This window comes from Haemaphysalis longicornis, unplaced genomic scaffold (assembly GCF_048455015.1).
Source record: "Haemaphysalis longicornis isolate Haplotype H1 unplaced genomic scaffold, Haemaphysalis longicornis Haplotype H1 scaffold_13, whole genome shotgun sequence".
Classification (NCBI taxonomy): Eukaryota; Metazoa; Arthropoda; class Arachnida; order Ixodida; family Ixodidae; genus Haemaphysalis; species Haemaphysalis longicornis.
The window spans coordinates 72,264,391-72,336,479 of record NW_027526233.1 but is presented as its reverse complement, the minus strand read 5'-3'; the positions used below and the strand labels follow the sequence as shown (position 1 = coordinate 72,336,479).

Sequence of the window (72,089 nt, the reverse complement as noted above, 5' to 3'; positions counted from 1 at the left end):
GTCAGTGCGTATCATATCGAGCGATGTTTTTACATTCCAGAGAACTGACATCACCAGTAACATCATGCATTCCCACTTGAAGCAAAGACGGCCCAGCAAATACAAGAATGAGTAGGCAAATGGTTATCACCGGGAGCCATACAATTCAACAATGCCGCACCACCGCACACAGCCGCTGAGCATGGGAGCTCGCACAAGGAGGTGCGTAAACCGAAACGGCTGTAACAGCGGTAATGCAGGAGAACACCGGTGCTTTAATTTACTCCGGGCGAACGAAGAGAATGGATAGTACAGCTAAGGAGCAACAGCCAGCCGGCCTAGTTTCATTATAAACTAAGGAATGGGGGCGTTGAACGCCCGATCTTTCAGGTGAGAAAAAAACAGCTACAGGAATTATATCCACCTCCACCCAGTGGGTAATCAGCTGAAACATCGGAGGTGGGTTCTCTTTTGTCTGCTCGAACATCAACGGGCACTCGTCCTGAAGTGTCAGCGCCACCGCCGCGCGATTTCTACGGTTCCCGCTACCAAATCGCCTGCGAAACATCCTTGTCCCTCCCCTAGCGGAAGAGAGAGGAAACTGCCTTTGTTACACAACTAAGCCCTCTAACACTGGGCCTAGGAACCGGTTTCTGTGAGCCCGCTCATACACTTGCATTACGCGCGACCTACAGCAGACTTACTCAAACGCTCGACCTCCGAGTATAGCAATGAGCCCGCTGTTAAAAAAGATCAGCATCATCATCATCACCAGCCTATCTACGCCCACTGCAGGGCAAAGGCCTCTCCCATCGAGCTCCAATCACCCCGGTCCTGTGCTGACTGCGACCAATTTATCCCCGCAAACTTCTTGATCTCATCTGCCCATCTAACTTTCTGCCGCCCCCTCAACGCTTGCCTTCTGCAAACATGCAAAGGGAAGAGGCGGCGCATACGCTAGGCTAGCTATGGAACTTTGGACCTTTTCAAACCTTTCCGACGCGGGGAAAACCGCTAGTGGCGGTGAGCACAAAAAATAAGAAGTGTTTTAGCTCGGCTATGCCAGGATATACCTAGCGTGAGCTAAGGTTCAGCTGGTTATTTTCAGGTTTCCCGGTTGTCTCGGATTAGCTGATTATGCTTACTGCTGCTAAAATGATTTCCAATCCAATACAATTCAATCCAATCCGAAGTGATCCGGTCCAATCCAAGCGCGGCGGCGGCTCTGGCGCGCTAGCTGTGCGCCGTGAGACGGCACTGCTCCCCGCGCATGCGCAGCACGGCTCTCCAGGTGCCACGCGAAACGGCTATCAAGCGGCTCCGGTGTACCGTCTGACTTGGATACTGCGCAATGGAGCGCACAGCTGGGCACGCGCCGGCGCCAGTGCGTCTGCCGCGGCTATGACGTTACTCCTGTGGAATGCGCAGGCCGGCGAATGTGCAGAGCCAATTCTCTACGCACCCGTGCTCCAATTGTATTGTATTTGCAATCCAATTCAGTCCAATCCTCTCCAAATTCAATCTAATCTAATCCAATCCAATGCTCCTCGCGCTTGCGCAGCACGGCCCTTCAAGGTCCACGCGAAACTGCTCAACCTCGGCCAGTGCACGCTACAAAATCACAAGTGGTGGTTCTTTCTACCACGGTTGCCATCGACACTCTTAAATATTGCTAACCACCGGGTGCGCACACGGTATAGCCAAGAAACTTGCTTTGCATACCCACCGCGCTATACTTTTGTAACTTTATGCCCAAAGGTCGCTTCTTGGGTGCGCTGTTGATGAATTTTAGTGCGCTTCCCTATGCCAATGACTGGCAATGCAACGACTTAGCACGGTGGCAGCGGCCACAGAATGCCAACCAGAGGCCCTTTTCTCAACTGCGTAAATGCACAGTGAATTCGTTATGTTTGTTGCGTAAGCACAACCTAAGCAATCAGTGAAGGAGTGCACGTATAGCTATGATGACATGCAGAATAATATGACGCTTCGCTCATAAAGATCACAACCAATGTATCAAATACTGCACATAGATGATATAAAAATACTTGGCATGTATTACAAAAATTACGACGGCAGCTGAGGCTGGCAACGGAAACACAGTTCTGCCGGTTAAAATTGGCGCCCACTGCACAAGGCAATCAAGTAACGTCGACAACAAAACGAGCCAATGGCGAGCGTTGGAGCGCCATTCGTGGCAGGCAGATGTCGGCCAGATGTCGGTCTATTGTCTCTACATTTTTTTTTCGTGCCCTGCAAAGCAATCTTTAACGTATCCTTGCCGTACGACCACTCAATTCCGTCGTGTTCGGGTTACCCAGGAGGCGCTGTCGAACAATTTATTCAAGCCGTGCGAACGAAGCGCGCAATGGACGCGAAGCTGCGCGTAAACAGTCCCAAAACAACCGTCGCTAAAGAAAACGACAAAGCCGGGTTGCACCGATGAGCCCGCAGGCGTGAGCGTGCGGGGAACGCGGCGTAAATTCGCCACGCCTTTTACACGGTGCTCCGTGAGTGAAAACCGCCATTCCCTCCGCAGCCGCGTTGGGAGTTTCTTGTCCCGCACGCCACGAAAGAACCGTTGGCTGGTGGAATGTGGAATAATTCAAACTTAATCAGGATGCTTAATGCACGCCTGTATCTTAACAGATCCAGGTTTTAGATTCTGGTCTCTCTCAGAAAAGCGGCCGCCGAGGGCAGCGATCAAACCGGAGTCCTTGCGCTGTACAGCCAACAGCCTAGCGACTCAGCCATTCGGCGAGTAAGCATGCACACTGAAGGTCACTCGCGAGGTCGTTCGCCTTCAACCCGAGCCTCTGCAGGTAACAATAGACATCGCTGCTGCGTTGTCTACGCTGCATACACGGATGAAAACTACGTTAGGGTGGTTCCGATTTGTAGCCGCGTCTCGAGGCGACGGTCCGTGTGGATAGAAAGACCGCCGGGTTGCATGCCTAGTCGCAGACCAAAACAGGTCCTCCCCTATACAAAACATTGCGCTGGGCAGCAGTCAAAGAAGGATAATTGTCGTTTTCTGGACCCACGGCGACCGCGTCTTTTGCCCTAATACTCTGCTATCGTGCCTTAGTATGAGCAACAGAATGGACAACTTGGCAAGGTACTAGTTCATGGCTAGAGCAACGGCGCACACAGGCGGAAGATAAAGGAACAAATAAGGCAGGAAGAGTGCTGATTCACAACCGAATTTTTATTGAAGAACACATCGGGTCTCCTGGACTTGCCAGTCCTGGACGGTCTGTGGGCTTTCCGGGGATTGCGTTGGGAGCGGAAGTCAAATTGCAATACATGGCAAAATCGAACAGCGGATCTCGTATTTGAGCAGTCCGCGGACGATCCGGGACTGATACTCGAGTAGGCCCATCGATAATATACTAAAACCAGCCGACCTGCACGTGGCATACGACCGTTTACAAGCAGCCATGACGATGCACTCTTTATGAGCAATGCTCATGCAGTGAGAACAAATTAAACGTTAAAGGCCATCTGATCACTTGGAGTACTTGGAGCCAGATCTCATGTGTAATCTATGAATGCAATTTCTTTTTCGCTCAGCGTAATCGCAGGAAATTGCATTCCCAGGTTACACGTGAGATCCAGCTCGAAGTACATAGTGATCAGATGGCCTTTATCGTTTCATAAGTTCCCATGGCTTGCGCAGTGCTTATAAACAGTGCATCGTCATAGCTGCTTGTGAGCGTTCCGATGCCAGGTGCAGGTAGGCTGGTTTTACTGTATAATCAATGTGTTAATCAATAAAATTTGAAGGGTACGTCAACGCTCGTCCTTCCCTATTTCTTCCTCTGTCTTCCGTTAATGCGCGCTGCTGCTTTAGCCTTTAGCCTGAGTGTGAGAACGGCTGCTCTTCGCAAACCGTTCCCACTCCTTGTGTAGAGTCGGCGCTCTTGCTCCCTCATCCGCGCGCATAACGAACAGGCCTTCGTCCTGCAAGCGGTGGTGCCTGAAGGATTGTGCGATAGATTACAGCTCTTGACATGGGACCCTCCTGTGTATATGCACGGAAGCTGGCCGATCGCACCCGAGAGAGAGAGAATTGCCATTGCTTTGTACGCCCCAACTTTTCCAAAAACATTTACCATGCAACCTAAGCCACAGTCAAACTCCAAAATCTAAACTGCTTCGACCATGTCGCAATGATGCAATCGGATAGACGTCGTCTTCGCAATGCTACGTACACAGGTTCGATTCAGACCACTGATAGCGTTGTTGTTAATGTTGCTGATGTTGTTCTTACTCTTCCACGTTCTGGATTGGCCAAGCACCGTTTCTTACGCGCGTGATGTGACTGTGCTAAGCATCGCCATCATCGTTTTGTGAAATCCTATATGTAAAAGCGGCTCCCTTGCAGTGTGGTGTAACGCGTACGGCCCACGCCCTCAGTGAGGCAGTGGGAGATTCACTTTAAAAATGGCACCATCTTCACTCCGTGGATGACGGCGAGGGTGTGGAGCATGGGGACTCGAAGTGACATCTAAGTTGCGCCCCGAGTGACATCCGATTTGCGCACCGACCGTAATTCGATTTGAGCCGTGAGTTGCACCTTTATTATTCCATAAATGAAACTGCCACTCACAGCTCAAATCGAATTTTGCTTGATTTTCGCTTGATGGTGGTGTGTGCACAGATGGACGCGGACGGACATTGGGAGGTCCTAAGGTACTCCGCACCATTACAGGCGAGGGAGTAAGTCGTTTGGCTCTCGGGTACTAACTCGCGCTCGTAGCCCAATGGGTAAGACGACTGACACTAACTCTGTCGTCTCTACCAGACACAGGCTCGAATCCTGCCGGTGCCTGTGTGATTTTTTGCGATTGTAAAGGCTATGCGCACGGACGCGGACAAACATTGTGTGGTCCTGAGGTACTGCGCACCTAAAACAGCCTTTTTGTCAGAGTATTCGAGCTAGGCAGATACCGGCAAGACGTGGGGTCTCGCCGTTGAAGTTTGAGTTTGGGATTAACGAGCCGGCGAAGAGAGAGATAGAGAGAGATTGAAGATTGCGTCGGACGTTCAATGTACAGCTGTGTACCGGGCTGCTAGTACTGCAGCGGGAACAGAGTCCCAGCCATTGTCGCTCCTCAAGTGGTTTGTGTACCTTTGGGTCATGGAAGACTAACGCTCGGATTACGAGGCGCTCATGAGACAAGACCCAACATGGAGCTACAGTCTAACAGTAGCTTTTTTTCTTCTTGATTTTTTTTCTTTTATCTTTCATGTATCCAGTATTTTTCAGTCTAAATAGTTGCTCATAAATGTTTTACTTCCTTCCATCATATCAACAACGCCTCGAGAGCAAATATCGACCGCGATCTCAGAGAAATTCAACGCCACCATCCTGTTGAGCCTCCTGCGAAATCGACTGAAGCCCAGGTGATTGGATTTCTGATTGACATCAGACTTTGGGCAACAAGCGCCACTAACGTTTTGCAGGCGTGCGAACTCTTTGAACGAATTATGAAATCCAACAAGTAGGTAATCCTGCGAACTAACCCCAGGTGGAAAGCAGCAGCGAGGGAAAGGCGAAGGGGATATTTCATATCACCTGGCGGCTGCCAAAAGTACGCCATTTCATATGAACTGTCTTGCACTGTGCTTTCGCGGCCAGTAGGAACGTACGATTGCGATAATCTTGGCGCATCGTTTTCCCCGTGTGATGACCACGAAGAGAGCGTTCACAGCGTAGTTAGATTACGAAGTTGATGGTATGACAAAGAGACACCCCCCGAAACACTGAACTCGTACAACCAACAACAGATGGTCGAACCGTTCGGTCCTGAAACAGTAACCATTATTTCTTTTCCCGGTTAAGTTCCGCTTAAAGGAGCACTGACACCAATTTTCGGCGTTAATATTATTGCACAGTTCGCTTCCTTCACTCAACAGAATACCCTGGCTGAAATATGAGCGGCCTGCGACGCGAAGAACATAGTTCAATTGAACCTCATTTATCGCGCCGACGGAGCAGCACACGGAGCGGCACTCAGCAAATGGACATCAGCGTGACATCACCCCGTGAAGCCAAAAGAAGTGACGCGACAGCGCTTGTCAACAACCCGTGACGTCACTTCCCGCGTGCGTCCCCACGAGCGGCGAGCGGGCGCAACACCCTCTCAAGCGGGCGCCGGTGACGTCCGCACGAAGCGGTGAGGACAGGCCGGGATTCTGTCATATGCGCCGTTGGGGATGAAAGCGCGAGAATTTGAAACAAACGATTTTCAGGCCGTTCAACGTAATTACCTATCCCGCGCTGAAGTATTCAAAGTGTTGTGTCGGGTTCGCCAGACCATTAAGCATCGATAAACGCAATAAAAGTGCGACATAAACCTTTCGTGTCAGTGCTCCTTTATGGTTCAGCGGGATCACAAAATAACGGTTCGGGTTCGGTCACCGGTCAACGTTTAACCCGACCGATCTACCAGTGCGCAATATTGTGCAGTAGAAATGTAACTCTCGCGGCAGCCTTCAACCGACATAAGACATCAACTTTGTCCTTCCCAGACTGTACGGAGGAAGCAATCGAAACCCAAGATAGGTGCACTTATTTTCATCGAAAATGATCCACACTACTTCAGTACGCCGGTGGGGAGTCCGGGTGGGCAGCCCCCTTTCTCATAAAAAAAATGTGATACCAGGGGAGGAGGAACGAACGACAGCAATAACCGTGAACATCCACAAAAAATGAGGACCGATAATTATTTTCTAGTGGACCGGCTACGCTCCAACCCATGCATATTCGATACAGGTTCTCAAGACGACGATCACCCATTTTACAAATTAAATGGGGAAAAAAGACTAAAACAATTGTAATGTGTTGCAGCGTGTGACGTCATATCGAAAACTTTGTATTCTTAATTAGTACAAATTCCTTACTTCGGCATCCAAAATCTTTTTCTAAGCTGTTTTTTTTTTTCTTTTTCCTGACTAACACGTATTACGTGCCCCATATTTCTTTTACTACCTAACCCCCCAACTGCCCCGCTGCCTACACTTGAGCAGTGGAAGTGCGCGTTTCAGAGCTGCCAAATCGAAGACCGGAAGGGCTGGATCTCTTGTTGGAGAATGGCGCCCGCGCCACACGGACTACCGGGTCAGCCACCCGCTTCCAGTAGCTTGTTATCGTAGCTCGTCCCCAGTCGCGCTATCAAGCCGCCGCAGTAACGCGGCCTCACGCACCCAAACAGGGGCTTAGAAAAGATACCGCCTTTTCCCTCGATTCGGCCTTGTGGCCAACGACATACTTGAACAAGCGGTTTAAGACCAACGACATACTTGAACAAGCGGTTTAAGTACTCATAAGCATTGCAAACGCCTGAAACAGTGCTGCTTGTCACACATGTCCCCATTATTTTGCGGAAAGAAAATAGAAGGTGCATTTGAGTAAAAAATAGGTAATTAACCGGAACTTTCTGCGCCCATTTAGTTAGGAACGCCTGTTACGTTGTGTTTTACGAGAGTAAGAGAAAAATAAGTGGCTGCCGAAGAAAAAACGTCGTTTTCGAAATGGCGCAGAAAGGCTCGAACAGGTGCGAAATGAAAGCAAGCACAAAAGAACAGAACTCCCGCTCGTGCCTTTGCAAGCAGAACAAGAAAGAGAAGATAGAAAAAAATTCCCCCGCATTTCCCCGAGGGGGAGAATGTGAAAGTGCGAATGCACGGTTGTCGGCCCGCTTGCGGCGCTTGCGCTCGGCCCCCGCAGCCCACCGCCTCGCCGCCTTCTCTTCCATCTCTTCCATCGGGTTTGTAGTATCACGTGTACACCACGCAGTTATCAAGCCGCTATAACGCCGCTGAGTCGCCAACGCACGCCGCTGACGACGTAGTTTGAATGCGTTAAAGATATAAGGCGCGTCACTAACACTGATATCAGCGTCGCGTCCGTGGCTTGGTCGGTAGAGCGTCGCGCTGCGGCCGCAAAGTCCTCGGATCGAAACCTGGCGCCGGATGCTGTTTCTTTTTTAAATATAGAGGAGCACTGCGGACGCCGCCGCCGCCGCCGCCGCCGCCGGCGGTGGATGGTTTGGGGTCGCTTATAAAGTGCATTCGCACTTAAAAAGATGCTAGCTATCCCAGGAAAAGCGCCTTCCTTCAGCGCCTTCCGTCGCACAAAAAAGACCATGTCGTACTCCTAATTCTTTGTCGTAGCTATACCACCCGAATAATTTCAGGTGTTCTCGCTGCTTTTAACCGCCGAATAAGCCCAATTTCAGGGCGCCTAGTTTTTGCTATCCATCCCAATATCTGTCTCAGCCTTCGCATAAACAATCGTGCCATTATGAAAAGGAAACAAGCCCCGTGGTGCCCGATGTAGTCGACGGTCTGTCAGGACGCTGTTACATTCGGGACGGCGTCCCCGAACCGGGTTCCGTCACCTCCGTCATGCATGGTGGCGTGGTGGTGGAGCGGCCAGAAAAAGTTGCTGCATTGGTGATGACAAGAATCCGGGGCCGAGTTTAACTGGATTACTACATGACGAGAGGTGAACTGCTACGGTACAGAAGCAATACCATTACAGGCGATGTTACAGCAGGGCTCGAACAGAGCAGCGCTCCTAACAGACACCACGCGCGATCCGCTAACGGCCACAGAAAGCACTGGATTTATAGACCGATTACAGCGAGCAGTTGGGCTGACCTTGAAGAAGTGACGCTAGCGCCGCACTCGCTATAACTGGACTTTAACACAGGGTGGTTTCGGTGTCCGCCATTGACTGTCATGGTCTCAGCGAAATGCGCAGCCACAAAATGTGAAAGTCCCGAGAAAAAACCTGCTCCGCACCCCAATGTCCCAGCTGCGATCGGGACCTGAAAGTGTGGAATAAATCGCCATGCGAGTCTCACTGGCCACGCGTTCACAAAACTGTCAATGTGTGCGGATATTCGCAGTAAATGCTTTCCGCACAATGCACCGCTTTCCGCACATGCAGACCAGGCTTCGCTGGATCGCCATCTTTCAACGGAATATTTTGCTTTCAAGAACATCGCAAAGGCGGCTTTCACAGACCGTAACGGAAGCCCGCTCGCAAAGGTAGTGTATTGCACCCATAAGTGCATCGGTAGGCTTGATTTCAAGCATGCCTCCTGTTGTGTTTGCGCGTTGCGTGCGTGTAGCCGCGGCGAAACCAGTAAGCCTGGCTGTGAAAGCTAGGCGGTCGCAACGGTGACACCCAGATTCTTTTCTTGTTATCGCTAGCTCATACCAGCTTTGCCACACCGTAGACTGTCTGGTCTCGCGTTGCTTAAAGTGAACCAAACGCCTTTCATCGCAACGCCGTAATTTCGGAGCGCAGCCTTTCAGCGCAGCCGCTAACCCATCCCATGCACTCGTGACGACAGCAGAGATCTGGCTTCAGTAACCATTGCATGTGTCGTACTGCAGGCCTTTGTTATGAACGTTAGCGCAACCACAGCTAAGCCGACGCGGCAGTTGCCTTGCACCGGAGGCTGCAGCTTCGACGTTATTTCCAAGTCTGTTCCGAACCCGTACATACTCATGAGGTAAAAGTTGGTCAACGAGCGTCTCAAAGCAGCTTCATTTACATCAGGGATCGGAAACTTTTCGAGGCAGAGGGCCGGGTTGCTGTAGCGGACACGGCAAGGGCCGGACGGCAAATAAGGGGAAGGCGCAGTTTTGTTTTGACCGGTACAAAGATAGGAAGGAACGACGTTATCTCCGTGTGAAGATGGGAAGCAATGCTAACCAGAAGCGATCTTGCTTTGCTCCCGTCTAACCACATGTGACGTTAGAATTCTCATATCAGCCATCAGAAGTGACAAGGGAAGTGGGGTTATGAGATCGTGTACGGGGCCTCGTAATGCTTCCGCACTTGCGGCCCGCGGGCATCAGGTTTCCCTCCCTGATATGCATGCTTGCTGTGTACGTATAAATGGTAAAAACGCCGCCAAACAGCTTTGAAATGCGTGAACAGGCGTTTGGCGATGGGCGCCAGCCAGAACAGTGCTTTAAGAAGCTTCATGGGCCATTCTTGGGGTCTAAGTAGTCTGCCAAGGTTGACAAACAATTTCTATGCGTCCCATAAGTTCTCATTCACTGCGACACTACAAAATAGTTGCCCAGTTCGCCCATAAAGCCGTCCCGATGCTCGCATATCACCCTCGTCCCATTAAAGGCCACAGCGACAAACGCGTCCAAAAAGACCAGTCGAGTGACCTCAAATCGTCCAACATGGCTGCGGCGAGGCCGCTGGTATGTACACTTTGCTCTAAACTGTGTATACACTAAAGCAGTCACGGCTCCACCGCTTTCGTTGTGCTTTTGTACGCGGCAGGAAAAGAGCGCGCACACACCCACAAACGCTCTTTCCAGATTTCGTAAGGGCCGGAAGTAGCGGCGCTCGTTGATTCTGCGAGAGGGAAGAAGGAATTTCGGAGAGCAGCGTCCGTTTCGCTGGAACATTTTCAACAAGACGAATTGTTTGTGCCGTGTTGGGCAGCCGCGCAGGTTGAGTTATCAATTTCGGCGATGGCGACATTGGCGGCATGTTGCAGTCTGTCAAGGAAGGAAGGCTTTCGGTCCCTGCTCACGAGGAAGGTAGGCTTTTTCACACAGCACCGGAGCTGAAACGAAAACCTTGCCGCACGAGCGTGCACGGTAGCGGCGCGCTGAATCGTAACAACGCGTAGAAAGGACAAGTTCACGTCCTTTTTAATGGAACCAAATTATCATTGCAGTTCCAGCACATGAAATAGCGTATGACACGAACCTGCCTTCTCGTACAACAAAGTATCACATTAACCATTAAAAAAAACTCTTTATTTAGCCGTAAGAAAGCACTAAAGAAAGGAAACGTGCGAAAAAGCTAAAAGAACATGCCAGGTACCGTTTTCACAATGCTTTATCCTTGAACTTTTTTGGCGGTTTTGTCTGTTTAAGAGCTGCTTTCTTTTCGTTAAATACAATTGACCTTCTGGCTCAACCTACATTTGTTCTGCTGCTGTTGTAACGGACGTCTGGGGCTGCTGTCAACAAAATGAAGGCCGTCCTTTTAAAAACACATTTATCTTTTACTAACTCTAAATTTCACCTTTCAACTTTGAGTCACTTATTATATCTTTGCATACCGAATTAGAGCGAGAGGAGCAGTGTAACTGGGAGCAGAGTCGCATTGGCATGTCTGCGCACACCAGCGACACCTATTTTAAAAGCGAACCAGAGGTGCCAACCATAATCCCAGGCGGCACAGAAAGTGTGCCCCAAGACCGGCCCGTCTATGGCCGCTTTCTGGCATGTCCGGCCAGCATCCACGTTCTGGCAGCACTGATCATGCGTTGAACGGCCAACATTCGGCAACCAGCGCTTCGGTATTTTTCCGTCCGCCCGTGTCCGGACGCACAACGGCAGCTAACCGGCTGCCAGATATTCAGTTCTCTTACGGCTGCCGATGTTGAGAAAGAGAACGGCCGAAGTACGGCCTTAGGGCATCCGTTTTTTCTTCGGGAAGCGGTAATCGGCCGAAGCACGGCAAGCGACCGGCCACAGAATATGCGTTTTCTTGCGGCATTTGGTGTTCGAAAGGAGACCGGCCGGAGCGCGGCTGCCGTGCATTCGTTGTTTCAACGGTGAACCGCGCGTCCGGCGGTAGAATATTCGTTTTCTTCGGGCAACCAGTGTTATGAAGGATACCGGCCGATGTACGGCCCCAGAATATACGTTTTTCATTCGGTTAGCTGTCCTCGGCCGAATTACGGCAAGCGAATGGCCACAGAATATTTGGCAACCGGTGTTCCAGAGGAGACCGGCCTACGTAAGGTATCTGGTTATACGTCATTTTTTCGGCAAACGGCATACAGCCGAACAACGGCACGCGCCTGGGCGCCGAGAATTCATGGACAGACGTGTTTGGAAGGAAACCGACCGGTTTTTTCTGGGGGGAGAAAAAGCCGTTAGGGAGCCGAACGACGGGGACGCGTTTTTCATCCGCTCCGTGTTTCTACGTTTTAAATGAACGAACATCGTTTGTCAAACAGTAATGAGTGTTCTCGGTGAACGGGCAAGGTGCAAGGACTTACTGGACATTAGCAGGGAACCTTTTAGGCCATCAAAATGTCATTTATTGCCACAAGAAGACTGTGCCACACCGACGGGTGAGCTAAGCCTCGCCAGTCATCGCCGCTACCACGCCTCTGCCGCCGGCTTCGCCGACGCATCAGCTCGAGGCTATTCGCCCCCTCAAGAAATGGACAGCATTGGAGACATCGACCCGGCAGAGATGTCTGATCCGAGATGGAGATGGTTCACCAAAATAACTGGCCTTCAAGGGCGTCGAGCAAGAGGCCACCACGCAGGAGCTAAACCGCCACCATGTCAAGGACTCCCCACCAAAGAAAGGCAAGTGCCAGCGAAAGCGCAAGTTATTCTGCTTACAATTAAACTGCGACAAGCAATTTTGCACTATGTTGTTGGTGATAAACGTAGAAGAGACTCGCTCGTGCATTGGTAGGATCAACTTCATGCCCTGCACTATGTTACTTCATGGGATTTTACGACTGCCTATTTAGAAAAAAAATTATTTTAATTTGCGATAACAACAGAGCCTTGTCACTGACGAAGCCTAGCTGTTAATTTAGTTTCGATGTTTGAAGGTGAGCTTAGCTACTCTTGGGATATGACTCATTTGGTTAAGCATAATCGCCAGCATCCTAGCAAACACGGATTTTGTCAGGATTTTCTTGCTCAACGCGGATTGTTGAGTTCACGCACGATTTGGCTCTTGCAATAGATAAGCTTAAAGTGGTTGACTGTATATTCTTGGACTGCAAAAAGCAAATGATGGTGTTCCATATCACCTTCTGCGTAGTACATTCCATCCTATGAACTGAATGACCTGCAGCTTTATTCCTGCAGCTTTATACCTGCAGCTTTATTCGAATTTAATAACATCCTGGTATGCTGATTCAGAAACGTTTTTGGATGTTAAACAGTGTGTTAACGGCACCTTTACAAGAAAACCTTCATTACAATTGAATACGTATACCGTAAATTATGCTGCTGTGACAACGGCCGATGAGTATAAATACCTACATGTTTATTTAGGGATTGGTTAGAGGTTAAATAGGCAGGTTCACACCATAAAAGTTACGGCTTGCTGAGACGAAATTTCAGTGAACCTCCATCTAGCTGAAAAGAACAACCGTATTTCACTCATGTGCGCTCAATCTTGGAGTACGCATGTGTTTTCGTGGATCCCTACACCGAAGAGCTGGTTGATACGCTCGAAAACATACAGAATATGTCAGTGCGATTCGTATTAGGTAATTGGCACGCTCAACTTAGCATGAGAGAAAGTAAAAGTAAACTGAAATGGCAGGACGTGAAAGATCACAGACGGAACCACAGGTGAACTTTTTTCGTAATATCTATCATTCGAGAACTGATGTAGAAGGGGAGAAGTATGTCCAAGCGCCATTCTACATATCGCAAAGTGGGACCGCTATAGCTTAAAGCAAATTATTAACTTTCCTTTAAAGGTGACGCTTTGCGCGATTCATTTTATTTTACATCAATACTGCAGTGTGATTATCTTCCACGTATGATTGCATTAAGTGTTTATATTGACGATTTTCAGCGCGCTGTGTAGAAATATTTTGTTATTTTGTCTCATATTTAATGCTTAGTGTTCTGTATCTCCCTTCTGCAATGCATGCAAAGGCAAGCAGGCATCAAATCAATAAATAAATATATAAAACAATGAATAAATAAATGAATAAAAATAAATAAATAAAAAAACAAATAAATAAATAAATAAACTTCCAGAGGCGCAAGTTTGCCTCCCACGGGTTGAGAACCCTACGCATTCAACCTTGACCAATAAAATATCTATTGCCCTATTCGTTGCAGTATGCAAGGTTTCCTGTATGCATGCTACCATTGCTATGTTATTGGTTTTAAACAAATTATGCAACTCTAATTTTACGCCTTTCTTTGCGTGAACACAGAGGGATACAACTGCAGCCACCTGAAGCAGGGCGTCATTCCCAACGCGTCTAGAATTTTTTTAACGTAGTATGACATTAGAAGAAAATTAAGTTCTTTTGGACTATTAAATGGTGTGGACGTATACTCATGAAAACAACATTAAAATAGATTGAAAATGAAAGTACCTGTCCGCTCCTTCTAAGGATCAGCCCTGCGCAAGATCATCAGAAAAGTTGATCGAGTAGAAAATGTCTTTGCAAGAAAAATGGGCAAAAACTTGACATACTTTTTTGTGAAGGACTTATATTAAATTCTCCTGAGTGTTTTGTTGACAACCAAAACGCTTCGTAAAGGCATTCACGCCGGTTTTATATACATCAAAATTGGTCAAGCAACTGTTATAAAAATAGTTTATGTAGCCATAGCACGAAAGTGTTCCGGAATATTGCCCTAAAAGAAATTGGCTAAAAGCGGCGCAATTTATCTCTCTGAAATTCAACCCACTAACGTATGCGCCCTCCGCCGCCCCCCCCCCTCCTCTTTCCCCGTTTATTACAGGTAAGCCGCCCCACAGAGGGTATCAGGACCTGGACAATACATGTATTCAAGCTCTACAAAGAACTGCATATTTTATGTGTTCGGCAGTAAAAGAGGCACACCAATTAAAGAACGACAATTTGTGAGCACTGTTTAATAAATGAATTTTGCTGTCAACTGAGGCTGGTAATTAAGCAAGGCTGCGCTGAAAGCTTGACGGCTGGTGGTTGCGCGCGAGCTCACTTTGATGTGGCTGCATTGGACCCAAAATTATGGGTTTGTGCTGCTTCTGCACTGCGCGAATGAGTCATCTGCTTGCGCGACATTCAGTGACCGGCCTCAGTACAGTTAACGTACTGTGGCTGAACTCCAGTGTTCGTAGCATGGCCGTATTTCCGGTAGCTGTAGTCCGGCTGGAGTCCGACGACCGCAACTCGGCTGTCCTCTGGCGGCCGTACTTCGGCCGTACACGGGTATCTTTGGAATGGCCGGAGCCCTACGGCTGGAATCTGGCCGTATACCGTAAGCCGGTCGACTGGCCGACGGACACTGGCCGTTGGACAGCCATGGGAGTACGGCCGTATACGGCCAAAAGGCCCACATTTGGACATGGGCCGAACATGGCTGCCGGAAAACGGACGGACAGAAAATCACCTGCCAAAGTACACCGGCCTGTTTTAGGCCGAACAGTCCTGTGCTGCCTGGGATAGTTCCTTCGCAAAATGGCCAATCGTTAGCGGAAAAGCAGGAAGCAACTCTGGCAACACTGTGCACCCGCTGCGCCGCCATTAGAAAGGAAGCGAAAAGGCTGCGAGCACAGAGTTTCTATGGAGTAGCTACCGTCCACCGTCCACGTAATTGCATACGCGTCCCGCGAAGTGGTGTTTCCCACTGCAGGATGGGAAAATAACTTTGCGGCCCTTCCTTCGGAAGAAGAGCGGTATATTCAGGATTTTTATTCTTCGAGGTCGACCACTGAAAGGTCCTACGAGTACGAGCGATCATACGTCAGCGTGGAGTCTTGCGTTACGCCATCGTCAGTGTTGACAAACAGCAGCAAGCAAAGGTAGGATTTGTTGATAATAAAAAATAGCCTTAGCGCTGCCTCCTTTTTTGGTTGTCGAGTTTTAATTGTGTTTAATCGATGCGCCCTTGCCCCGTGGTAGCGGCGGCTGGCCGCTATGAACGGGACATGAAGGGTCCGTCTCTGCTGATCGCTCACTTTGCGTATGTTCAAACTTTCGAAACTATTCGCGAAAATGACCAAAGCACGCATAATGAAACTGATTTTGATGTCTCTGCTAGAGGTCATGTTTGCGATTCACCGCCTCTGTACTTGCGGCACTTAATTTTTCCGTCGGTGAATGCGGTGCTAATGCGGGAGTGATAGGTCGCACGCGTGCTTCAGCAGCGAGCAGAGGCAGTCGACCTTGAGAGGAACTCAGACTGAAGGAACAAACACAGAAGAAATAGGAGAAAAGATGGGCACGTCTGGACTCGCCCCAGACGAGCCGCTGTGCAGCGGGGTCGATAAGCGGAAGCGATTTGACCAGCGTTAATCTTCCAAAGGTAGCGCAAAACACCACTTTAGGAGAGAGATATCACTCCGGCGATGGGGCAACAGACTCGAATCTTCCAAAGGTAGCGCAAAACACCACTTTAGGAGAGAGATATCACTCCGGCGATGGGGCAACAGACTCGTGATGCCGTGGGCGAAAACGCGCAACCGCAACGGCGTTGCTACGACCTGCTTCCTTTCTAATGGCGTCGTCGCGTTCACCACCAGTGTTACCACCGCTGAATTCTCAGTGTTGTCCGCCTTTTTGCAAAGGTCTATACAATGGCGGAGCGTAATGCACATTAAGGAAAATAGTGACTTTTCATAAAGTTATGCTAGGTGACCAACCGTCTAATAACCCTGTCAGACGGCAGATTTAATTACATTTAGAGCAAATGTCATTTGCTCTAAATGTAATTAGCTCGGTGCTAATACCGAATGACATTCGAGGCGAATCAATATTCTTGACAGCACTGGCGTGTCGCTAGAGAAGTAAGTTCAGTAATTAACCAAAGAACACCGTTTCTAGAATCGGTCAGTCAACTTATGTTTTTCCCTTCACATTGTCTTTCAACTAAACAAAGACAAATAAGTACTTATAAAAAAATCTCGCCCCCAATGTGCGCACTACCCTGATATGGATTTTTTCATGACTTGTCTCGTCTTGTGATGTCTAATTATGGCAACTGAAACGGCGATTTTTTTAATAAAAAAATATTTCATTCGTTTTTAACAAATCGGTATGTATGAAAACATTCTAGACGCACTTGCACTATAATTTTGCAATTTCGGGAATTTGTAATCGTCACTGCTTTCACAATCAAATGACATTTATTTGGCGTGTAGACCCGCACTGCCAAACAAAATGTCATTAACATTTAAAGTCACTCCATTTCAATTATATTACATTTGCCATGTTGCAGGGGCATAACTAGTAAGCAGCATTTAGGCAGTGGCTGGAAAGATGTTTGTCTTGTGCTCTAACTTCGGAAAAATCCTTCTCTGCAATTTAAAGATGTTCGTGTCTCATGTGCGTGCATGACGCTCCCGTACGCTATCTAACATCTATCAATTTTATGTCCAGCGTTACTGACTATTTCATCCACAGGATCGCAATTTTCATAGAAGAACAAACGGCAGAAAAGTGATGCCGCCACTTTAGATCGAGCTTGTGCGACTGTGGCTGATTGGTCCCAGGCCCATCCGAAATGGAAGAGTAATTTGCCTCGAGTTGCTCCGAGTACAAATTTGTAAGCTCGAAAATAAACGCAGGTATTCAGAAGCCTTTCTTGGCAGTAACATTTGACGTGCTTATTGCGCGCTCCTAAACAAATAAAATATGATGCTTTCAGAATTCGACTTTGCTCCTCAGGCAGAGAGACAAGCAGTTTCATTCCAGGCAACGAAATAGGTATTGTGTTTGCACTTTCAGTTGCACAGGCTCTGGCGCTGTCGGCATCCATCTTGCTGGGATGCGACACTTATTCCGTATTCCATTTCGATTGTAGTTATTCAGCAGTTTATACTAACATATATGAAAACAGCACCATGGATTCGGGAACCAGTGCTTGCGCACAACACTGCAATTCAAATTGCGCGAGAAAAATGGGCTTGGGCAGGACATCTCATGCTTATGAGAGAAAGCAGTTGGCACATACCTCTACCGGAGTGGACTCCTGTGGACCGTAAACTGAACAGAGGCAGACCTACAGGACTCGACATAGGGATCGACTACGAAAATTGGGGGGCGAAAAATGGAGTCGGTTAGCGCATGGCAGGCGAGCCTGCAAATCATTGGGAGAGGCCTCCGTCCTCCAATAGACCCCCGCCCCGGTGTCTCCGGGTCTAACTTGTTGCGCTGCCGAGCTAAAGAACGCCGACTCAATTCCGGCCGTGGTGGTCACTTTCCAGATAGAGCCGAAAAGCGAAAATGTTCATGTGCACAGGTTTAGGCACGTTAAACATCCCCAGGTACTAATTCATATTACTCCGAGGACCTTCACTACGATAACCTAGGGAAGCTTCGGTGCGTTAAACTTTATCATTATAACTGCAATTAAAATTAACTCAACCGAAAGCCAAGACCGCAATATTTAGAAAAAACCTGGAGCTTGAGGCGGTCCCGCCAATGACGAACCACAATGCACTCGAAAAACGCTTACGAGAACCCCAACAAGGTTACCTCATTGTAGTGAACTGAAATCTCACTACTGGCAGTAACGGTTGATATGCTAGAATGCCTCGTCGAACGCCACAAATGCGCGATGTCCGTACAAAAAAATGACTTATTTTGGTGCATATTTTTACCAGAGATGCACCAAGTTGCCCAACAGTGTGTTCGACGAATGTTTTGAGCGGGAAAAGTGGGTGCTGGTACACGTGTCTAGTATTTAGCATAAGAGTGCGCATTGTGAGATGTACGACGATGTGCGCGATGCTTAAAGCAATCAACCAAGTACGAAAAAAGATTTTCCTTTGTATATAAATAATTCTGGGGAAAGGGCCTTCTTTTTCCGTGCTCCTGTTAGCCAAGAACAGTTTACAAAGTGAGCTCAGGTAATAACCAAAGCTGGTGAGCCTCCGCTAGAGATTTCTACAACCTGTGAAAGCCACATCTACGCACGGTACTTTATTTGCTTCTGAAACTCCAGCCTGTCTGTACGTGCATTTAGCAATCATAAAAAGAGGCTGTTGAAGTTACCGATTTTAAATAGACAGCTATCAGGACATTGTATTGTACCGTAATCATTATATTTCATGCCTTCAAGTTCATTCTCCGCGATTTCTTTCCCGCTGGGAACGGCAGTACATTCTTGATACAACGTAGTGTTCCCCGGAATACTGGAATGGCGGTCTATAGCAACCATATTTCCCAACATTTTGAATTACTTTTCCAAGCACATTCTATGCTTGGTATGCACCTGGTGTTCACCCAGTATGAGGCGCTACTGCGCCGCGTTATCGATACTCGATGTTCCCTTTTGGGTGCATACAGCAGCATGGTAACTCTTGATTTCACGGTTTGGTGCTTTCCGCCTGTTGTATTTGGACTCGATAAGGCCCGCCGTACAAACAATGGTTTTCGTTAGGTGAACTTATATATTTTCTGCCAGAGTTTTTTTTTTCCTAATGTGTCACGGACCCCAAAGAACTGTAGCCAACCATACAAATTATCATCCGCCGCAACCTCCCGACAAAACATTTGCTAGAGTTTTGACGAGACCTGAGAAAGTGGGGAGTAGGGTGAACTGTTTATTGCGCGTTCTTTTTATTCTATGGAGAACATCCAGCGCTATCTATCCAGCGCAAACTATGAGGCTTATTTGTGACATAGAGAAGAACTTGCAGTCGAGTAGGCCTACTTCATGGCTAGCTCGGAACACCCCATTCTGTCACAAAAGAGATCGGATCACAAAACAAAAAAATGGCCGCGTATCTGCTCTTTTCGTTGCACATGTCAACGAAAGACGATAGTCGACTGGCGCCCCTGGCACGTAAGTGCTTCACTTGTCTTTCCCGCTCACCTCTCATGCTGTTCCTGTCCTTTCTCGTTCCTCCCAAGATAACACGCTGGAAGTTCGCTCAAATCAATTTATATTTACAGCGTTCCACTACTCCAAGTCGGGTGCCTCGATGCCAGTGCTGCGGTACGGCGGAGACGCGCGTGAATCGAGGCACCCAACTACAACTTTCCTAAAACCACGTTGCCCTACTCTACGAGAGTTCCGGAACCTATCTCTTGGAACCTTTCGTTGCTGTTGCCGTTTGATTTTTAAAATGCCGTCATGTAGCGTGGACAACAGGAGGCGATGGTTTTCTGCAGTTGATGTAGTATTTCATTTGCTATCGCGAAAACCGAGCATCCTTGAATTTATTTATAAAGGAACACAGCAAATATCCCTCATGTATTGATTTTCTTGCTTATGTTTGCGCAATGAGTCGTGTTCTTTTTCAACAATGCTGGCAAGTATGAACGTTAACACCGAACTTAGACGTTTTGATTTGGCTGTGCGTATATAAGACTATTGCGCAGTTACTGTTTGATTTTGGCCAGGTGGCTGAATCGAGTCACAGACAGACAGACAGACAGACAGACAGACAGACAGACAGACAGACAGACAGACAGACAGACAGACGGACGGACAGACAGACAGACAGACAGACAGACAGACAGACAGACAGACAGACAGACAGACGGGCGGACAGACAGACAGACAGACAGACAGACAGACGGACGGACGGACGGACGGACAGACAGACAGACAGACAGACAGACAGACAGACGGGCGGACAGAAGGACAGACAGAGAGACAGACAGACAGACAGGCGGACAGCCGGACAGACAGACGGACAGACAGACAGACAGACAGACAGACAGACAGACAGACAGACAGACAGACCAAAATTCCTGCAGTTAAGCAGCCCAAGAAACTGTCATCTTTAAGATAATTAGGTGGTTTTTTCAGTAGGTTTTGAGACAAGTAGCGAGCTACACAAATGCATCCTGCAGAGCCGAGAAATTAGCCACCACATGAGGTATTCCGTAAATGTAAACATTCTACCGCTTGTTACATCACATGTATATTTTTCCCGTTGATGTTTACAAAAGCATGCATTCCGCATTTTTCCGTGCTCCTTAAACACACAAGCGGCTGTGGCCCGGATGCATCTCTCATGTGAAGTATATTAACATGCCGCTGTCACGTCCCACAGGACACCACGTGCACGGTGTGCTAGCGACGCAACATCCCGCAATCTACTCCCACACACTTTGAAGCTTTCACTAAATTTCACCTATTCATAGCCGAAAGCAACTCACAATTGTTGCCGAGATGCTGCCATAAACATCGCACAAACGCATCCAGGCTGGAGCATAACAGCATTATGGTTAGAGGCCAGCACCGAAAACATTAATTAATGGTCTATGGATACCACTGCCCCGTAGTGCCGTCATGTGGTGGAACGCCAGGTGTATACAATCTGTAAACAACATCCCTCCATTACTCCTGTACAGATGGTTACTAGCCAAGCTGTAACGTGAGGCAGGTGTTTTACGCATGACGTGCGGCCTGTGCATTTCGAAGTAAGCGTGTGGGCAGTGTTTGCCACTGTTGCGTTGACACTACTCCACCCGCACCTTCGCCGCCGCTGTCCGCCGCATTCGCGTTATCTCCGCTTCACGCAGTCGCCCGCTTCGCCCGAGCTCTGCTGCGAGAGGAAGAAATTCAGCTAATCTCCCCGCCCTTCATTCTACTTGTTCCTCAACCTGTGCGTGTGCGTGTGCACGTGCGCGTGCGAGCGTGTGTGTGTGTGTGTGTGTGTGTGTGTGTGTGTGTGTGTGTGTGTGTGTGTGTGTGTGTGTGTGTGTGTGTGTGTGCATGTGAGTGTGTGTGCATGTGTGTGAGTGTGTGTGTGTGCGTGTGCGTGTGTGCGCGCGCACACACACACACGCAAGGCGTTGTGTGTGTGCAAGGCGTTGTGCAGGGGAACTTCCCTGCGTCCACAGAACCTTTGGATTTTTCTTGCATGTAGCCGTACGATAATGCTCAAAACAGGCGGCCATATACACGCATGGATGCAGGCATAGTTGCCAAGCGGCAGAGCCAAGCGTGTCTGGACATTGAAAGTATGCGCCAGTCAGCAAAAACGCTTCCATACTAAGCCCAACACGCCCGCTGTAAGCATCTTGAACCCTTGTTTAATGTATAGCTATATTCTTCGATAATGCGTAAATGCTATAAGTAAATAAAGCTCCAGATTTGATCGTTATAAATTTGTTTTACTACCTTCATAAAGTGAACTATGAACAACGGTGCGCGTGATTTTCAAAGGGTTTTCCCAACCTTATGCCAGTTGTGCATACACGGGGCCAGTCGCCCGGGTGCCCCGCATGTACTGAAAAGCACGCGGACCGCTGCTGGTATTTTAATTTCTCATAATAGTTGATCTGTATCGATGGTAACGAGGTGTTCCGTGCGAAAACAAATGGATGCTAAAGTTATTTCAAGCTATTGACGTTGAAGGCATAAGTTGCGACCAATGTGTACCTCGCGGCGAGTAGACTGACTGCCTCCAGCTGATATGGCCTTCCTGCCGGAACGCCATATTAGATGGAGGCAATCAAATGGTGCAATAATACGCATATGTAAAAAAAAACCACATCTATTGAAAGAATGCGAACAGTACACACAATAAGTGCCGCTCACGATTCCAATCACAGCCTTTTATTAAAGGCGGCTCTTGGATTCTGGCTTTTAACGCGCCGATGTTACACAGACTATGAGGCGCGCCGTAGTGGAGGGCTGCGGATTAATTTTCACCACCTGGGGATCTTTAAAGTGCGACGAAATCTCGAACTCATAGGCGTTTTTGCTTTTCGCCTTCATTAGAAAAGCAGCCACCACGACCGGGAATCGAACCAGCGTCTTTTTTCTCAGCAGGACAGGTATTCCAAGCCATCTTCAGTACCAAGATGAGGACTGAATCCGATTTTCGCCGGGTGATAGCATTGAAAAGTGTCAAGCCACCACTGAAGACGTGCGCCAAGCCTCTGCTCATTCAGCTTGCACAGCGTAGATGTCAAAGCGATTGGCCACAAGTTGCGAAGTTCGTGCGGTGGTTTTCCTGGCTTGTGGATCGGAGCAATAGCCACCCGAAGCCAGTATTCAGGCAGCTTACCACATAGCCACACGTGATTTACGGAGTCCAGAGGCATCGTGAGAGCCCAGGCGTCAATATTTTTATATACCTCATAAGTAATGCCGCCGGGACCCGGAGCAGTCCGCCGTTTAGCTCGATCGATAGCGGCCAAGAATTCATCCATTGTGAACTGTAACTGAATTCTAGAAATAGCAACATGAGTTGGCGGTAAGCACACACCGCTCCGAAAGGGGGAACGGAGCCGGAATTGCCACTGGCACAGCCTGAAAGGCAGGAAACAGCGCCCGGACAACGTCGGCGGCGAATTGTGTCGAATCCTTGTTTGATGCAAGGCAAGCGCTAGCTGCTGCTTCCGGAGGGCGACTGCCGGATTCCATGGCGGGAAAGGTGCGCCAGACCGACGTGGTAGAAGATGACGGACCACGAGAACCGCACCAGACAAGCCAGCTTTGCCTGGACTGTCTTCACTCGTGCCGTCTAGCAGCAGCGGTGAGGCGCTCATACTGCAGCCTGACAGGTATCGACGACGGGTCCCGGGTGGCAATTACTTCATCTTGCTTATGTTTTGCCCAGAGCTGCAGGAGCCGGAGATGGGGCCATTGGCGGGTCCCCTCCACCCACATATGCTGGGAGGCGTCCGCATGGACCCGGCGAAGCAGATCGGTGTGGTCTGGGATAGTCGCTGACAGGGAAGCGTTGAGAGCAGATCCCAGTTCACCACTGTGAAAACGGCTACGAAGGCTACCCGTTGACTCCGGAATAAGACCGATGCGAATTGAGTGGTTATCGTCGCCCCATCAGTCCACTTCACGTTGCCAAGAGCCCATTTGCATACCCAGCCACCACGATAAGTCACGTGGATAGGGGGGCATCCGTAAGTGGGTACACCGGCGTGTTGAGCTAGTAACGTCATTCAGAAGTGTAAAGCTGGCATCGGTGAAGTGCTCTTAGACCACTCGACCACGCGCACTTGAAGACGGGGTATTCCCTGTCACAGTGCGGAGCATTGAACTCCCCCGCCACGACAATGTGGAAACCAGGGTTAGTTCGCCCCAGTTTGGTAAGCCAACCCAGCCGCATGCGGGGAGCACGACCGCTGTAAGGACGCACGTAGCACGACACCAGTATTACCACACAACGCGGAAGCTGAACTTTTACTGCCACCACTTCCTCCCGGTCTGTACACCACGAGTTTAGAGAGATAGGGTTTGAGGAAACTGAGCTTGAACATAAATGGCCGCCTTGCCCGTAGGATTACAAGTTGGGCTGCACCGCCGATCAGAAATGGATGGCTCAGCGTATGCCGTAAATTGAAGCAGGCGGGGGAGAGAGTTCGTCGTCTGAAGCAAGAAAGCCCAGGCATGGAGCTTTCCCAAACGTAGCTTGTCACGCATCTCACCGATTTTTGTAGGGAGACCCCAACAGTTCCCCTGAACAATATATAGTTTGTTATTGTTCAGGCATGGTTGCGGACTAGTTGTGCGGCGAGGACGGAAACCAGTGTCTGTAGCTGCTGCACCACAAACTGGAGAAGTTCCTTGCGGGTCAGAGTAGAGGAGCTAGGCTGTCAGGAAGGTCAGTCGTAGACGGGGCGTGCTGACGAGGCTTAGAGAAAGGACGAGGTGGACGTGGTGGGTCTTGAGTCGATTAAGGCAAGTTCTGCCGGCGGACTGTGAATTGAGACCTTCGCGTGTTGAGTTTCTTAATTTCAATATGCAGCAATTGGTCTACGGCCACAAGCTCATCCTCCGCAAGAAGCGAGGGCGTCTCAGAAACAGCTTTCCCGGAACGGCGCAAACCACGTACAGAATCTCGATATGTTGACTGCGAGGGAGGCTTCGTAGCTTCCTCTTCCCCCATTGCATCCTCATCCCCTTCAGACAAACAGCTGAAACGGTTGTACAGTGTGTTGCGACAATAATTGGAACACTTTAAAATTTTTTCATCAGTGAACCGCCGCTCTGTTCGCGCGGTTCGAACTTTGAATTGCATTGAGTCGTAGCAGTGAGGGGTTAACGGCGCTACGTCCCATTATGGCGAATCACTCCTCTGCATTTCCGACAGCTTTCACATTGAGTAGAACGGTTTTATTATTTTTACACCCAATTGCGCAGCTGTTGATTCGGTGCAATGATCTGATAACGGCGCTACGGTCGCTGTCAGCCAACTGCGCAACTTGTGAAAGAGGCATCAGTGGGGGCGAGGGGAATAATCATTGTGATAACCATTGTAAAAGAGGGGTCGGCGGTGACGAGTGGGAGCCACGGAGCGGCGCCGAGTAAATCTGCTTCACCGGGATGAAAACTGGGGAGGGGGGGGGGGGGGCGGGGTGAGACATATACTGCGTTGCAGTAAAAGGAAAACAAGACAAAAGACGAAATAAAAAAGGACTGTGGCTTATCTCCGGTAACCGTGGATATCCAAAGCAAAAGTTTGGCTTAACCTGGTAAGTCTTGGTTTCGCTTCGTTAATTTTTCGTTTGGCTGTAATTATTACACTATTCCCACAAAGCATGGCGTTGACTACGGTTGTGGCCCCGATTCCGGAGTTTTCCGAGCCGAACGGCTTCCTGGGCGATATCCACGGTGTGGTTAGACGCCGCTTGCTGACGACGGCTGAAAGCCTCCAGCTCCCGCGCAACGCTCATAGACGATCTGGATCTCGCTCTTACCCATGGCCAAGCTCGCGTGCTCGTGGCGCGTCACGTGGTCATGCGCGAACCGGCTGCGCACAGCGCATGCACAAAGCCTATACTCGGGGGCAACTTTCTGTGCCAATGGAGAGAAAGCCACGGGAGGAGGGGCGAAGTGGCTGGCCGAACCACGACATTTCGCTCCGCAGTTGGAAGTAGTTCTACAAACATTATTCAAAGGGAATAACCTATGAAATTCAAAAACATATATTTCTTTTTTTAGGCCTTGCATTGACAATGCCAATAAATCGCCAGGATATAAACGCCAAGAAGCATTACTTTATTTTAAATTTTTTTTTCGGTTTTTTTTTTTTTTTGTTTAGGAAATTACCACTGGTGGCGCGAAGGTTCTCTTCAGAAAAAAAAGTGGCGTCATCGTCGACAGCAGCTACTTTTCCGTCCGATAGCCTGCCACTTTGTTCGCCGCAAGGGATTTTCAAAAAGCTTCACAACCAAAAGCTGTCACAACATACCAAGCAAGTTGTCTGCAACGCGTACACCAAAGTAAAACTGACGCAACCAGGGCTCTCCGCATTTCGTTCGGTTAGCCAGCTTACCGGCGTAAGCGAGCGTACGGTCGCACAGCTCAAGAATGAGGTTTTGCGTGGCACATTGAAGTCCCCAAAGCGCAAAAGGCTTCGTTTTTTTTACTTGAAAACCGTCTGCAGTTACAGGAAAGACAAGAGTACAACGGTACGACAGCTTCACCCTTGCTGCTCTCTGACGAAAAGTGCACCAGTACTCATTTGCAACGAGGCGCCAAAGGCAGAAAACATCCTCAGCGATGTGACCAGCGACCCCGACATGGGGCTACCGAAAATGAGTGTCAGAACGATGCGTCGGCTTCTGAATGGCATTGGATTTGCTTTTCGGAAGCGAAAACGTAACTCTGCGCTTCTGGAAAGGGTGGAAATTATCGTGTGGCGGCGGACATTTCTGCGGACCATTCGAGAAATGCGAAAGCAGGAACGGTACGTGGTTACTGTTTCGATTTGGCGGACAGATAGCTAAATGTCAATTCCGGTGATTAAAGTAAAAATTTCGTATGGAACCTTTTTTGACAGTTGAAATGTAACAAGAAAAAATAACGATGGAATCTCTCCTACAGCCAAATTTTTTATTGCTGGGAGTTACTTATCAACATCCCTCCACATGCATACTGGCGTTCACTTTTATTTTTTTCCTGGCGTTTTTCTGCATCCCTGCCTCTTGTTCGTATTTTTCATGCTATTCTGGTTGAGCGAGTGAAGGGACAAGTATGCATCGACATGTTATAATAATTTATGGATAACACTCAGTGAGTGGATTTCATTAGCCATGTTGGTGGTGTACGTTCTGCAAACATTTTTTATTTTGGTGTTTTGCGGTGCCACCAAAAACTAAACATACCTGCCTGCGTAGTAGAATGATGTTAGGTGCAAGCAATAAGTGCCTTCTCTGTCTTTACTAACCCTTCTCCCCAAAGAAAAACTGACACGTATTCCCTTCATTTTCGCAGGACTATATACTACCTCGACGAGACCTGGGTCAATGCTGGCCACACCAAGGGCACGGTGTTGGAGGACACCACTGTGTCATCCCGTGAAGACGCCTTTCGCAAGGGTCTACCTACTGCGTTTCGTGCACCAAGTGGCAAAGGTGGTCGGCTCATCCTCCTTCATGCTGGAAATGAGAAGGGCTTTGTGGACAGGGCATGTCTCATTTTCCATGCGTCAACGAGTGCTTCCACTGACTACCACAGTGAAATGGATGGCCCACACTTTGAGGAGTGGTTCGCAGAACACCTTTTACCCAACATTGAGCCACGGAGTGTTATTGTCATGGACAATGCTCCGTACCACAGTGTTCAGATCGAAAAGCTGCCCTCGACGTCGTGGCGCGAGGCCGACCTTCAGTCTTGGTTGACTACAAAAACCATCCCGTGGTGTGATGACCAGTTGAAGACCCAGCTCCTTCGGCTGGTTAATGAGAACAAACACAAGTTTTTTGGGTACCGGATTGAAGCCCTGGCCAGAGTTACTGGTCATGACACTGTTCGCCTTCCTCCTTACTCGCGAAAACTGGGCCCGGAAGAACGTCTTGAGATGATGCAATCGACACCAGAATCGACAATGTCGTGATTCCGCTAGGTTCTGACTCTAGCAGCTCCAGTGACTGCAGTGACAGTGAAATGAGCGGTGTAGATGAACTGATATAAAACCGGTGTGCACTGAATTATGTGGTGCTGGTCGTGTGTGGCGAGTGACGAGGTGCTTTGTTTACGGTTCTGGTGACAGGAAGCTTGGAAGTACGCTCTGTTCGTTTATGTGGTGCTGCTTTTGTGCGGCAACTTGCAGAACCTCCTGTTTATCATTCCGATGCTCAGCATCTTGGAAGTACGCCTTGTTGGTTATGTGGTGGTGGCCTTGTGGGGCAAGTGACGAGGTACATAGTTTTCCTTTCTGGGGGCCAGAAGCTTGGAAGTACGCTCTGTTGGTTTATGTGGCGTTGCTTGTGTGCAACAACTTACAGGACACCTTGTTTACCTTTCTGATGCCCAGCAACTTGGGAGGTAGCTGCTCATACGGTGCTGGATTTGTGCAGCACTAGGCAATCATTAGGGATGCTTGTTGTCAGTATGGGAATTAGTCTTCAGATTTTCAGTTCTCTATTCTCTAAGTCATTCTCTAAGATTCTCTAACGTATGATTCTCTACACTGCAGTTGCATTGAATGAGAGTAGTCAGCTGAGAAAAGTGTTTAGACAGGGAGTGTAATTGAGGAGTTTTATGTCGGGACCAGTCTCTTGCAAAGCTATTGAATCCGGCATTTCAGGCAATTTGGTTAGGAGCACCTACATAATACCCGCTTGTTTCGGCATCGACGATGGTTTCGTTGCCACACAAAATTGCGTTCAGTGTTCTTGGTTAAGGTCGCCATCACTAGGAAGGGCTCTAGTTGGTCACGTCTTCCGTCTGTGTCCCTGCGGTGTTTCTGAAGTGCTAAATATGCCTACCCTACTAGCCTAATGTTAAGCCTTCGTATAATAGAAAGGGGGCGTTCAGGGTTCTCGAATTGGAAAGGTTGTGGTCAATGGCAGTTGGGTGATGTTGCCCATTCATTCAAGTACTTTGGCGTGAAGGTTGTGCATGGATTGTTGTAGTGCAGGTATTTTGCTCAGTCGTTTTGTCTTTAAAAGATGAGAAAAATCTTCAACAGTCTGCACGAAGTTGCTGCGTGGTGGCGACAGAGCTTGCAGTCATGGGGAGGTTGATCAGATTCTAGTTTCCGTTTGAGGCAGGGAGGGTTGGAGTGCGATACAAGCGTACGTTGTGCCAGAGTAAAGCATTTAGGGACTCTGGTTGTGCTTTTGCCTCTGCTGGTGCGCCCGGGGGGGTAGGGGTGGGCGAGTTGAGACGTTGTCGGAGAGCATGATTTTCCTGCGCAAGGCGTGCGCTCTCCTCGCGGAGTTGGGTTGCTTCGGGCAGTGTGTCCACTTCGTGAAGTGCTTAGTGTCTACTGCACTGCGCGTGAATTGTTGGGGAATGGGTAGCGGGGATATCTAATCTGCTTCAAGCATGGTCACTGCAGAACCGCCACCAAACCTTTAATAACGCTGAAAGAGTGTCGAGGACTAAGAAAACACACAATAAAAGCAAATAACAATTCACCAAGACTTGCTGATAATACTTTTCTACACACTGAATTTTCTCACAGAGACGACAAACAAAACCGTGCGCCATAAATACGTAGTGCTTTATTCAGTGGCTGTACACAGTTAAACAGCATCGGGAACAGTGCACTCGGTTAATTAGAAACCCGGTAAATAAAATGATAAAATACAATAATACAATACAAATACAATAAAAACCGTACAGTCTGTCACCAATGCCACCCGAAGGCGCTGCTATGAGACATAAAAACTGACAGAACATGGAAGGCGATTTGCAACAAGTCTTTAAAAGATGTCATTTACAACGAACATGAAACAAGGTTTCACCTAGGCTCCTCATTGTACAAGCTAAACGAATGTCCAGACAAACTCTTGGAGACTTCCCCGATCGGACTCCACTCTACCACACATGACACCAGACTGGTCGCATTGGGTTGTTTGACGGCCACGTTTAACCTCAAGCAAACAAAACAGACATGTCATCACTTAGGGTATGAAACCTATACCTCCGCGAGCGCCCCCCCCCCCTTACCGCCCTCCTCTCCCAACCTATGCACGCATAAACGGGCAACCTGTCATAAGCGGGTGCTAAGAAATGAAAGATACTGTCGAACATGTCGCTCTGAAAGCCCTTTAATCTAAAGAGTGATATTGGCCTTTACCTTTTGAACTGGGTAGTCTGAGCAAATGTCGAAATGCCAGGACCCTAACAGCAGATACCCACCTCTGTTTGCATCTGACCGTCTATGTAAATCCCCATTTTCCACCCGGCCTACACAATGCGCCTTAAGGAGTATTCCATCGCCTGCGCCGGAACATGGCTTACACCCGAAGCTTGAAGTTCAGAATAGGGTGGCAGAATTCACTAACGAGCCCCAGGTGCGCTCTGCGCGACACTATAGAGCAATTGTGTACCTACCCGCGATTTACTGTGGCGCGAACAACAGCAGAATGCTGCCAGTCTCGTTTACGACGAGGAGCAAGGCTCCAGTTGTGTACTTTTTGGGACTCTGAGCCGCCAATGAAAATCCATCTTCAGGGACGAAATTTTTGCTTTATTTTTACGGGACTCCGCAGTAGAAAAACAATATTTTCTGAAATTTGCTCTTCACTACGTGTGAACGCGTTTCCACTGTTATGTCCCGTTGTGCGCTATTGGCACATGCATAGAACGAATTCAGCAAATACATTTATATTTAACGGTGGATTATCATGCAAGCAGGGCTTTTCCTCTGGCTTGTACACAGCACTAATTGGTGAAGTTCTCTCATTTCGTCTGGAGCGACAAACATCCTCGACAGCAGCTGAGCTTTAAGAAAGCAATCGTTTATTTCCTGCGCCTTGTGCCTCACCAGTGAATTATCTTCACGGACTCCAAAGAAGCTCTGCCAACTCTATTAAGGAGAAGTAAATTTTCGCCCTACCAAGTCACAGCTTTTTACATCTCATACCGTGACCACATTGCTTGCTCTGCTGGACGCAGTACTGACAAAACGGCTCATGAAGGTTTTCTGCAAATACCGCAAGGTGTTTTTAAGAAAACATTAGCTGCACCATGGTTCCCCACTCTGTGGTGACCGAAAGCAACCGTTTATGGAATAACCTGCAAAATACCCGCTGCCTTTTACACACGACTGACCCAGGCTCTGGAGACAGCTCCCTCGTAATCTGGAAAGTTACACCATCGTCTACGGCTGAACTTTGTATTCGAAAATAGTTACCTATCTCGCCTTGGAGAGATGCCAAATCCTCACTGTGATAATTGTGCTTGTGTCTAAACAGTTGAACACATATTATTAGAATGTGCGGCCTGAACCGAGATCCCACTTCCTTGAAAACATTGAAGGTCTAGAACAAAGACCAAAAACTCTCAAGATTATTTTAGGACCACTGACTTGTCCCTCTAAGCAGCTCCAAGCTATAAGGAGTGTCTTCTCTAATTTGGGTGATATCGGCCTAATTTCAAATTTGCAAATTACTTGGCCCAAGCTCGGAAGAAAAAACAAACGCGTATATGTCCGACACCGCGCCTTAGCACCCGAACGGTATTTTTTTCGTGTTTCTCTGCCCAGTTCTTTCTCGGGCCTTTTATTCTTACACCCCCGTCCTCAGCAGAGAAGCGTACAGGCGACTGTAAACGCCAGCAAACTTCCCTGGTTCTTCAAAGCCTTCTCTCTGTGTGTGTGTGTGTGTGTGTTGGCACCATTGAGTCTACTTTTTTACTCAAATTTCTATTTCGAGTCTCCTTTCTGGCAGTTCATGGCGTCTTTTTATATTTAATTTTTGTTTTCTCTTTCATTCTTGTACTATTCACAATCTCCAACGTCCACCTCAAAGCATTGTAGTTATTCCCACTGTGCTATCAGAGCTTATCTCCACAGTCAAAATTGCACTTTCCTCTCTTTTTCTCTCTTACGAGGGAAACTCGCGTCTTCTTGCAACAGTTTTTTCGGTCTTACGAGAATAAAAAATTGCACCAAAAATGCAGTATAATGGTTATAGGAGAAAGTAAAGGCAATGCCGCAAATTTTTCTGTTAGTTCTAATTTTTTTAACCGTCTGTAGCAATTTTTGTAGCAAGTTGGTCAAAATCATAACAGAAGTAGTTTTTATTGTGCCTCATTTTAAAGCAAATATATTTAGGTCTTGTCGTATGGTTTGCGGTATTTAATAACTTTATAAATAGCTTTTATTTGTGCTTTATCCTTTCCCTCACACTACGCGGGATTATGTGTTCCTTGGTAGCCTTTCCTTCTGAAACTATCTCCAGGGGAAGATTCAAATACCTTCCCTGAAAAGGCGAAACACTTTTAATTTGCTTATTCTGGGATTTTGAAGTAACACCCCCTATGCCGATGTATCCCATCTATTTCCTAACGAGAGGTTTGTGCCGCTTTCCTATAACATTATGACTTTTCTATATGCATAGCTTACGGCATCTTATGAAGCACAAATTTCCCATGAAACTGGTGCCTTTTCTTTCAAGAAATAAATTAAATGAATAGATATACTTACCTTCGGGTATTAAAATACGCCTAGTGTTTTTCCTTTGGCTAGGGAGACCCTTTGCGAACATTTGTTTCCAAATTATGTTTCGATGTTGCTGGGTGAAGCATGTCTATGTGTCCATGTTCAGGTCCGCTACCATCCTAAATGTTTTACCGCCCTGAGTTCCGCAACAAAAAAAAATTACCGTTCGCTTCATTAAACGTTTATTCTTTCTCTTTATTCGTCACGAAAACTATAAAATATCACAAATCTATTATAAGAAGAACACATGTACTGTAAATATCAATTGTGGGAAAACCAGCATTGTTCAGGCAAACCACAATGAAAGCACTTTTAATACGCTTATTACTATCCCTCAGCGTTTATGGCTTCAATAAGGTGCTTAACAACACACACTTTCACTATAAACACCTTTGAAGGAAACAAGGTTTCAGCGCGCTTTTTTGTATCAAAGCAAAACTAAATTTCTATAGAAAAAACCTTAGGTGGCCCTACCTATTTCTTTCAGAATTATTATTCGGATGATCACATATATGATTACCTTAAGTAAAAATAACAAATACAAAACTTCACGAACCGTTCCACAAAACTGCTTTGTTCAACTGACTCAACATTATGGACTAAGGAGCAAACCTTGCTGCAACAAGTGACATTTCACCGCCTTTAGCCTACTGATTCAGCATTCTCGTTTAGTTATTTGATATATCAGCACGCCATCAGAATAATACACTGTATCGTCCACCGTCTTTAAAACACGACCTTTCACAGGCTACGTGAAAATGAGGGAGGGATAGCTGCAAAAACTGCTGCAGGTTAATCTAACAAGGTTCAAGTGGGACTCGTTAGCAATTCTTGAGATTGACTGTCCATTTTGTAACAACCGATATGCTTTAACAGTGTACCAAACGTAATTGTAGCCAACACGTCATCACAATTGCCTAATCGCAGACATTTCTATGGACACCGCAAAAAAAAAATCCCGAAATTAGCTTGTCTACCTGAACCACAAATCACAGTGTCTATAAAAGTAAATATGCTTATCCCGGGTTAAAAAAACAAAGAAGCACAATATACAACCTTAGGAGGAAAAGTTTTTGGTGTGAGGAATCTTTTGTATTATAGAATGTCTGCTGCTTGCATTGCTGAATATGTGATACGTGCTGCTAACTCATTTTATTTGCACGTCCCAACGACTGAGTTCATGCTCAGTCATCCCATTCAGGTGTGTTTTGTAACACTAGATTTTTCCGAAAAAAGCCCTCACTAGACCACAGCTGTCTGCTCTCTATATTCCAAAAAAACAGCTGTCTGCAACTTTTGTGTAATACTGCTGGTAAATTAAGCCGTAACATGGCAACAAGATGCTTGAACACATAGTGTTAATAAGGTCTGCTCTTTTTAATGTGTATGAGTATTCTGGTACTACATGAGAATTCAGTTACCCCCAAGGCTGACAAAAACATCAGATCACCAGGACCGCATAAAAAGTAGTCCATCAAAACATGATTTCTCAATGATTGTTGCGATGCACGGTACCAATACAAAATATCTTTTACCACACTGTGGCGTTACTCGGTACTACAAAACACCATCTGAACGACAGTTGTGGTACACTGTAGTCATCTCCCCATTAAGAACCCACAAAACACAGGTATGCGCTAACCCATCAGTCATCGGATAAGTTTCGTTTTAGCGCCTACACCAAGGTCCTCCAGAACGTCCTGGTAGCCACGACGATGGTCAACAGGATCAGGAGATGGATCGGCCCTGCATGTGATATAAATAAACGGTATTCGTGAAAAACCGGCCAAACTTGGCGCTTAAAGGGACCATGCAGACAAAATACGAGCTTCTTTTATTCGAAAGATTTCGTGTTTTATATTGCCCCAGCGCTTGTCCGGCAGCAAACAATGCCGTATTTACGGAGAAATTAATCGTTATGCTAAAATATACATTCCCCCGCCAGATCGTGCGTTGTTGCCCTAGAGTTGATATACTGACTCTAGAGGGAAATCGCGCCGCTGAGTCAATGCATTGGAACCGTACGACACACAGTGGCAGATATGATAGAACGATTTGAAGGTTGCCAGCTTAGCTTTTGCTTACTGAAAACGGCGAAAGCGATGGGTTGTAATCTGGTACCGTGCTACTGTGGCGTTTCCGCGTCCGGCAAGCGAAGCAAGCCGGGAATAATTGTAATATGGCGGACCGCTGGCCAGGCGGATTTTGTGTAGGCGGCATCGACAGCATTGCGTAGTTTATCTCCTGTGGGTAGGTAACCAGCGTGTTTTTGGTTTAGCGTGTGACTTATATGTACTGAGACTATTTGAACAAGATGTAGCAACGCTCACACAACACTTTCGCGCAAGCTCGAATGCGACTGATCGCATGCGCGAGGACGCCAAGGGATCAGCTGATCCGTACTGGGGCGCACAGAAAAATGAACGTCCGTCATGATCTCCGAGCATTTTTGCGCTGTGCCGCTTTATTTGCCATTCTGTGGCATTTTGCGAGTCGCTCAATGCTTTTCAAACGAAGTGAACTGTGGCTTTAGCTGAATGTAAAACCGTTATTGACACCAAAAAAAAACGTTATCGCATGGGCCAACGCTGATATTGCCGGTGAGTCCCGGCCCTTTGAAGCACAGGAACGCAAGAGCGCGGTCAATCGCAGGCCAACGGAGCGGCAGAATGCATGCCAAGGGAGTATGCGAAATACAGTCAGCAGCGTGTCCCGTTTCTCTTTCTGTCTGTATTCGTCATGTTCTAGCTGCTTTCCATCACTTCAAAGGGAAAGCTTGCTGGACGGAATGGGCAGTATTGAATGGGCAGTAATTTGCCGCACAGAGCGCGCGAGGATAGAACATTGACTTATTGTGACTGATTAAAAACAAAACCGCATTTCTTTACCTGTTTTTTGTTCTAACTTCCCGAAAGTTTGCGCGAAAGTTCGAAGCACGGAGAGCTGTAAGAAGTTCCATGAATAAAACAACTGGAACCGAACGATTATAAAAGCTCCTTTTATTTCTCTTCCAACGGGAACGATCGCTGGCTGCCACTCCGTAGCCTGTATTGAACTTGCGGTAGTCAAGGTCAGATCGGAATTGCTGTTCCGACGTCTATTCAGGAGCAATAGATAGGGTGCTTAACGTGAAGAAACGAATGACAGCCTCGCCAGCGCCCGGGGAGGCACTTGCTCAGCGCGTGGATCCGAGTTGTACCAGCTGTACACGTCTTGCACGCACGCAGATCTGAGCTGGAGACTGCACGCACACTGCGCAGGGCAGGCGGAAGGGCCTTGCCAGTTCCTCGCACACTTAAAGAAAATCGAAACCAAAACTGAACTGCGCCATTACTCTTTGTTCGCTAATTAGAGCCTAATTACACTAAAAGTTTTTATAGAGCTAGTTTTATTTACTAAGGCAATTATTTGTAACAATTTTGCTTCAGTTTTTTTGTTTTAGTTAAGTAATTACGGAACAACTTTTTTAAAAGGCTGAATACAATTTATTTGGCAACCATGGGAATTGTATTCACGTCAACGCCCACGATTCGTACGGTCTCGGAGCTCGCTTTATCCCCCTGGTTGTTGTGACGTCTGCCCTGTCATGAGGGCTTCCAGTGCGCCATTAGGCTCTGCAACCTTGCTTAATGTCAGTCCTCCCAGATGGCGCTGCCATAGTCAGCGCGCGGACCGTTGTGCGCCTTTGCTTTGTTTTTGACCGCATTTGCTCCTGACATGTTTTTTTTTTTTTTTTTGCTCTTGACGATGTCACCCGCGTTGACGTCCGTAGTCGTAGTCCGCACCCCTCCGCCTACACTATATAAAAAAAAATACTATCCGGCGCCTGGTTTCGATCCCTCGACCCTGCGGGCGGAACGCAATGTACATGGTGCTCTTCCAACTGCGCCACAAAGCCGGCACAGAATGGGAGGCTACGAACGCGCCTTATATCCTTGACTACGTCAAGAAGCTGCTAATACAACGCATTCACTACCACAAACTCCCCAAACACTAAACGTTAACGCAATACACCCACCCCCTATGCGACGCATTTATTCGAGTCCCCCTCGCGGGGAGATGGGCCCAATTTTTACCATAGAAAGTAATCGTTTCGTGAAACATGCGGTGTGCTTGACCAACAGGTTCACGTAAGACAACGTCGTTTACGCCGATTGGCCAGTGTCGTGTAAGACAACTACGAAGAGGCGGGCTGCTGTGGAGCTAAAAAAAGCACAGTGCGGCAAACACAACCAGCACTGCGCATCGGTACCTCTATGTTTACGTCTATTTTCGTACCTTCAATTGTTTGCTCCAACATTCTTACTACGTTAAGATGAATATGCATTACATTTAAGCGCAAATAGCTCCTTCGACAAGCTTATAAGCCCTGTCTCGTTTGCGTTTGCTTTTGCCTGCCTCATCCATTCACACAGCTGAGCATGTGACACATCGGTTCAGTTGCAGGAAATGAGCCAATGGGTTGCATGGCCATTCCCTTTTTCCCAATTATATAACTTATTTGAGCGAAGTGTGCATTAAAAGTAGTGTCGGTATGATTCTAACGTGGCAATCTTTTGAATGAACCAAATTTGTGTTTTCTCTGCATGGCCCCTTTAATAAGGGAGGGGGCCATTGGTTATCCCCCCTTTGCAATTAGCAGAAGTAGCATGTATCGGAAGACCGTCACCTACGCTTTTTTGCGAATCGACAACTTCTCGCCCAATATATAGAATCCCGGGTGGCGCAGAACGTAATGCTACCATGCTAGCTGCGCTGTTTTGTGCGCCAGCTTTCGTCACGCGTACGTGGTGTGGGTTTAAAGATGAGGTGTGGAAATTCTGCCTAAGGCTGCCGACGTGGAGAGACTGTTTTTCGGGGGTAAGGTTAACACGAAGCTTGCGCTAATCTTGTCAAGCAGACGAAATAGAAGTAAGAAATCATACATTCTCCTTATTTTCGCAGGTTCCACTGAATAAGAATGTTAATCTTGTTTGAGAAGATGTTCTACACGTTTCTCATCAGTTCACTTGAGGCCAAGAGGTTTGGCACTGTAGCCACTCAAATCCTGTTTGCTCATGTGTTGTCACCACATGCGATAGGGACAGACGAGGAGATAATTTATCTCTAATGAAATTAAAAGGTTTATTTCTATGTAAACATATGCCTGTTGTGTGAGCGTCAAGCATAGCTTAGCGTAATGGTCGCCGGGTCTGCACATGCTTAGGTGCTCAAACACAGTGACTTGGTAATATTATTTGAGGACCTACGTAAGAAATACTTCTAAGCCAAGTTGTGCGGATTTTATTCTGCACGAGTAGGTGCACAATAAAGAACAGAACGAATGTCGGCAGATTTGTTCATGCATGAATTTTTCAAACTGCATGTAACTTTCATGCAGGTATTTTGCAAGGGCACCCTTCCAAAGAGTGGCTTTGATTATCGGGGACTATATCCAAAACATACATGATCCAGTATGTTTTTGGTATAGCCCGCGATCATCGAAGCCACTCCTCGACCGGAGATCCGCCCATTCCAAAATGTTAACGGCATAATAATAAACACGCTTCGATTAGCTTTAACAAAGTCGTGTGTGCATGAGATTGGGGCCAGTTGTGAGGCCCAGGTTAATAAGCTTAAAGAAGTCGGCAACCACGAGAATTCCATTGGGCAAACCTGCGAGAGGTTCATGAAACTTCTCAAACGCAAACCGGACCAGCAGCAAAAAACAAGATAAAAGGAAGGAGAAAATAGCAGTCATTCCATACGTGCACCACTTATCACATGGTATAAAGAATGTAGCAGGAAGATTCGGGGTAAATGTCGCATTCTATGTACACTCAGGCTTAGCCGTGTTTGCCCGGCCATACACAGAAAGATAGATAACAAACAAAAAAAAATCAATAAGAGGCTGCAGCATCAATCAAGATGATAGGCTTGTGCCCTGTCGTACAGGTATTGTGTACCGGTTGCCCCTCGATTGCGGAAAAGTGTATATTGAGCAATCGCCTAGGTGTGTTAACACGCGCCTGCCGGAACATTTTTGTAATCTAACAAAGGACACCTCTTCTCATTTACCAGCAAACTGCCGAGCATGTGACTGGAAGCCGTGTTTTGATGAATGTGACATTTTGTTCACACATAAGACCAGCTGTCACGAGAAGTTGTTGAAGCCTATATCAACAACAGTCGAACCGGATGTGTAAGCCAGCCTTCTCTGGCGCTGTACGAGGAGGGAAAAGCTTTTTTAGATGTCACGCAACTCTGTGAGTGTTTCTCAGGCCTCTACGCGGTTTCATTATATGGGTCAAATTCTGTCGGTTTTTCACCACATCAGATTGTACGTGTTGGCTCTAAATTTGTGTTCCTTTCCAATAGAATACTAGTCGCGAGTCAGCGCCCTTCTTGTGAATTTCTTCTGTGTCCCTCGTCGTTTATTGCACTGTTACATTATATCATCGTCTTTATGGCTTCATGAATTCGATTTCACCGTTGTCTACAAGAGCGGACACCACCACACCAACGGTGGCTGTTTGTCCCGCCTGCCTCAACAAGCGCAGCCATTTGACGATAAGCACTATGACGATTTCTTAGACGATTTCTTAGCTTCCATCTCTAACACGCTGCCCGGTGCACTCGTGTTTTAGGAAGAGCAAGAAAAAGATGCCAGCTTGCAGCCATTTTTTGCCTGCACACAAACGTCTCACTCGTCGACTTCACCGTTCCTCGTCCGAGATGGTCTGCTCTGGAGACGGAATTATTCCTCGGGTGGTGCTCGCTTTCTGCTTGTCGTTCCTGAGAGGCCTCGCCCTGTCGTCCTGCATGCTATGCACGACGATGGCACCTCAGGACATCACCTCAGTATGCGAGGTGTGCCAGCGCTACAAGCATCACACAGTTCCTCCTTCACGGCCTCTGCATCCGATGCGTCTAACTACGACCCCTTTTGAAAAAGTATGAGTTGACTTGCTTGGGCCGTTTCCCAAGTCGGTAGCAGGCAATCGGTGGATAATCGTGTGTGTATTATATGATAGCAATGTGGAAATGACTTCTCTGCCATCTACTACAGCTTCAGATGTCGCACACTTTTTTCTGCACTTCATCATACTGCGCCATGGTGCACCCCGCATGGTTATAAGCGATCGCGGGCGACAATTGACAGCGGATGTGGTCGAAGAGCTCTTTCGTCTCTGTGGATCACGGTACCGACACAGCCCACCGTATCACCCACAACCCTATGGCCTGACTGACCGAACAATTCGCACACTGACAAAAATGTTGGCCATGTACGTCTCCTCGGACCACAAAAACTGGGACGATGTGTTAGCTTTCATCATCAACGCCTACAATACCGCTAAGCACGGTGTCACGGGATACGCACCCTTCGTTTTTCTATGCATGTGACTGCCAAGCAGCTTCCTCGACACTATCCTGCGCTTTTCTCTTTATGAAGATGTTTCTATAGTGCATACTCTCTGTCGTGCTAAAGAGGCACGTCGACTTGCCCGACTACGGACATTTACGTCTCAAGCGAAGACCAAGGCACGATATTACCGACGACACGCACCAGCGTCGTACATTTTACCGGTCGACGCAGGTACGCAAACGTGGTTTTTCCCAGAAGTTTTTATCAACCGACACAGGCCCTTTTCTTGCTGTGCGAAAGTTATGTTACCTGAATAAAAAAATCGCCAGAGTGACGTCGCAAGACCGTCGATCCCGCAAGACTCAAGTTGTTCACATCGCCCGGCTGAAGCCTTGCCGACCGCGACAACTTCAACTCGCTCGGTTAGCTTTGCCTCGCACCGGGGAAGTGTTACAGAGAGCTTCTACGAGGGATGTCTTATGGTTCACAAAGAGAGGCATTGGTCAAGGTCACTGTTGATGAGTAGAAGAGGAGGTTGAGATTGGGTCTGGGCCAGCCGCCTCCCGATCTGTTCGCTCACCTGTTCCTGGATCTCATCACTGTAAACAAACCCATTTCCTCAATCAAGACTGTGTCAATACATATAGCTGCGCGGGTGGAGTGGGTACCGGGACACGCAGGCGGGATCGGCAACGAGACCGTTTACCCTTTCGTGAGCGAGACCGAGGAACTCCATTCCGACCTAGTGTTACCTGTACGATTCGCGCGATATTTCCCTGAACCCACAGAAGCCAAGGCCGCGGCCAGGCACACATCCCCACGGTCGCTGCGGAAATGGACACCGCCAAATCCATCTCCACTGCCCGGTGGATTGCCATGTGTCGAGCAAGTGCTACTAAAAAGTCACGGGCTGGAGCCGCACTCACCCAGGATACGCTGGACAAGTGACGCGCCTATGTGCCAAAGTACCACCAGTATGCTGGCCACAATAAACAACCTGTCACAGTTATTATCTGCACCTACTGCTCCACAGGAGCCACGCCCCGTGTGCACCACATGTTGTGGGAGAGTACGGGTAACCGTCTAAAGTATCTCCCGCCCAGAGTTGAGCGACCTCATGACTGAACACAAAGATGAAAGTCGGCAGACGCTGCTTCCTTTGTGGGAATTTGCCCGCTCCGCAGGCGTTGACCGCCGAATGTATCCTCTCAAACTTCACCCCCGCCCTTTCTCCCCCTATCCTCAGGGCCCCAATGTGTACACAATTTGGTGGGTGCCCTAACAACTGCACCTGTTGTTGTCAATCAAGATTTCATTCATTCATTCTAATAGTGTGATTGTGTTATTTCGTTTGATCATTAATATACCGCCACTACGTGAAACTTGAAATATGCCTGCACATTGCGCGTCCGTAACCGCTTTTGCCACGCCAAAAAAACTGGAAATTACCTGTCATGTGAGACGAGACTCCATCGTACACTGAAGCTCCATGAGGGATTCCATGTTTAGCAGGATCATCTGAAATGAAATAAAAAAATGTCGGTCGCAGTTACAGCCGACATAAGCCACACCGACAAACCGTCTTCGCCATCCAAACCAGGATATAGTTCCGTGATAATGTTTGCTGGCCTTTACTGCACAAAAACATCTTTACAGCTCAGTAGATAACTTAAAACACTGTTTTGGCATACTTAACTCTCCAACGCACGCGAAGGTAGCTCACAGCAACATGCATTCTATTTGGGCTCGATTTCTAGAGGAAACATCAGGCACAATAGCTGCTAGTAAAGACAGCAGATAATAATACGTTCACAACGCCACTTCGGGCACGCGGCATTAAACGTGACGCGAGCGCACAGTTGCCAATGTGTATACGCACTGCAATTCTCACATAATCATTCTTATTATTGGTTTTACCTACATATATTTACACGAAAAAACCCCGCAATTCATGCAACAAATACTCGTACTGTTTCCTTAATGTACTTTTAATATCAAGTAGAACATCTAAAATATGACCGGTACACGCATAAGCAAAGAATCAGATTATTAAAACCAAACAGAAAAAGAAGCAGGGCCAAGAAAACATGGGTTACACTACACAAACATTTTTTTTCGAACACAAAAGTAGTCACAAAAAATATTTCGATAGGCCTCAAGCTGTTTGCCATCACTTTCGTTTAGGCTATTGGTGTGCTCTCACGAAGAAATTCGCCGCCATATATTTTAAATCATACCGAATTTTTTACCCTTGTTAATTATTGTAAATCTTGCAGCAGTACAAATCTGCATGTTCTCAAAAATGAACATGACCCCCTGTTAAGTGAATAGGAACATCACAAACCTAAATGAATCAGACATGGGGCCTCAGACATTCGTCCTTTATATAGTAAGAAGGCCGTAACTTTCGGTGCGTGCACACATAGTTATCACATGGTAAAATATTAAATGACCCTGCGTTTTACATGCCACTGCTGTATTTGTTTGTGCATGGGTTTGCGTATGCACGTCAATCAGTTATCGGGCTGGTAGTTCCCTATATTGTTATTTTCTCATCGAAGGAGCCTCTACACAGTGCTCACCATTTGTGTAGATGGTGCACTCATCCGAGGGTCGATTTCTGAGACGAATGTTGTCACCCGCGAAGAACTGGCAAACTCCACGCTGCATTCCTTTGGCAGCGCAATGCTGAAAGTGCTTGCATTCCAGTTCAGTTTGTTCGGAACAGTTTCTTGCACACTGGCGACTAGTAACATAATGAAATGTGGCAGAAGGGGCTGGCTGGTAGACCTCCCGAAATGGGTACGCTTTGTAGCCTTCAACGTCTCCTGACTTGCCTTAAATGAAGAAAAATAGAAAGAGCGCAAAAATAGTTATTAACGTGTTTTTTTAACATACGGTACTCCCCTCTTAAAGCGAGTAACGTTATAAGTATACGTCTACCCTTTGGTAACTGGGATTAATCATAATTCATCACGGCCACTTCAAAAGAGCGAAATTCGACACACAACTAGCAGCCTATAACAGATTGAGGGTAAAGTTATGAATATGATATTGGAACTCTACATTTTGATTAGTACAAAAAGAGAATACCGTGGTTATCTACGTAGCGTATTTACACACAATCGCTCGATGGTTTTGGCAGCAATTGTTACAGCTATAAATGCAACTGGAGAAGAACTGCGTCATGCTGGTTCTCCGTTTGTAAACATCCTGATGCAAGCCCAACAAGCAGCACACGAAATGTCAAAAATGAAACATCCCTGGGCATGCATCTTTGCAGATTATTTTTATGTGTACCATGTGATTACGTATGTTGGTTGTGATAAGAAAGTACGGTCGTTCCCCTTGAGTATTCTATGTGAACCACCTTACTATTTCGCATCCGTGACCTGACACCCAGATTTTACTTTTAGGTTTGCGTCATTTCAACTGTTGTCAATGCTGAAATCCACTCACGGGCATGTGCTTCACAACGCACCCCCCGGGTCAAAATCTTTAAGCGAGGTATGCTTACGTATAAAAATAATTCCGTGTCCTAGTTAATACAGATAAAGAGCTTCATGCATTTATACTTCCCAACACAACATTTTGTGTATAGGTGTGAAGAAACACCTCAGAGCACAATTTTTTTTTTACTTTGAGCTCTGCGTTCGTAAAGAGCGTTCACATACCATCAATGCTTGTGTCTCCGGCTCCGCACGCAAGAAGCCATGTCAAGAACAGAAAACCTGTCCCCACGAGTACAGAAAGCCTCCCCATCGCACGCCCGCTTGAAGCCTGCAAGGAAGCAAAAATGTGGTTGACCTTCCTTCCAGACAATTGTATAGTGCAATGGAAAATTTGAGCATCTGATAGGGCGAGCGCTGCAATAGGAAAATAAATTTAATCGTCGAAAAATCTCCCCTTCGCCAACACGAAAAATGCCGTAAGCGTTTGAATCGATACATTAGCTCTACTACTCTTGCTGCTAAGAACCTTACCTCCAGGCTACAGGGGACGAACAGTGCGTACCTTTAGGAGTTACTAAAGATAATTCAGAGCGAACCTTTATACGACACCAGGGTGCCTGGATGACCTCATTGCGGCGTCATAGCGGTTACAGTAGCCCGTCGAACCCGTTTTCCCCTCCCGATATATCTAACAGGCATTTCCATTTCCCACGAATGAATCGCCAGCAATAATATGTGTGCGTAGGAAAGCATGCGTAAAAAGGTCTAGCGCAAGATGTGCGCTCTAGGCGCGGACAGCGCGGGCTTGTCGGTGCCGGGCAATTCTCCTGTTGTGAAGGTGAGATAACAGACAACTTATCACTTGTAAGGTTGTCACTCCCGGACTACCTCTTCCTTTTCTCAATGGAAAGATACTGGCCTTTCTTATCGTTTTGGACAGGGATGGGCGATGCCAAACTGTTTTATGACAAACCCGGTTATCCAGTTATCCACCATATACATACCCTCCCTGCAAAAAACGTCTACAGCTGCTTCACTTTGCGAACGCGTTTCGTAGCGTTCCACGCATTTAATAACGGGAGCCCATAAAAAAGAATAATATACAAGAAATATTCAGCGCCTTTTCTTCCATAGCATGAATCAGAAAAAATAAACACGAAGAAGCTCTAGGCAGAGTGCCTCTGGTCGGTGCTAGTTGGTACATCTTCGATTGGAATCAGCTTGAATAATAACGAACACAACGCAAGGGGGAGATACACGACCCACTGCTGTCGTGTCGTGCTGTCGGGAGATTCACGAAGCAGCAGTGTTCATTATTATTCAAGCTGAATCCCATCGAAGCACTTGGCGCGCATTGTTTTATATAGTCCATCCCAAAAAATGGGAGAAACATTCGGCGCGCCGTCCATTCCCATTTTGTTACAAAGCCTTTAGTAGGAGTGGTATAACAAAAAATTGCCTCGTACCTGCCCTTTTCGTTGCAAATGTCGACGTAAGACGATAGTCTTTTGTCAACATTTGCCAAGTAAATGCCGCCTTTTGCTTCCCCGCTCACCTATCATGCTGTTCCTCTCCCGTCGCGCCCACTCTGGAGATTTGAGCAAACACTGAAACGCTCCCTCTAGGGATTTGAGCAAGTCAATTTAAATTTGCCGCGTTCCACTGCTACAGACCGGGTGCCTCGATGTCAGAGCTGCTGTACGGCGGAGACACAAGTGAATCAAGGTGCCCTACTTCAACGTTTATAGAATCATGTTGCCCTACAACACATGCGTTGCAAGCGGAACGTCGAACCCATCTAGCTTTCGTAACTGTTGCCGTTTGATTTCTTAAAATGCCGTTAGAAGGTCTAGTGGCGCGGGAGACAGCAGGTGACGTAGTGAATTTTTTTAAAGCAAAGCTTTTCTACCTCTACCAGCCAACGGCTCCACCCTGGCGTGCCCCACAAGAAACTCCCAACCAGGCTGAAAAAAACTACTGGCCCCGCCAGGCATAGAACCTCGGCCCAAAGAGAAGCGGACCGAGAGCCTATCGTCTTAGCGACTAACCTATGCAAACACACATGGAGACGGGGAAGGGAGACAGACGCTGGTTTTGATTCGGCGGCAGCGGAGGGGGATGGCGCTCTTTGGAGGCGGCCACGGAGTAGGATAAATAGGAGTGCCAACTTCGCTCTCTCCGACGGGCCCTTGACCTTTCTCATTCACGGAGAACAGTATAGATGGCGCTGGGAATCGCCGCTATTACCCAGTGTTCCCCGCGCGCCGGAGACCGCTCACCCCGGAGGGCGTGATGGCGGGATCCATTCTGTCGGCTTTGTCGTCTGCTTTCGCGAAGGATGTTTTGGGCCTGTTCTGCCACAGCTTCACGACCATTGCGCGCTTCCTTCGCAAGGCTTGATTAATTTTTTTGACAGCTCTTTCTGGGTAACCTAGACGTGACGTTCTGCTGAGCACGAGGACATAGGTTCGATTCCCGACCTCGGCGGCCACTTTTCGGATGGAGGCGAAAAGCAAAAACGCCAGTGTGTTCGAGATTTCGGCGCACGTTAAATATCCCCAGGTGGTCAAACTTAATCCGGAGCCCTCCACAACGGCGCACCTCATCGCCTTCGTTGCGTCGGCGCGTTAAACCCCTACAATCAAATCAAAAACCTAGACTCGACGGAATCAAGTGATCGTACGGCAAAGATACCTCACGAATCGGTTTGCAGGGCGGGAAAACAAAATGTAGAGACCACATACACACATCTGGCCGCTTGAGAAACGGTAACTTTTGCGCACTGCTTGCCACGAATGGGACTCCGTTTTCTAAATTGGTGAATACCAATTCGGTTCTGTTTTAACAGGTATTACAAAAGGCGAAGGAGCAACTGGTTCTGATAAATAGCGATGACAAATGTTTCCTCAGCTTTCTCGGAATTCTCAAACTTACTAAACTAACTAGTTTAAATCGGTATAAATGGGAGTCACCAAGCTCACATGCCGAATGGTTTCAGTGTCCGCGCTTGTGTCGCGTGGTGGTGCAGCCCCTAGCTAGCACATCAGGATGGCTAGGTTCCGCTGTCTCACCCTTCGAAAGACGCTCCTTTCCGTATTCTTTCTGCGGACGCACGGCCGGGCTACAGCGGCGGCGTCCGCCGCTCTAGTCCGGCCGTGGCGGACGCAGCTGCTTTTGGGACGCCGCCCCCGCAAATCCCAGATAACGGCTGGCAGAACCTCTGGTTCTACTCTTTGTAGAGCCACGTGTATGAATTCAAGTGGCGCCTCATGGGCAATTGTTGTGGGTGTCGTTTACTGCTTTGCTTTCCAATCGCCTTCAGAACGTGGATTGGAGCCAATTTTTTATGCAGTAGATGCGTCATTTTTGCGATAGCAAGTAACATACTGCATTTTCCCTGGCAAAAATCCCGCATTCATGAATTTGTTGTAAAGAAACACTGCAAGTACCACTTATGCATTGGGTTTCTGCCTCATATTTGCGTAATGTTTTGTTCTTGTTCAACAATGTTGACAAGTATGAACATTTCCCCCGGACGTAGATGTTTAGATTTGCTTTGGGTATATAAGCACATTGTGCATCTTCTGTTTCACTTTGGCCGGGTAGCTGAATCAAGTTAGAGTCAGACAGACAGACAGACAGACAGACAGACAGACAGACAGACTAAAACTTTCGGGTTCAAGTTACCAAAAAACAGTATCATCTTTAAAACAACACAACAAACGAGCGTGCACCAGAAATTTTACACGCACTTTTGACTGGCCCTGAGCTTCTGTGGAGACAGTGTAACAGCTGCATGAATTCAGGATCTGGATTAAGTAGCTGCAGGTAATCTGATGTGGACGTTGTACACTATAGTAGACATCGGCAGAAGGGCCGGCGACAAACCTAGCAAAAAAGTCCCGTGCAACTTATTTCAATCGCGATTTCAGAGAACATATCTACGCGATGGTATTAGTTGCGTACAAGTGAGCAAGACCGGTGGCCGGATTGGTATAGGCAATTTTTTTCAACAGGTTTCATCTCTTCGGCAGGGGTCCAGGGGCTCTAAAATATATTCCTAGTGTAACTGCGGTTCTCACCGCCAGCATGACCGGGACGGCTGTCATACACAACTTTGCCCTTTCTTGGCCTTGGAAGCTACCCCGAGAGAGCTCCTTTAGGCGTGGCTACAGTCAGGGTAAAAACACCGCAGCTGTTTAAAAGGTTCGCGCGGATTAGTGCTCCTTTCGTTCGAAAAACACTCTGTTACCGCAGTGAAATGACAGCGCTTCCCCACTCGGAATACCCTGTTGGAACTGCTTTACAAGGTTTAAGTCCTAGAAGCTAAGAAGCGGGTCTGGATTTAACCGTAAATTATCGGTGCTCGCAGGTATCATAGGTAATCATCAGTACCATCGGTATTTACCGCCCGACCGCTACATTTTGTGCGTGCAATTACAGTTCGCACTGCGATCAGAGCGAAGCTGGTGACGTTGAGGATTAAACTAAGCACAGCCTGACGGAGCGCACCGTCCCTACCTAACAATTTTTTGGCTCGCTGGTCCCCATTTCCGCCGTTTGCTACGATCAAGTCGCTATCTATAAAGGCGGACCGGGCAGATACAAAGTACTTGAATTTTTATTTTGCTCACTGCGCCTCACAAAATATTCATCACAGCAGCTTTTCGATACGAGCGCCTCCAGGACGTCTTCGGGGAGTACGAAGTGTTTCTGTTACATGTTTTGTAGGAGTGCCTGCAGTTTTTGCTTTGGGGAGGATTAGAAATTACTAGCACGTGCTTCCGCAGGAGGCAAAGTTACACTAAGAGCATTTCTTCCGAATCAGAATAACTACTCTTTGAAGTTCAACCTTCGGCTGTTGCTCGATAGTTGGTGCAGCTCAAGACTGCACTTGTGCAGCAGCCCGCGCGTATGACCTTCGCTGTTGTATTCGTGATACTCTATTTTTTGCCTGGATGACAGCTTGAGCCGTGAGAACTGCTTTCAAGGATGCTCTGTGCTGTCGCCGTAATAACAGACAGAAAACTGCAGTATTTTGTGCTTCGTTGTGCTGCTCTGTTCAATTTAAGTTGGGGAGGGTAGTTACAGGTGAGACGAACTACTTTCTACCTGCACTCGCAATCACGTTTTACTCCTTAACCTACCAGTTGGAGACTGCTCTACAAAGTTACACAAAAATGTATTCGCATGCCTGCATCTAGGATCCCATCACAAGTTTCAAGAAACGCATTGAAACTGAGTAAAATAACTTAGAACATGAAACCGAGCTTTTTAAATTAGTGATATTTCTCTTCGATTTTCGTACGAATGTTTCAGTCAGTTACTTCACAGCTTTTACTTCCCACGTGTCTGTTTACACGTGCGCAACGTACTTCCTGGGCATAATGACACACTTCGATTGCAAAACCACTGCTAACGCCAGCAATCCAATGCCAGCAGTCGAAACGAGGGCAAGCACCTGGGCGATATCAGCTCGGAACGCACCCACTTGAAAAGGGCAGTACCTTATCAGGTCTTCAGAGGGAGAAGTTCGCCACGGAGTGTTTTCCCCTAAAGAACTGTCCTCTCAAGTCTATCCGTAGCCTGCCTCCTTATCACAGATTACCACCACTTTCATGTGAAGTGATGTATTCGAGATGCCGGTTAAGTGACATCACCTGTCACTTAGTCATGCAGCTGCACTTGAAAGGATACATGACATCAGTGCAGAAAAATTCAAAAAAATGCAAGAATTCTTCGCCCAATAGTAAACGGTAGCACCACATGACAACAGGGCCGCTCCGCCGCCCACAGCCTCTAAATGTGAGAGCGCACAGGAGTAGGCACGTAATGCAAAACAGCGTCACAGTGGACATACAGGACATCAAGTCGGCATTGTAGCCTCGCGAACGAGGAGAACGATTCGGCCAGCCTAGGAATAACAGATATTCGGCCTATTTCCATAATGAAGTAAGGAATGTGGGCGTTTTATTAATGATCCTCCAGGTGCAGAAAAATTCTGCGCAAAGTGACGCAAAACAGGAAAAAGGGGAGCAGCCAACGCACACGCTGGACTATCAACTTACATACGAAAATATGAAACGATACAGCCCGCTAACAATAAACCGCGAATGCATCCGCAATGCTATTGGCAACACACACATATCTCAAAACGTTGTCTTACTACCCCGCTTTACCTCAGCCATGTAGGGATGTGGTTCATTTATGAAGTACATGTCAGTTTCTAGAAAGGCGTGAATGTGGTCTCTTCCCCCCCCCCCCCCCATGTTTAATTTTGTTTCGCTTTTCGACGGCTTCCTTATTTTTGGCAACAACAGTGAGATAGCCTACCCACAAGGCGGAGCGGAAGCTCACGGTGATCGATCACCTACGCGTAGAAAACTCCTAAGCATGAAACAACTGGCTACAGTTTCGTCTGCCTCGTCTACGCTTGTACACCACGGACTCTTCAGTACCCAGTTATATGCTTCTCATTGCCCCACGAGGTGTTGGTTGCCACGACCTTGTGCCTCGTCCAAGAGTGATGCCGTTTAGCCCTCCTGCGCATCCTCACATGGTATTTCGACATTATGCTGTAAATTTCTATGAAATGCGTCTATGGACTACGTCAAGGAAAGACAATTTGTGTAGTACGTTTTATGTCACGTTATAGCGGTCTATTTGTTATCGCGGAGGATGTAAGCAATGCGGCATACGCCATTTCACGTGTCACGCAGAATTACCGCCGGGAAAGCAAAAACCAACACGTGACGTATCGCCCGAGCGCTGCTGGGCACCTCTACGGATGGTTTCCCCTGCGACAACAGCGTGCACGTCCTCGAGGGAAAACTCAACGCTGAATCCATCACTTCAGGGGCGGTATTCTCGTAACTGTCCCTTTTGAAAACGTCCCTTTTGATTCCCTTTCATTGTGACGCACTTCTGGTTAAGCAGTGGGCGTTGGCAGTAGGTTTGTTGCGCTTGCGTTACGTCACTTCCGGTTGTTTGCTTTTAGCCAATCATGGCTCGCCAAAAGGGACACTTTTGAAAGGGACGCAAAAGGGACAAAACTCGAGAATACCGCCCCTGCTCAAGAGTCTGCTTGCTCTCTTCCATGAGAACTGGCCGAATGCACAACCCTTTATTCGTTTTTTTTCTATTTTTTAACAACGCGCACCAAGCCACCATTCATGCAGTAATGGTTCTTTTAGGTCTTTTTGAAGCGTTACGTAATCAGTGGGATCATGGATTTTCCAATAAATCCATGACCCCACAAGTCTCAAGCAAAAGGCGCATGCAATGTGTGACGCATGAAGGCAAGTCATTATTATTATTTAAGAAAATAAGGGACCGAGAACGCTGCCTCCAGGCACGCCTGGAGTAAAAGGGGATAGCGGTCAGGTATAATCATTCACTGGCGTGAAATGTTCACCCATAAAAAGGAAGCCAAGATGATGTTAAAGAATCTAGTCAAACGGCGGACAATTTAAAGATTAAATGGCAATGGGCTACATGGTTAAAAGGTTTAGAAAAGTAAAAAACACAGTCAGTTTGCTAGTTTCTCTTCATGTTCCTGTGCAAGCCAGTGGTAAATTCAAATAACTGCGTATCACAATAAAACCCACATATTAACAATAGACATGCTGTAACACCTCATGGAGCGCCAAAGATACACGCTGTACACACCAAAAAATGGCGCGGTGTTCGTACGCCCCATCAAACAAGGCTGCCTCTCCGGACCGCCCCCATCTTAGCCCCAAATGCGTGCGCCACACCATTGCCTCGATCGATGGCCACCCCAATGCCGCATCTGACTGCGATACCTACAAGACCACAGCGGGAATGCTTGTCGATAGCTGATTACATGTACAGACGGCTTAATGTACACCACCCAGTGCTTTCGAATCAACTTGCGACGACATTGTCTACTTGTTATTGCGAAGAGTGCGATCCACCCCATAGAAACGATTGTCATTGGCATTTCACGGCGTAGGAAAAAGAACCATCAATGAATTCCTGCACCCAACCAACGAAGTACTGACTTACCGCCAAGAATGCATGAAACGCAAAAAACACGCTAGTACTGACCTGTAAAAACAACTCCCACCTCCACGAAGCGAACTCCACAAGTGCACGATACGCGCGGAGCGACGTCCTAATGCGGCTCACAGTTGTCCGCGTCCGATAGCCTCATGAGCTTCGCAGCCTGGCCGCTGAGGGGAGATAAGGCGCTGCGGTAGAATGAGCGGTCGTCACAGTCGGACGCGCTGTGCACGCCACCATTGCTTTGTCCGGGAAAAGTGGGTCCTGCTAAACTTTTTTTAGGTGCGGAGCATCTTAGGATCGCACAATGTCAGTCCGCGTCAGTGCGCATAGCATTAACAATCGCAAAAAATCTCACAGGCACCGCCTGGATTGGAGCCTGTGTCTGGTAGACCACACAGCGGTAGTGTCCGTCGTCTTATTCATTGGGCTACGACCGTGCCTTAGTACGCGAGAGTCAAACGGCTTACTCCCTGGCCTGTAACGGTGCGGAGTGCCTCCCAATGTCCGTCCGCGTCCATCCGTGCACACACCAACATCAAGCGAAAATCAAGCGAAATTTGATTTGAGCCGTCATTTGCAGTTTCATTCATGGATTATCAAGGCACAACTCACGGCATAATCGAGTGACGGTCAAGGCGCAAATCGTATGTCACTCGGGGCGCAACTTGGATGTCATTTTGAGTCCCCATACTCCGCACCCTCGCCATCATCCACAAACAAGTGGGGATGCTGCCATTTTTTACTATTTAGCGTGCAAGTGCGCGTTGTGAGATGCAGGAAAAAGTGCCCCAGATAACGCACTGGAATTCAAAGGACATGCTAAGGATGTCCCATCCGGGAGGTTAGGGATGGCCCAGGGGCCTCCCAGTAAGTCCCAATAGAGTACCGAAAACATCCGAAGTGGAACAAGAAAAAACGTTTTTGGGATGTCCCTAAAAGGGTGCATATGGGAGGTTTCTGAGGCAAGCAACATCCGAATAGGAACAAAAACAGGAGCTCATTGGGATGTCCCTTGAAGTCATTTTAGGACTTCTTAGGGATATCATATCCATTTATATGTCGACATTGCTTTGCACTGGAGCTTTTACACTGGAAACACTGCTAGAACTCCGTAGAAATATATTTTATTTTTCAAATTTCGCAACATTGCACACTGACATAAAAAATCAGCACCACACACGAAAGAATATGATTCACTGACACAAAAAAAGTTTTCATATTTTTGTGCACAAGTTATGCTGCCCGCTCAGTAAGAAAGGGCACTTTTGCGCGGAAAGTTAAGTATATCCAAACACACAAAGCCAAGGTAATACCCCTGTACCACGCTCACTTACAATTGTGGCTGACTCAGTCCTAGTCGAACATCCACTTCGGGAGTTGCTACTCGGCCAGATTCAGTCCCTATTGAGCTGAATCCCGCTTGCCGCAGTGTAGATTTTACAAGCACAACTGAGAATTTCAAGTGCTGTAGAGAAAGGTTTTGGCAGCACCGTCCTCACTGAGCAATTTCACGTAAGGTGAAAAGATTGCAAAACACCACCAATTTTATCAAATGGAAAATGGCCGTATGATAATATTCATATATTTAAGTACACCTGCATACAAACTTGTATTTGTAAACTCTAAACACCGCGGTCAGTCTCGCCTCTAAAAGGGATGCATCATTATGCCTGAGGGTAGATCTATAAGTACAGCAGTTATTTGTGCATTTCGCAGTATTGTCGCTCTTAACATTAATGTCAAGAAAAAACACAGTGGAAGGTGCCCGTCGTCGTAAAAGGGCTTACACACCACAACATAACGCATTTGCACCCATTGCTACAATTGCACAAAGAATATCCTTGGGAGAGTTGTCTGGCACGGACGACAAGCAGCTGTTTTACCACTGTCTTGCGTATGAGAGTGCAATTTCCCAAATGACATTTAAACTTGCCGTGTACGCTATGCATGTAGCCCAACTAATATCAGATCACTGTAGGGTGTCAAACTTTGTACAAAATTTGAATAAGTAACTGGCATAACCCCTGTACAGAAAACAACAAGATGATAAAAAAACTGTACAGTGCAGAAAAATTGAACGTGAAATGGTGTACAAAGCCAGAGTACAAACAGTCCACCTCACAAATGTTCCCAGTTTGGTATACCACTGTAACAGACATTACTACATGACTTTGTGTCATTCCTGCGGAGCAACTGAAGTTGCAAGATCATTCTGTGCCGCTACCTGTTGCACAACACGTTGGCAGTGTGCTAGCAGTGTCTTCTTGTCTTTCCATTGCTTGTACTTTGGGAGGCTTTCCATGATCAGTGAAGCTACCTGTGCATAAATAAAAATTGCAGTGAATGTAAAGAACAGTTCCAACTTCCGCAGGGTGGTACAGGGTTAAAAATATGTAACAGGAAGGATGCGGCAAGGCTTTACGGCTTGAAGTTGAAAATACATAGCAAGCACAGGTAAACAGACAAAAAAGAACGTGTGCTGTGGAGCCACATTTTTTACCAAGTTTAAAGACACCATTGAGACAACATGCAACCTTACTGTATTTTGAAAAATTGGGCAATTCCTACCTCTTTACAATTTTGTTCATTGGGAAACGATGCCTTCATCACGAAGTACTTTGCAATTAAAAGAACAGATTTAAAAGCAGCCTCTTGCTCCCTAACCCATATTAGATGCCAGGATCCAGTTATGATGTACGCATGGAGTGCACAGACAGACAGTCCACATGCTGACTCTCAGTAGAGGGCGACAAACCAGGTCAAAGCAATGAATGGCCTGTGGCACTGAATCTATTAAAATGCAATGAAATGTTTCCCATTTGTGACATGTATCCACAGGTACCATGCTCATTTTTCATGGACCTCAAGCTACGGGCAATGATTGATCATGTAAACAACACAAAAACAAGACTAAGGAAGATGAAACACCATGCAGCAGCACTGGCTTTCTGAGTCCTGTTTGTCTTTATCGCTGTTTTTTATTAAGCATTACGTACTAATTCACCCCCGTTAGCTTCCTTTTGCAGTTTGAAGCTAGCCACCCGAGTTTCTGATATATCGATTTGAACGATGCATGCAAAGAGTACTGCAGTGTTCCGGTGGCTACTATAAGGAGACGTACACAGTGACAGATTCATAGCTAAGCCTATCTTGCTTGTGATTTTGTTCACCTCAGCCACTCCATACAAGCCTACAGGTGGCGTTGCTTAAGATTTTATTCAAAGAGTGCAGAAAATGCATGTAGGCACCACGCCCCTATCGACATTTTCTGCTAATTAAGGTCAGTTGGAGTTTGTTATTTATTTATTTATCACGATACCCACAGCGCCAATGTTGGCATTACAGTGTGGGGAAACATACAATCAAAGAAAACACTGAGTACAGGTTTGCACAAAGCAAAATCGAACAGTAACAACCGAAATAACACAAACTGATTGTACAACGGCTAGCAAAGACAGCATACAAATGAAATGAATCACCTCATCTGCAGGCATGCGGCGAAAGTTTCACTCGACGTAAAAGACACCTCCTGCTGAGTTAGACTATTCAACTCCGATATAGACCTCGGAAAAAAGGACATTTTAAACAGATTTGTTCTGCATGAAATTTCTTTTACATTGAGTGAATGATCTCTTCTGGGCGAGATGTAATCTGGATTTTGTAAGTAATTGTAAGTCTTGGAGTCTTCGAGTGATGCACAGTGGTATGTCGTCTTCATGGTTACACTAAAAAGGTAATTTATTATCATGCATAGCGGCGCAAACAGCGTGTTTTCACAGTACCCCAGTGTTTTATGCGATGCACTTCACTGCCCTGGCTTTGTGCTATCTATTATGATTTGTAGCCGAAACTTTCGCTGTGGTCCGCCACTACTGCCATGCGAGCAAGTTACGGAAATGCCACAAAGGACTATTTTGTGCGTTTTGGGCACGAAACTTTCATGTGCAAGCATACACTGAACAACATTAAGGAACAGAAAACTCCCATGAGCGCTGAATCCTTTTGATAATGTACAACTTTACATGACCACCTTTTTCACGCATCCGTTCCCCCATCAGCCAGTGTTTGTACAGACATGTCTAGTACCCCTGCTCCATTTGCGTCCGAAATGCATTCGACTCGAATGAGGGCTTCGAAAGTCATTCAGAATCCGCCGTTCTCCCCTAGTTTCCATGGCATTTGAAAGGTGTAACAATCGCACAATATTTGATACCTTGGTAGCGATCTTTATGAGTGACTCGTCAAATTACACTGCATGTCGTCATAGCTATAGGCACAGCACGTCACTGATTGCTTACGTCGTGCTTACGCAAAAAAACATGGGCGAATTGCCGGCAATTTGTGCAGTCGAGAATAGGGTCCCTGGCTGTTTGTACAGTGTTTGTAGCCAGTTTTCCTGCTGAATTTCACGTTGTTTGGCCGAATTCTCTTCGTAATCTTACCCTTGTTGTATGAAATGGCACAAAACTGCTCAAGCAAAAAAACGTTTCCCGTGTCCGATTCTAACTTGCGGGCGCCGGGGCCAGCCCAACATTACCACGTTATAACCGGCCTGCATTGAATTCGGACACTTTATCTACTACACTATCGAGGTGAGAAGCGTGCGCACCGAAAAACTGCTGCATAAAAACCGCGTTCGCATTTGTAGCCCAGCACTCCGATGTGTTTTCATAAATTCTAATCAACCCAGAGCTTTAACCGCCAACTTACTGTTGATCGCTTCTGCAGTAAGCCAACGCGGAGCGTACTCAATCAACGAAACAGCATAGCATTGTTTATTGGCGGAAACAGGAAAGCAATCGATCTGCGTGATGGTGTTACTCGACGACTCAGCGCTGTATCGTTGCTTCTCACTAATTATTTTTGAGCGTGATGAGTAAATGACTGCAGTAACACCGTGTTGGTTCTTTCTTCGTCCTCGTTTGTTTGCGCATCGGTAAAGCCATGGGTAAATGACTGGTTAGTTTTAACTTCCGACTACTCGAAGTACCTTTGATAAACGTGTTTATGCAGTAAATTCTCATTTTAAGCTTTCGGTTATTTATCTCGTCAGGTCAGAAGTTTCACGTTCGCACAACTCACATTACAGGCTACGTGAGACCGACGTCGACAAACTTGTGCAAGAATATCGGCTAGCAGAACGACCGTTTAGACTCGTGCGAAACAGCGTAAACAGTTTAGAAATACCGGGTTTCCTTTAAACGTGGTTACTTCTGCCTGCTCCACTCGCCCGCGATGGTGACTGAAATTTCGACCATGCTGATCAGTCGCATCACAAATCAGACATCTCCCGTTCAGTTAGTGGGCGAGATTCATCATGGCGCCGTGCTTTATGCGACCCTTTGCAAGCCCGCTCCATACCGACATCTTGTGCAGACGAGGGAGCACTGTAATTGGCTCCTTATTGACCGACTGACACGTCACTTCACGAGTGGAGGAGAAAAGCCTCGGTGAAACCGTAACTGCATTTGTTTTCCTTTTTGCCCATATTGGGCAACGAAACGGGTATGCATTATTTGCTTATCAAGGTTCCACGGTTATATGTGCCCACACGACTCAATGTTTTTGAAAATCTTTTCACGACCCCTTACTCAGCTTCACTACGATGTTGGAGCAGCTGGGTAAGGCATCCCAATCGTAGAGGCGGCGCGGACACGTGGAATACACACACGGTTGCTGAAAAAAAAATAAACAAACCTGATAAAGCGGTAGAGGACAGTTCCGTAGCCAAATACATCAACATTTGAAACACACGTTTTGAATAATAATGACGTTAGAAACGTCAGAAAAACTATTTTTTATTACTACTAATATTTGCAATTGCATTTATGTTAAAGCACAATATTTTTTAGGTTCATACGAAACTAAATGATGGGCGCGCTGAAGTACGTGGCCAAAACTCGCGCCAAAATCAACGTTTCCTAGTTCGTTATCGTGAAGAGAAAACTGTGAATGTAAGTGTGCGGAGAGAAGAGATGCAAAGAAGTGCTTGCTCTAAAGCACCTCCCGTAATCACGGCACTGGAGACCGTTTTATCAATGACAGATACGTCGGTTTTCTCATCAATTACTTTACACGAAAATCTGCGGATAAACTCAAGCATTAAGCACAGCAGATTCTCTTCTAACTTCCGTCAAATAAAATGAAGGCATGCCTAAAGGAGTACTGACACCAATTTTTGGCGTTAATATTATTGCACAGTTGGCTTCCTTCACTCAACAGAATACCCTGGCTGGAATATGAGCGGCCGGCGACGCGAAGAACATAGTTCAATTGGATCTCATTTATCGCGCCGACAGAGCAGCGCGCGGAGCGGCACTCAGCAAACGGACATCAGCGTGACATCACCCCGGGAAGCCAAAAGAAGTGACGCGACAGCGCTCGTCAAAAAAAAAGGGCCCATCTCCCCGCGAGGGGGACTCGAGTAAATGCGTCGCATAGGGGGTGGGTGTATTGCCTTAACGTTTAGTGTTTGGGGAGTTGGTGGTAGGGAATGTGTTGTATCAGCAGCTTCTTGACGTATTTTGAATGAGTCAAGGTTATAAGGCGCGTTCGTAGCCTTCCATTCTGTGTCGGCTTTGTGGCGCAGTGGTACCTTGCGTTCCGCCCGCAGGGTCGTGGGATCGAAACCAGGCGCCGGTAAGTATTATTTTTTTATATAGTGTAGGGGGAGGGGCGCGGACCTGTTGTTGAGAGCGATGAGGGTAGCGTGATGCGGGAGAGGAGGAGCGGGGGAGAGGGCGCACCTGCGAGCGATGGGGACTACTACGGACGCCTAGAACGGGTGACATCGTGAGTTAAAGAAATACTCTGCATTTAAAACTCGTGACGTCACTTCACGCGCGCGGCCCCACAAGCAGCGAGTGGGCGCAACACCCTCTCAAGCGGGCGCCGGTGACGTCCGCACAAAGCGGTGAGGTCAGGCCGGGATTCTGTCATATGCGCCGTTCGGGATGAAAGCGCGGGAATTTGAAACAAACGATTTTCAGGCCGTTCAGTGTAATTAACTATCGCGCGCTGAAGTATTTGAAGTGCTGTTTCAGGTTCGTCAGACCATTAAGCGTCGATAAATCAGCAATAAAAGTGTAACATAAAATTTTCGTGTCTGTGCTCCTTTAAGGCGCGCGAATCCCCATCAATGCACATCTAGAATGCCTTTTGGATCATCCCAGTACGGACTACAACGGGACGTCCTTAGTATGCATTATTCGGAATATGGGACGTGTGTACTTTTCGGGAATTTATTTATTTATTTATTGTACCTTAAATGCCCCGAGTAGGGGTATTACATGAGGGGTGGGCTGATACATCGATTAATAAGGTGATCGATGAAATCCTCGAATTTAGTAGGGTCGCAGTCCTGGAATGCGTCGCTGGGCAAGCTGTTCCAGTCTTTGGCTGTTTGCACAAAGAATGACTGCAGATGGGCAGATGTACGGGCTGTCGGAGGATAGACAGCTTTTCCATGCCTAGTGCGGCACGACGTCCGGTGGCCGGGAGTGATAGCAGATGAAGGAGGCGATGCGTGATAGAATTTGTGAAAAAGGCAAAGGCGAGAGGTTTTTCGTCGTGAGGCTAATAATTTATGGTTGGCCCGGCGTTTGAGGGTAGATACGCCAGTGTAATGTGAATAGTCTGAGTAAATAAATATAATCGTACCGTTTTGAACGGCTTCAAGTGTGTATGCGGGATTAGATTGAAAGGGGTCCCAAATTGCGCATGCGTACTCTAGCTTGGGCCGAACTAGTGTAATGTAAGCTCGGATGTTTAGTGAAGGGGGAGCAAGTATTAAATTTCGTCGAATATAGCCGAGTACGCGGTTGTCGTTGTGAGAAACATGTAAAATGTACGATGACCAAGAAAGATCGGAAGTTAGATTGATGCGAGGCATTTATAGGGGCTAACAGAAAGAATTGCGCAACCGCAAATGGAATACCTAAATGTTCGGTGTGACTGCTTGTGCTGAAATGAGATAAGTACAGTTTTTTTAACGTTCAAGCGCATTAACCACGCTTTTCACCATGTTTAAACGAGGTGTAGGTCTGACTGAAGGATCGCCGAATCGGAAGGATGACGTGCGGGGCGGTAAAGAACGCAATCATCAGCGAATAATCTGATAGTGGACTGAATGTTAGTAGGAAGGTCAATAATTTAAATCAAGAATAGCAGAGGGCCGAGGACAGTGCCCTGCGGAACTCCGGAGAGAACGGGGGACATATCTGAAGCAGTGTTGCTGGCATAAACAAACTGTTGGCGGTTAGTCAAAAAGTCACAGATCCAGTCGAAAATCTGGAGGTTTAAATTTAGGCGGGATAGTTTTAAAAGCAAGCGTTTGTGTGGAACTCTATCAAAGCTTTTTCAAAGTCTAGGAAAAGGTTATCTATTGGTATGTTAGTATCCGTGCTAGAGCTGATATCGTTAACAAATAGCGCGAGTTGCGTGTCACAGGAAAGCCCTTTCTGGAAGCCGTGTTGGTGAGGGCGGAAAATTTTGTTGGCAGTTACGAATTTTACAATGTGGGAGTAGATTACATGTTCCATGATTTTCGAACAGACACAAGTTAAGAAAATGGGACGGTAGTTTGTATTGGAATTTCAAGTACCTTTTTTCGCCACTTGGATACCTCTGCCCACCTTCCTGTCCAGCGGAACCACACCACATACAAGAGACTGCAGAAAAATGGGCGCCAAAATGATACTTGAGACATATGTTGTGTTTTTGAGTATTTTTGAACTGATTCTATCGATACCAGAGGAAGATGATAGTGACAATGATTCTATAACTTTCAAAATTTCATTAGGATCAAACACTAATGCTGGCATGATGTCGTGGTTGAAGAAAGGGGTGTCGGGTAACTCACGCCCAGGTTCTCTGGTAAAGACGGGGCAGAAGGTTTTGTTTAGAATTTCAGCGACATCATGTGCTTGTACAGAGTGGTTATGATCGTCTGTTAGCGTCAGCGAAGTGGGTTGGTTAGGGCTAATGATCTTCCAGAATCGTTTTAGGTTATTACGTAACATTTTTGGTAATGTGGTAGAAAAAACGACCGTTTAGCATTTTGAGATTGCGCCTTGCACATCTTGTCCGCCGCAAGATATTTGGCCCAAGCGTGTGGGTTGTCAGACCGTTTAGCCGATAGGAATAGTCTTTTCTTTTTATTGCTCAGACTTTTAAGGCACAAGTTGAACCAGGGGCAGGATGAGTTTTATTTGACGGTAATGGTGCGGACGTGTTTACTGGTTAACTCCTGGATTTTATTTTTTAAAAGTGACCAGTCGCATTCGAGAGAGCGCTGCAAGAAATCAACGATGAACCACTCACAGAATCTTGTTAGCTCCTCGTTCATAGCCACATAGTTCCCTTTGTCGTTGAGCGTGATAGTTTTTATTTTATTTATTTTTTGCTGATGAACCAACTTAAGACTACTTGAAGCATGGATTACTGCGTGATCACTTAGGCCAGATAAGTGGGTAAGGAGTGATATGCTATCATCGTGCGAAGTTAAAAGGAGGTCCAGAATGTTTGAAGAATTACAAGATTCTCGAGTTGGCGCAGAAACAAGTTGTGTTAAGCCAAAAGTTAGACACGTTGCGACAACATAGCTTTCTATGCTGCATTTTGATGTTTTTAAAAAAGGGCGAGGTCGGAGTATGTTGTCGCTGGGAAATTGAAGTCAGCGAGTATTAGTAAGGTGCACTTGAATTTGATATGGGTAGTAAGATTAGGTGCTATAGAATTCTGTGACTAATGAACAATGAGCGTCAGGGGGGCGGTAACATGCACCAAAAATTAAGGGCGGAAAAGAACTCTTGCATCTTATAAATAATAGCTCAAGGGTGGAGGGGACATTAACACGGCTTCACTGAAGTCGTTGGTGAGCTGCTATCAAAACACCGCCACCTCCTTTGGTCTCGCGGTCAAGTCGTAAGAAATTGTGATGTGGAAAGCAAGATACAAGTTCTGTATCGGAACTTGAAGAGTTAAGCCATGTTTCTGTTAGTACGATTTGGTCGGATTCAGTGGTATCGATGAGAGAACGAAGATCGTCGCGCTTAGGCAGAAGGCTCCGGATGTTAGAGTATATTAGCGATAAAGATTTACCGATTGAATTTCATCGGGAAGATTTGGAAACTGGTGGCTATTGTGGTCGCGGAACTACTTTTTCAGTACGTCGATTACAGACGTAAGTGGTTTTATCGATCAAAAGTTTGCTATGGCGGAGTTTGTAGGGTTTGGGGTGGGACTTGCCGAATTCGATCAAACGTTTTCCACAAAACGGGTTTTAGGTGAGCAGTCCTGGCCAATGCTGTAGCCTGAATCCTTCGACCTTTTGGCGTTCGACAGCACGTTTTCTTTATCTTTGTAGTGTGCGAAACGCAAGACAATAGGGCGTTTCTTGTTTGGTTGGAACCGACCTATTCTGTGTGCCCGCTCCACACTTCTTGGATTGAGGCATACTTGAAGCGTTTCATTACATAGCTTCAGTACCAATTGCTCGGATTGTGACCATGTTTCCCTCTCATCATCGTCGAAGCCAAAAAAACAGAAGGTTAGAGCGGCGAGCGCGGTCTTCAGAACTGTCAAACCTGTCGGTTAGAGTATCAATTACATTGGCGTTGTGCGCGGTGAGTGTCTGGATGTCATCAACCTGGGTTTTAAGTGAGACAAGTGTTGAGCAGTCGTTCTCACTTTTTGTTAGCCTGGAGATGATGTTGGGTTTTTTTATGTTGGGAGAACGTAGTGCGAATGGATTTCATTTCATTCAGTGTTGTTTCCTGGGAAGAGCGTATGAGTGTAGACACGATGTCGCAAGAATCTTCTGTTGAGGACGAGTGTGTGGTAGGCCCGGGGTTTTCCTCCACATCGCCGCACAACAGTAGTAGCTTCAAGGTGACAGCGGAACAACAATATGCCATATCAACAACACAGCCTGTCCTCGGCAGCACTCGCAAGGCGGCATAAGCAGTGCGTTTAGCAAATAATGAGGAACAATTTGTTTTTTCCTCATTTTTCCGCAGTAATCTCCCAGGGACGTTAGGTGTTGTTGTCTGGGGTGGCATGCTGATAGCAATCGACTAATTGCTTGGTCTCGCTTTGAAGGATAGCCGTTCCCACGAAGTGAATTTTGTGGTCGGATGTCTCGCAGTTTTCGGCTCACATGCATTTTTTCCGCTAATGATGTTTACATGAGCATGCATTCCACATTTCCCCGTGCTCCTTAAAGACAAGCGGCTGTGGCCACCGATACCATCTTTTATTTGAAGTGTATTATCAGGATGCTCTCATGGCCCGCACGAAGCTTCTCGCACCGTGTGCTCACGACGTGACGTTCAGCAGTCTACCACCACACACCTTTAAGCTTTGGGTAAATTTCAATTATGCATAGCTAAAAGGAACTCGGAATTTTCAGTCAAATGCTGCCATAAACTTCGCACAAAAGTATCCAGCCTTAAGCATAACAGCATTATGGTTAGCGGCCAGCGCAGAAAACATTAGTTGCTTATAGTACCACCGCACCACAGTGCTGTCATGCGGTGGAACGCCAGGTGCATGCAATCTGTAAAGAAAATTCCTCCATGCTTTCTGTAGAGGTGGTTAACTAGCGAAGCTGTAACGTGAGGCTGGTGTTTTACGTATGCAGCAGGGCGCACCCATTTCGAAGTAACGTAAGGGCGGTGTTTCCCTCCGCACCATTGAACTGCTCCGCGCACATCATCTCCGCCCCGGCCCGTCGTATTCGCCTTGTCTGCCCTTCACGCAGTCGCTTGCTTCGCCCGGGCTCTCCTGCGAGAGAAAAAATGCAGCCAACCTCTCTCCCCTACTTCTAACTGTTCGCGCACGTGTTTTTTTTTTCCGCATGCCCATGGCGTTCTGCAGGAGGAGTTCTCTGCATCCACGGGAACTGTGGATTTTTCTTTCACCTAGCCATACAAAAATTCCTTTTAAAAGGCGGTCATATTCACGTATACATGCCGGCATAGTAGCCAAGTGACACACCAAGCGTCTGGGGACATTGAAAAGTATACGCCAGTCAGCAAAAACGCTTGCGTTGTGACTGCTGTGAATGTTGTGACTGCTGCAACCACTGTGAATATGTTGTGACTGCTGCAACCACTTCGATCCCTTGTATAATGTAGAACTAATTTTCTGCTTGGATCATGCGTAAATGTTATGTGTAAACGAAGCTCCTGTTTTGATAATTATGAACTTGTTTTACATAAGTGTAGGTGTTAGCCGGGTATTGCGTAAGAAATGGAGCGGATTTCAAACATAATTTTCGTTACTGACATTGAAGGCAGCAGTTGAGATCAATGCACACATACCTGCGGATAGACTCATTGCCTCCGTCTGAAAAGGCAGCAGTTGAGATCAATGCGCACGAACCTGCGGATAGACTCATTCCCTCCGTCTGATAAGGCAGCAGTTGAGATGAATGCGCACGTACCTGCGGATAGACTCATTGCCTCCGTCTGATAAGGCAGCAGTTGAGATGAATGCGCACGTACCTGCGGATAGACTCATTCCCTCCGTCTGATAAGGCAGCAGTTGAGATGAATGCGCACGTACCTGCGGATAGACTCATTGCCTCCGTCTGATAAAGCAGCAATTGAGATCAATGCGCACGTACCTGCGGATAGACTCATTCCCTCCGTCTGATAAGGCAGCAGTTGAGATGAATGCGCACGTACCTGCGGATAGACTCATTGCCTCCGTCTGATAAAGCAGCAATTGAGATCAATGCGCACGTACCTGCGGATAGACTCATTGCCTCCGTCTGATAAGGCAGCAGTTGAGATGAATGCGCACGTACCTGCGGATAGACTCATTGCCTCCGTCTGATAAAGCAGCAATTGAGATCAATGCGCACGTACCTGCGGATAGACTCATTCCCTCCGTCTGATAAGGCAGCAGTTGAGATGAATGCGCACATACCTGCGGATAGACTCATTGCCTCCGTCTGATAAAGCAGCAATTGAGATCAATGCGCACGTACCTGCGGATAGACTCATTCCCTCCGTCTGATAAGGCAGCAGTTGAGATGAATGCGCACGTACCTGCGGATAGACTCATTGCCTCCGTCTGATAAAGCAGCAATTGAGATCAATGCGCACGTACCTGCGGATAGACTCATTGCCTCCGTCTGATAAGGCAGCAGTTGAGATGAATGCGCACGTACCTGCGGATAGACTCATTGCCTCCGTCTGATAAAGCAGCAATTGAGATCAATGCGCACGTACCTGCGGATAGACTCATTGCCTCCGTCTGATAAAGCAGCAATTGAGATCAATGCGCACGTACCTGCGGGTAGACTCATTCCCTCCGTCTGATAAGGCAGCAGTTGAGATGAATGCGCACGTACCTGCGGATAGACTCATTGCCTCCGTCTGATAAAGCAGCAATTGAGATCAATGCGCACGTACCTGCGGATAGACTCATTGCCTCCGTCTGATAAGGCAGCAGTTGAGATGAATGCGCACGTACCTGCGGATAGACTCATTGCCTCCGTCTGATATTACCTTCCTAATCGGAGTATGTCGGCAAAAAGGTAAAATTTAGGGATACTGCCGGACAGAATGCAAACAGTATATATAATAATAACTGCTGCTGACAATTCCCATTAAAGTGGAACAGCATTTCATTATAAGCGGCTCAACTAGAATAACGAAAATTGCCCAACACAATGTACACTCACACCATACGCTTAAATGCACTGTTCACACTCTCAGGCAGTATGAACAACTCCTTCTCCCAGCAGACCCACGAGAAGACCAACACAGAAATTACGTCATTTTTAGGCGTTCCCCACCCCCCGAATATCGATACACCGCCATTCCTGCTTCGCTGCCACAGCTGGCTTGCTAAAATTCTAATTGCGTCCGCCGGTTCCATCGACATTCCCAGGGCTAATCAGCTTCTATTTCAACAAAATTAGCGGTGAAAAAGTCGAGTACGACTGATTCTCCGCATATTCCGTGGCGTTCCTGGTTCTTCGGGCCTTCGCGTGTCCGCTCAGCTGTTTCTGACCGTGCGTAGCGGCACAGAAGGCAAGGCGCAGCACAGGAGCATAGCAAAAAATTTGCGCCAATCCACCCTGGGAATGTGGTTCGAAAGCAAAGGTGTAAACGACACTCAGAACGATTACCCATGCGACGTCCCTTAAATTTAGTCACGTCGCTCTAGAAATAGTGAAACCAGAGAGAAGAGAAATGCACTTAACGACACTCTTTATTACTTCAAAGCGATATTCTTGGTAAGGTTAAAACAATCATGACGCATAAACGATGGTTGGCTGAGTTGTATTGGTGTAGCACATGAGTTGAAACTTTTTTTGTAAAATGAAAGGAAGCTCAAACCTGTTTTAGACTATCTCACTTCTCCATCTCTGCCGGCGCGGACGGAGGCGACCAGATCGGCCGCCGAGATGATGCAGGAGGACGAGAAGAAGAAGAAGAAGAAGAAGAAGACGAAGAAGAAGAAGAAGAAGGAGGAGGAGGCGGAGGAGCAGGAGGAGGAGGAGGAGGCGGAGGAGGAAGAGAGGGAAGGAAGGAAGGAAGTCATTCTATTCAGATTTGTGAACGGTCCAGAGTGCTGCCCAGGGGAGTGGTTCGTTCTTCACTGGAGACCAGATGCCGCCCGCGCCGCCTGTTCACTGTCCACCGGCTGAAACTGGGTAGGTAGAGACGGGCTGTAGACCAGCATCTCCCATTGCTTGTGTTCGGTAACTGACGGAAAGAGAGGAGGGTGCTCAGGGGTAAAATCGCACACCCCGATTATGTGGCGGAGTGTTCCTACTTCTGAGCAATATTTACATTCAGCGTCGTAGCGATTCGCGTCCATTCAGTGAAGACGCGTCGGGCATGGGAAGGAGCCGGATTGTATGTGCCGTAGGGTAGTTTGTTTTTCTCTGGAAAGGAGGTCAGGGTAAGGCAACGGTAGGGTCTGTTCTGAAGGCGATAATGCTCGGTTATGTCACTGAACGAGGCACGAACGTGACTGTCCTCGTGCAGCTCCATAGCACGTGGGGTAAAAGCGCGGACTTGTTGGTAGGCGTATTCGTTGCCCTCCATGGCAGTGTGAGCGGGTGCCCAGATGAGCTGAATGTAACCGTTTGGGGATTGGGTTTTCAGCACACGCAGTACACGTTGGGACACAACCAACCCGACTGGTAATTCCGGTTGGCTTGTTGGTAATCGGTTACTACCTTCCGAACCCGTGGTTGAGTGAGAGCCAAGACGATGGCTGCCTCTTCTGCTGCCATCATGTCTTGGGTCTTGAGTCAGGCACACGCAAGCAGGTTGGTTCTGGACGTAGCCACGATGATGGTGTACTACTGCCGTCGTAGTTGGGAGGCGTCAGTGTAGATAACTGCATGATCCCCACAGAGGGTAGTGTTGAGCGCTTGAGCCCGTGCTTGTGGGTGATCCTCGTACTGCGAGCGGTTCATATTTCTAAGCAAAGGGAGCATCTTAAGTTCCTGTCGCCAAAAGTGCTGGAGTAAATCAAGCGGAGTGACATTCTGTGCCGCCCAGCCAATCTGGTGAAGGATGCGGCGACGCACCGCAGTTCTGCTCATTCGGAGCTTCTGGTTAGAAATATGGCTCTCTATCAGCTCTTCCACAGTGTTGTGTGTGTTACAAAAATGTGTTGTGTTGTGTTAAAAAAACTAGCCTTTGATATCTCAAATTTCTGAATTACACCAGCGCAAGACGCCTTTTAAAGCAAAGCTTTATACCTCTACCCCCCAAGGGTTCTTTCGCGACCGTTGGTGTCAACAGAAAACTCCCGCGAACAAATAAAAGAAGTTACTGGCACCGCCAAGAATCGAGCCTGGAAGTAAAAGCGTAACAAAGCGAGAGCCCGTTGTCTTACCGATTTAGCTACGAGCCCACGCGGACACGGAGAAGACAGGTGGTGGACTTACCAAGCACATCTACGGATTTACCCCCTGCATTCTACCTGAATGCCACGTGATAACGTCACGCGACCTCACGCGCCGCTGTGCGCTCTATCCAAGGCATGTCTAGCGTCCCTGTGCTAGCGCGTGTGCTAGCAGTTACTAGCTAGCTGTGCTAGCTAGTGCTAGCTAGCTAGCTGTACTAGCTAGCTGGGCTAGCTAGCGTGTGCTTCTTGCGCGTGTGCTAGCAGTTACAAAAGTTAAAGGAAGCTGACAACGTATGGCATCTCACTTATAGTACGCCAACGTGATAAAGCCTGCGTCCTCCAGTGTTTACCTAAAAAGTCACAGCTCCTTGTCGTCCGCCCTCACGCCAAACGACCGTTCAAGGGACACATTCAAATACTCCTTGATGGCCAGGCCATTACTCCAAGCCCCAGCATCAGGATCCTGAACCTACATCTCCAGGGCAACACCAAGAGTGACGTATCGTTGCAGCGCCTCAAACACAGCATCACTCAAATCATACACATGATCAGGCGAGTTGCCACCAAGAAGCGAGGCCTCAAGGAATCCGATACCTTTTCGATTAATTCAAGAATTTGTCCTCTCAAAATCACTTAGGTCAACCCCCTGTCCTCTTCTCGGCAAGGAGGACAAATAGATGCTTTATATAATGATTAGATAGGCGGTTGAGCAGGCCATCGGTCTTCCCCTGAGTGCGTCCACAAAGAGGCGGCTTAGCACGGGGCTCCACAACACTGAGTAAGAGCTGATAGAGAGCCATCTTTCTGACCAGAAGCTCCGAATGAGCAGAACTGCGGTGGGTCGCCGCATCCTTCTCCAGATTGAGTGGGCAGCACAGAATGTCACTGCGCTTGATTTACTCCCTCACTTTTGGCGACAAAGACTAAAGATGCTCCCATCGCTTAGAAATATGAACCCCTCACACGACCAGGGTCGGCTACAAGCACGGGCTCAAGCGCTCAACACTACCCCCTGTGGTGATCATACAGTTATCTACACTGACGCCTGCCAATCACGACGGCAGTAGTACGCCATCATCGTGGCTACCTCCAGAACCAACCTCCTTGCGTGTGCCTCACTCAAGACCGAAGACATGATGGCAGCAGAAGAGGCAGCCATCGTTTTGGCTCTCACTAAACCAGGGGTTCGGAAGATAGTAACCGATTTCCAACAAGCCAACCGGAATTACCAGTCGGGTTGGGTGTCCCGACGTGCACTGCGTGTGCCAAAATCCCACTCCTGGAACGGTTACATTCAGCTCATCTGGGCACCCGCTCACACTGCCATGGAGGGCAACGAATACGCCCACCAACAAGTCCGCGCTTTTACCCCACGTGCTATGGAGCTGCACGAGGACAGTCACGCTCTTGCCTCGTTCAGTGACATAACCGAGCATTATCGCCTTCAGAACAGACCCTACCGTTGCCTTACCCTGACCTCCTTTCCAGAGAAAAACAAACTACCCTACGGCACATACAATCCGGCTCCTTCCTATCCCCGACGCGTCTTCACTTAATGGACGCGAATCGCTACGACGCTGAATGTAAATATTGCTCAGAAGTAGGAACACTCCGCCACATAATCGGGGTGTGCGACTTTACCCCTGAGCACCCTCCTCTCTTTGCGTCAACTACCCAAGACAAGCAATGGGAGATGCTGGTCTACAGCCCCTCTCTACCTACCCAATTTCAGCTGGTGAACAGAGAACAGGTGGCACGGACTGTATCTGGGCTGCAGTGAAGAACGAACCACTCCCTTTGGCCTCACTCTGGACCGTTCACAAATCTGAATAGAAGTACTTCCTTCCTCCTTTTCCTTCTCCTCCTCCTCCACCTTCTTCTTCTTCTTCTTCTTCTTCTTCTTCTTCTTCTTCTTCTTCTTCTTTTCCTTTTCCTTTTCCTTTTTCTTTTCTTTCTTCTTCTTCGTCTTTTCCTTCTTCTTCTTCTTCTTCTTCTTCATTCTTCTTCTTCTTCTTCTTCTCGTCCTCCTCCACCACCTCGGCCGCCGATCTCGTCGCCTCCGTCCGCGGCGGCAGAGATGGAGAAGTGAGATCGTCTAACACTGGGTTTCAGGTTCCTTTAATTTTACAAAAAAAAAAAGTTTCCACTCATGTGATACACCAATACAACTCACCCAACCATCGTTGATACATCATCATCATTGTTTTAACCTTACCAAGAATATCTCTTTGAAGTAATAAAGGGTGTCGTTAAGTGCCTTTCGCTTCTCTGTGGTTTGACTATTTGTACAGCGACGTGACTGAATTTAATGGACGTCGCATGGGTAATCATTCTGGGTGCCGTTTACAGCTTTGCTTTCCAACGACATTTACAGGGTGGATTGGCGCAATTTTTTAAAACAAGAAAACGCTAGAAATACTGAGACCTTTCTGTTGTAGCAGGAGCCGAGCCGGTTGCTTTCAGGAGCAGCCGTTCGTTCCGAGGCGCACACTGACAGCCTCAACGCAACAATCCCCCAGCCGCTTACAATGCACGAGCTTATCTCAACACGAGGCATTCGCGACGCATGTCCATCGGCAGCGGTATGCCGGCGCTTCCAACAAGAACAAATGATAACGTGACGTGAGCGCGCGAACGCGACATGAGACTTTTCAATTTCGCGTTACACGATGCCGGCATTTACGCTATAGAGGTTGCAGTGACGAAATAAGAGAAAGCGCTAAAATCAAAGCTGTCAGTGTATTAATTAGTGCATGTTATCACTTAAGTAATACGATCAGACGGAACGAGACGCCCCATAACTATTGCACACTCATGTTTCATGGCGGTGCCTCTGAGCTCCTGCCGTGAGTCACTCCAACAAGATTTTCTACCGCCATAAAAACCTCACTGGAAAGTGGATGGGACGTAAATCACCACTGCAGCATCTGTTTGCTTTGTGTAGAAACTTTTTATCGTCATCACTGTTGCAACGACCACATCAGCATCATCAGTGTCATTCATCAATCTGCGGCTTGCATTGGCTGTTTCATTCTTCTCTTAGTCGCCATCAAAGCCTCTGATCTACACGGTGGACCCTTCATGCATCGACGTCTTTGTCCATCAAGCCTAGATTCCCGCACTTTGATATTTCGATTATTTGTTTGAAGTTTGTGATAAATTTGGTATCCTTTGTCATCAAGACACGGTAGTCTTTTAAATATACCAAACTTGTGTTTTTTTCTTTGTGGCCCCTTTAAAGCAGTAGCCTTCATGGCCCTTTCGGCGAAAATCCGGCGCCGACGTCCGTGGTGCTTTTGCGCCTGCGGTAGAATTGAAACTCCCATGGGCTGTGATGTCAAAATACCCAGAAACCATTTGAGCCTGTTGGCTGCGAATGCGGGTGGGCGCCGCCTAACATCCACTTTGGCTACGAGGGTCATATGGCCACCAACACTGCCGTATGCTTTCGCTGCGATCACGGGTGGGCCCGGCCTGACGTCCTCATCAGCTTGCACGCGTGAGGCCACTGCATAGCGGCGAACGCGGCTATGCAGTGGCCCATAGAAAATCTGCCGCTCATGCCTCGGCGACCAGCCCTTTAGTGAGAGTGCCGTCATGTGCCGCGGAGAAACGTTCAATCGTTACTTGGCGTGACGCGCCAACGAGCTTGCAAAAATATGCTATCTTTAAAGGTTATACGAAGTTATTTTGTCAATATAATAGTCGAGGTTCGACAAATTTATTTGTCAGGGAATATTCAAAAGCTTAATGCTAGACGAACAAGTGGAAAATGCTATTTTTAGTGATTTTGGCTTCAGATGCGAAAAGAATATATGCGGGAAGCCAACCCAAGAAGGAAAACTATGCTGCTATCTGCTAGGGCGGTGCCCAACGAAGGCACGCGATCACAGCGAAAGATTTTCTCTAGTACATATTGCCGCGACCCATGTATGGGTTTGATTATTTATTGTTTGTTTTTACTGCCGGGCCACGCCCGGCTGCGTTCTTATCTGCGTTCTTATCTGCGTTCACTTTATCTGTGTTCCAAACGAAGCGCGTCTTACATTCTTTACTTTTATTCCGCACGGGCTATCACATTCAGATAAGCAGACTGTTCCGCCCTAACGCCACTAGCCCAGAATAATCTTCTGTGACCTACAATGTTCTGGATGTGAATCGACGTTTCCAGAAACACTTTCGCCGAAAGATAAAAGCGTGCAGAGCAGACGCCGCGGCATTCGATTCGACGACACTCGCCTGTGCTAGTTACTTTGTTGACCGCTGCTTCGCCGCCTCTGTATTCTTTTGAGTTGTTAGGGGAGCACAAGTTCGCTCCAATAAACTTGTTTCTCCTTCAAGACAACTGCGTCGTCCTTGGCTTCGTGACAATATTCGTATGAAACTCCATTCCCCATTCGGGTTGGGATATGGGCCTAAGTGAGTCCTCACTTAACGCTTTGATCCCTTGTCGTCGTCACGTAACGGCAGCTTGACGTCGAATAAGTTTTACTCTGCTTGGCGTGTCGTCCATGGGGTCTACACTAAAGCTACGTAACGTTGCAGCTGCATATCGGCTTAACAACATGGAGTGAATTGGGCTGCGACTTTGACAGCCGCCGTCAGAACGTCGGAGCCGACTCACCCCTTCCCATTTGTCTGCGCCGTCAACCTAACCTCCCACAATGCTCGCTTACCCATTCCGGAAGTCTCGCCAAATAATGATCACGGCTGACTCCCCAGAATCCCTTTGAATACGACGCTTGACCTGACGTCACGGTTATTTCACATCGCGTCACGAAAAACGTGAAGTCGTCATACCCACCCACGATTCTTACGTACCCCGTCGAGTTAATAGGTAAGTAAGGCTATCACCTATAACTCACGATAGGAGCTTCAGTTGCTTTCTGAATGTTTACTCAGAATATTTATATAGCTAACGTCCGGCGGTGGTTGATGTCGACCAAACGAATATTCGCCTCCAGTTTCTCGTGAATTGCCTAGAGATCTCAATCGGATGTGGGTATCTTGAGAAACATTACACTGAAATTGGCCGATCGGACGACTCTATTATTACGCCAGGTTTCGTTTAGTTGTCAACATTAGTTCAAAGTGAAGTTGTCAACGTTGGGTAATTGCGCCTGCTGTCACTACACGGCCGTTTATGGAGGGAGTATGGTTAGAGAAAGCGGCTGTGGTTCGTGTTTTATCGAAATTATCCCGAAACCAGTTATATTACAAATAGCCGTTAAGAGACGAGTGTAATTTGCTTTTCATAAATACCGTATTTACTCGCATAATGATGGCACCCATGAATTTCGTCGTC

The 72,089-nt window shown here is 47.3% G+C and overlaps 1 protein-coding gene across 1 annotated transcript; it reads right to left on the bottom strand.

Annotated features, from left to right (window-relative positions):
- Window positions 1-29,117: 29,117 nt before the first annotated feature.
- On the bottom strand, window positions 29,118-51,062 carry LOC144164343 (uncharacterized). The gene is made up of 5 exons (XM_077694853.1): window positions 50,945-51,062; window positions 43,097-43,202; window positions 42,005-42,259; window positions 40,872-40,940; window positions 29,118-33,823 (listed from the first exon to the last, which is right to left on the bottom strand). Exons 2-5 carry the CDS (start codon window positions 43,182-43,184, stop codon window positions 33,753-33,755), a joined length of 483 nt encoding a protein of 160 aa, XP_077550979.1. The 5' UTR covers window positions 43,185-43,202; window positions 50,945-51,062; the 3' UTR covers window positions 29,118-33,752.
- Between the last annotated feature and the right edge of the window lie 21,027 nt (window positions 51,063-72,089).

What these genes read in the sequence shown, in the direction of transcription:
- LOC144164343 (XM_077694853.1), bottom strand. Translation starts at nt 43,184, where the DNA reads ATGGGGAGGCTTTCTGTACTCGTGGGGACAGGTTTTCTGTTCTTGACA. An exon ending in GTGCACCATCTACACAAATG is followed by an intron (nt 40,941 to 42,004) that starts GTGAGCACTGTG and finishes ATTTCATTTCAG; the next exon opens with ATGATCCTGCTAAACATGGA. An exon ending in AGTCTCGTCTCACATGACAG is followed by an intron (nt 33,824 to 40,871) that starts GTAATTTCCAGT and finishes TATCACATGCAG; the next exon opens with GGCCGATCCATCTCCTGATC.